The sequence below is a fragment of the Camelina sativa genome, chromosome 8 (genome assembly GCF_030686135.1).
Source record: "Camelina sativa cultivar CO46 ecotype springtype chromosome 8, ASM3068613v1".
Lineage (NCBI taxonomy): Eukaryota > Viridiplantae > Streptophyta > Magnoliopsida > Brassicales > Brassicaceae > Camelina > Camelina sativa.
The window spans coordinates 20845896-20916922 of record NC_141887.1 but is presented as its reverse complement, the minus strand read 5'-3'; the positions used below and the strand labels follow the sequence as shown (position 1 = coordinate 20916922).

At 34.5% G+C, this 71027-nt stretch overlaps 5 protein-coding genes, 3 long non-coding RNA genes, 2 other non-coding genes and 2 pseudogenes across 14 annotated transcripts; 8 read left to right on the top strand and 4 right to left on the bottom strand.

Annotated features, from left to right (window-relative positions):
* Window positions 1-2994: 2994 nt before the first annotated feature.
* Window positions 2995-7515, bottom strand: LOC104707426 (uncharacterized; annotated as a pseudogene). Its single transcript, XR_015564452.1, has 6 exons — window positions 7282-7515; window positions 4524-7097; window positions 4334-4437; window positions 4179-4236; window positions 3248-4051; window positions 2995-3131 (listed from the first exon to the last, which is right to left on the bottom strand). The product of XR_015564452.1 is annotated as an uncharacterized LOC104707426 (transcript).
* Window positions 7516-14036: 6521 nt separating this feature from the next.
* On the top strand, window positions 14037-16581 carry LOC104707424 (protein SGT1 homolog B). Its single transcript, XM_010423771.3, has 10 exons — window positions 14037-14400; window positions 14679-14748; window positions 14855-14979; window positions 15073-15199; window positions 15280-15376; window positions 15494-15559; window positions 15638-15776; window positions 15900-15979; window positions 16054-16158; window positions 16266-16581. The coding sequence occupies exons 1-10, from the start codon at window positions 14241-14243 to the stop codon at window positions 16371-16373; spliced, it is 1077 nt and encodes a 358-aa protein (XP_010422073.1). The 5' UTR covers window positions 14037-14240; the 3' UTR covers window positions 16374-16581.
* A 108-nt stretch (window positions 16582-16689) lies between these two features.
* Window positions 16690-18997, bottom strand: LOC104719075 (serine/threonine-protein phosphatase PP1 isozyme 6). Its single transcript, XM_010423770.2, has 4 exons — window positions 18580-18997; window positions 17581-18140; window positions 17042-17254; window positions 16690-16898 (listed from the first exon to the last, which is right to left on the bottom strand). The coding sequence occupies exons 1-4, from the start codon at window positions 18755-18757 to the stop codon at window positions 16881-16883; spliced, it is 969 nt and encodes a 322-aa protein (XP_010422072.1). The 5' UTR covers window positions 18758-18997; the 3' UTR covers window positions 16690-16880.
* A 5729-nt stretch (window positions 18998-24726) lies between these two features.
* LOC104707422 (putative respiratory burst oxidase homolog protein I) lies at window positions 24727-29899 on the top strand. Its single transcript, XM_010423767.2, has 13 exons — window positions 24727-25645; window positions 25733-25904; window positions 25996-26041; window positions 26474-26593; window positions 27067-27474; window positions 27564-27950; window positions 28041-28136; window positions 28224-28339; window positions 28443-28610; window positions 28700-29072; window positions 29163-29291; window positions 29375-29453; window positions 29541-29899. Exons 1-13 carry the CDS (start codon window positions 25015-25017, stop codon window positions 29648-29650), a joined length of 2835 nt encoding a protein of 944 aa, XP_010422069.1. The 5' UTR covers window positions 24727-25014; the 3' UTR covers window positions 29651-29899.
* A 1078-nt stretch (window positions 29900-30977) lies between these two features.
* LOC104707420 (uncharacterized) lies at window positions 30978-33142 on the top strand. Of its 2 annotated transcripts, XR_754647.3 has the most exons (3): window positions 30978-31467; window positions 31872-31998; window positions 32787-33142. It is a non-coding gene; the product is annotated as an uncharacterized LOC104707420 (long non-coding RNA). The 2 variants fall into 2 exon arrangements; XR_754648.3 differs by lacking the exon at window positions 31872-31998 and having other exon boundaries at window positions 31061-31467.
* An 8774-nt stretch (window positions 33143-41916) lies between these two features.
* LOC104707419 (reticulon-like protein B2) lies at window positions 41917-43646 on the top strand. The gene is made up of 5 exons (XM_010423765.2): window positions 41917-42379; window positions 42581-42761; window positions 42854-42995; window positions 43087-43156; window positions 43248-43646. Exons 1-5 carry the CDS (start codon window positions 42145-42147, stop codon window positions 43415-43417), a joined length of 798 nt encoding a protein of 265 aa, XP_010422067.1. The 5' UTR covers window positions 41917-42144; the 3' UTR covers window positions 43418-43646.
* Window positions 43647-43794: 148 nt separating this feature from the next.
* TRNAL-CAA (transfer RNA leucine (anticodon CAA)) lies at window positions 43795-43878 on the top strand. Its single transcript has one exon. It is a non-coding gene; the product is annotated as a tRNA-Leu (tRNA).
* Window positions 43879-45870: 1992 nt separating this feature from the next.
* TRNAL-UAA (transfer RNA leucine (anticodon UAA)) lies at window positions 45871-45954 on the top strand. Its single transcript has one exon. It is a non-coding gene; the product is annotated as a tRNA-Leu (tRNA).
* Window positions 45955-46473: 519 nt separating this feature from the next.
* Window positions 46474-49212, top strand: LOC104707418 (uncharacterized). 2 transcript variants are annotated; one of them, XR_754646.3, is made up of 5 exons: window positions 46474-47229; window positions 48349-48401; window positions 48674-48745; window positions 48858-48889; window positions 48976-49212. It is a non-coding gene; the product is annotated as an uncharacterized LOC104707418 (long non-coding RNA). The 2 variants fall into 2 exon arrangements; XR_015564451.1 differs by lacking the exon at window positions 48349-48401 and having other exon boundaries at window positions 46475-47229.
* Window positions 49213-51117: 1905 nt separating this feature from the next.
* On the bottom strand, window positions 51118-52383 carry LOC104707416 (uncharacterized). Of its 2 annotated transcripts, XR_015564592.1 has the most exons (4): window positions 52206-52383; window positions 52048-52124; window positions 51831-51951; window positions 51118-51429 (listed from the first exon to the last, which is right to left on the bottom strand). It is a non-coding gene; the product is annotated as an uncharacterized LOC104707416 (long non-coding RNA). The 2 variants fall into 2 exon arrangements; XR_754645.2 differs by lacking the exon at window positions 51118-51429 and having other exon boundaries at window positions 51442-51951; window positions 52206-52343.
* A 4750-nt stretch (window positions 52384-57133) lies between these two features.
* LOC104709652 (uncharacterized) lies at window positions 57134-58051 on the top strand. Its single transcript, XM_010426226.1, has 2 exons — window positions 57134-57856; window positions 57956-58051. Exons 1-2 carry the CDS (start codon window positions 57134-57136, stop codon window positions 58049-58051), a joined length of 819 nt encoding a protein of 272 aa, XP_010424528.1.
* An 8074-nt stretch (window positions 58052-66125) lies between these two features.
* Window positions 66126-66686, bottom strand: LOC104707415 (dirigent protein 13 pseudogene; annotated as a pseudogene).
* Between the last annotated feature and the right edge of the window lie 4341 nt (window positions 66687-71027).

The following is a 71027-nucleotide window of genomic DNA, read 5'->3' as shown; positions in this document are numbered from 1 at the left end:
ATAAGTAGTGCGTATATTATATGGCTCAAATCGTTATTAGTATTGCATAAAAGCTAGAATCAGTGATTATAATGATAGTGGCAGACATTGGACCACAAATTGTCGTGAACGAAATAAATGGCAGCCTTAAAGACCAGTAACATTCCACAAAGATTTTTCCAGTCAAAATCGAAAAAATAGTAATGGATTGATTTTTTGAAGCCTTCACTTTGACCACCAAAATCATCAACGACTTTTTTTTCTTTTTTTTTTTTTTTTGTTTCATATCTTTATTCAGGTATTTATTTAAATTTTAAAGACTTTCTGTTTCTTCATTTTTCAGATAAATTGAATTCAAGGAAATGTTTGACAAAAAAAAAAAAGAAAAAAAAAGGAAATGTTTCTCTAATCAGACCGATTTTTTAAAATTTTTAATTTTACTTTAATCAGACCAATTTTTTTGGTCAATATAGTAATCATAAATGAAAATAATTAAGACTAGTTTCCACTTTTTTGCTTAATTTGACAGCAAAGTTAACCATACTTTTTTGATAATGTCAACTGTCAACGGTTTTAGTTGACGACATAGTAACGAATCAACTTTTTTTTTTTAGTTAACATGTGTGGGTCAACGACCTTTGTATCTAGTTTTACTTTTATTGATAAACTCTCATCTCATTTGTTGTTTTTTCTTTCATTTGACCTTAGATTCTTTAATGTATTGGTTTGCACTGTCATAACATCGTGGTTTCTAGTCTACAAGTCAAACAATAATATCAGTATTGTCTTTTCCGTATTGAAAACTAGAATTTGGCTTCTGTCAAGGCGTTGCATTTTTTTCTGAAGACTTGGTGTGTTTAATCCCTAAACATATATGGTTAGTCTATTTTTCCGATAAATCGAAATTTGTAATTGAATTGTTCGAACTTAAAAGTAAAATCAATGCGTTTTAGCAATGGCCTAACAAAAAATAATTTGTCATGTGCCAATGACCGAATTCAAAAGCCAACAATCCAACTATTATCTTTGAAAACCTCTACTATTAAATTCATTTGTCTAAGTTGGTGGAACATGTTGTATTGGCGAAAGAATAACGTATTCAAAGATCAATTTTTTTCTGTGTCTCCACGTGAATAAGAAGCTCATGTTAAGGACCCGGAATTTTGAAAAATTATATGTTTTAAGCACATCATAATATACGGGACCTTAGGTCCCGGACCTATAATATACTATCAGTATTGAGTTATTAAAATAGCTTGAGGTCAATATCTTGTGCAACTACTACGTACAGATCTTATCAAAAATTTAAAATTGGTTGCAGACCAGACCGTAAGGAATATATATAGAAAAGCCGATCTTAGAAATTCTTTTGTTTCCTATATATAGAAAAGTTGGAAATAAACAACGATGAAATATCATCAACATTAATTTGCAACAATGTTTTTTTCATTATAATCTGTCTAAAGCTACAAAACATTTGATAGATTATGTAGAGAGACTGAAATTTTTTTTAGAGGAAAATTTAAAACTTCTTTCAAAAGGAGAACATGCAGAAAAATTGCCTGATTCGTCCTGACGACCAAACACGCCATATTTGACATAAATTTTTATCACATTTATCATATGTTTTGATGATAAATTAAAATCATAAAACTTAAGTAAACACACATATTTAAATGCCGTCTAATTGGGAAACTTCAAGTGTTTTCAAGCGTTTATAGATCTTCAAAGTCGTTCATATATAATTCACATCACTCAACTTATTTTCTTATAACAATCTGAAAATGCCACGTTGATACTCATGCAAATATTGATGGATAAGAGCAATTATTAATATACAAACTAACTAAAAGCTTCAAACACTTGAAGATGTTTGAATATAATTTTTTTTTGCAAAGTCAAATTTATTTTTTTAAAAACCATTTTATAACACAATTGATTTTTTTTTTTTTGTCAACACTTTTGTAAAAAGAAATATGCATATCTGATTCAATAATGATCTCGTGTATATTCAAGTATATATTTTTTTCATATACAAATAGGAAAATGTCATTCTTGTTCTCAGACACACAGAGGAACGTTCTCGTTCTTACTTCTTAGGATAGCCTCCTGAGAACATAGATATGGACTCAACATGAGTCCTCTAAAACAAAAACCCGAGCAAAATGAGGAACACGGATTAAGACTGTCCTGACATTGGCTGTTACAATAAGCAAGTGCCCAACTCAACACCGTGTCTTGTTAGAACTACTTTGCGTTCACTGGCCCATTCTAGGCGATAAGAGAGGTCAAGATGGTGAACAAGCTTCTTTAGCCGCTCTGCGTGGCTTATGTTCTTTGAGTTTTCCTGTTTGGGGTCACACCGAGAATATTAAGTATTGGCTTAACGCCACATATAAATGGCCTTTGTTGAGTTTTAAAAATGAGACAATGATAAACAGTATAAGTACCTGAAGAGCAAGTTCTTGTTCGTCGCTTGTGATACTTGAGATCACACTTGTCCGAGAAGAGTTCGATGAAAATCCCTCCCATGGATGGATAAATATTAGTTTTGTGCATTGAACCGGTGTAAGGCTTCGGCTTAGTTTTTCCCACCAAACTGATCCTAGTGACCACCATCTGATCATCAAACCATTTTCTGAGAACGCAACCAATCCCTACAATTCAAAGAGATTTTATTTTTCAGGAACTTGTTGACTTTGAAAGGTAAGTGCAGAAGCTACAATTTCTATATATAAATTTTACCTCTCCATCTCGTGAAAAGCTGAGAGCTGATATAGCTGTTGTTACAGCAGATTCTGAAGCTCCTCTCAGAAAATTTGGAAGACCCGGAGGTCCACTTGCATCCAAAACCCTTATTTTTGCCATACTGCAATGCAAATTACAGAAACCACTAAGAAACTGAGATAAACGTGGGACGAAAATACAAAGCATGTAAGGTTTTTGTACCTTTGCATGTCATATATGCGGATACAGGTATTGTTGATCTCTGTGATAGCATCGCCAATTGCTAACCTTGTTGATCAATCGTTTAAGATAACCATTGGAAATACAAGTACAATTTCTCTCAGCGTAGCCATTGAGGTTTGCAAGCAAGTTTTACGCATGACAGTGTTGCTTGGATCCATTGTTTGAAGAACAAAATTAACTACCTGCAAGATTTTCCAAACTGTGTTACAAATCTCATTACGAACATATATCAGACAAAATGTCTTGTTTATTAAATCCCAACTCTCCTCACTGAAATGTAAAAATAGATGAGACAAACCTTCTCAAGATGAAGCACCAGATTTCTCGGAGCAGCACGGACTACTCTGATGAGTGTCCTGAGAGATACTACATGAACAGGGGAATCAGAAGCGGTAGACCATATTTGGCTCTCTATTATGCTAAGAAAGCCAAGAACATCTGCCATGGCTAAACTTGGAAGAAGAACTTCGACCAGAGTCTCCTTTATAGACGATGGTACGGCTTGATGTGCTCCGGCTGAGGAACTGACACACTCTATCTGGAAAAATATGTCTGAAACTATCCGAGGAATGTCAGGTCCGATCCATGTTTTCCATGTAGTCTCCATTCCTTCTGAGAGAAGCTCTGCAGCAGTCGAACTGTATATCTCACTCATGGCCATAACCAGGTTCAACAATTTGTGGACGACTAGCATGGCTAGACCAGGTTTTACTAGGCTTGGGTACCAGATTGATAAGGCAGCGGCAACAATGATGTGAGCTGCCATTGCGTCCTGACTTGTTCCCCCAACGCAAGAAATCCAGTCTTGCATTTCAAAAGATTCAAGCCAGGAGAGTAGTTCGGCCTCCTCAGCCTGAGAAAGTCGTTGAGCTTGATTGATATGCTCAGAGCCTAGACTGTTTGCGGGGTGTTCTTCCCCTGTGCTAAGCATTTTAGGTTCGTTCAGACTTATTCCAGACAGGGATCTCACCAACTCGGCGTGTTCAGATGCGTGATCACTGCATAATGGAAGAGGTATTGCTAAAGAAGCCGTGTGGTGGAATAAAGACCGAGCAGCCATACGGACTTGTTCGCTGTTATCTTGCCAGAAAGTTACTAAAAGCTACAATAAACAAAACAAAAAAAAAATATATATTGAGGACAACTTTAGCTGTTTTGCAACTATTTAGATATTATACAATATCATCTCAAGCCACATAATATCTGGTGCAGATAGCCAAAGAACTCACCTGGAGTAACGGTGGATATTTCTCTGCCAGATTTCGTGTGTAGAATGCTACTAAGTTACTGTAAGAAAAAAAAACGAAAATAGTTTTCACATGAGGGAATAAAACATGAAGATACCTTTGCAAGAAAGAGATGCTTAAAGGATCACACGATATACCTGCTATATGTGGCAGTGGAATGTGACAGACTTATCATGCACTGAGCAAGCGACACCATCATCACTGACCTCAACGCAGAAAACTCCGAAGATGATTTCCAGAGCTGGAATGTTTTACGAAACCTCAGTGAAAGAACGATATTGTTGAAATATGTGCAGTTGTGACATCAATAGAGGTCATCAAGAATACCTCAAGTGTTGCATTCAAACCCGGGAATGCTAATGTCAATGACCCTTTGTCCCCCTGCAAACCGGAGGTTACAGTAAAACTCTCTGGCCTTTTTAGCTTTAGATGTGCTACTAGCATTTGATCAAGTTCAGAATCTATACCCCACAAATGCAGAAAGGATAAACTAAATCGAATTAGATATTCCCCAATTGTCTTGTCCATGTGAACAACTTCTGCAGGGTTATCTAGAGTCTTCTGGACAGGAGACTTTTCATTTGAAGTCATCTGCTGGGTAGTTGGCTTATCATTCTTCTCTTCTAGCATCTTATGCATATCAGAGTTTTCATGTGTTTGACAAGAAACTGCTAAAGACGAAAGATCGAAAGTCAGAGTAGATATTCCAGGGAATGGGCAAGTGCATTTGATGGGAGGGTATCTAATGCTTTGGAGAAGAGACGAAGCACCAGAACTCTCTTCTCTAGTATTTTCCTGGGAAGCACTTGGTTTAGATGTTGATAACGAGGCTGCTCGCTCGTAGTTCTTCAAATAAAACGGTTTCCTCTCTTCGTCTACTGGAAAAAGCAAAGAGGAAACTGATGTATTTCCATTTAGCACAGCGCCAGAATGAGATTTCTCACTGATGCCTGCACAGAAATGATCAAACATGGAATGTGAAGCTGCCCCATGGAGGACACGTTCTCTAGCACCTGTCTTCACATCCCAAATGTACAAGACATCAACTGGGTCTGATTTTCTCAAAAGGGAGCGGAAAAGACATGCAATGTAGCCTCTTGTACCATCCCAAACGACTTTTGTAGGATAGTTTGGGTGCCCAGGAAACATCCTTTCAACCCGCAAAGTCTCAAGAGAAGAAAGAGCAACACATGAATCATCCCCAACAGATAGAAAGCAATTGCTCCACGGTCGTTCTGTTCGAGCTGGTGCTAAAATGATCTGGCGCACCGGAGCAACATGATGGTGCATGATCATGACTACATTTCCGCTTTCGAGATCCCAAATGCGGATGGTACAGTCCATACTTCCAGAGATCAAAACATGAGAAGAATTACATCCATTTGTATCCCTAAACATTCGATGCGCTGCTAAGCATAGAACAGATCCTGTATGCCCCAATAGACGCTGTCTATAGACGAAAGGATCAGTGTCTGATCTCGGGCTTGAAGCAGGTGAATCAAGTCCATGAAGAAAATCAAACTTTGCAATTTCTATCTCACCACTAAAAAAACCATAGACAACAGCATATGGAACATACATGTTCTCAGAAATAACCATGGAAGATGACACGCACTGTCCATTGTCACTAACAGAGGTTTGTATATCACTTTCAGTACTGCATTGACTTCCTGAATGAGAAACACCATTTTCTGCACTAACCGAGCCTTCAGGATCTAAACAAGAGCTTGAAATCCAATCAGTAAAGTAGGAACCTTCTCCAAGCAATTTACGCTGAAATTCACTTTCACTACCATTTCCTAGGCATAGTGACCAGACGGTTATATGGGGCCTCCACTGAGAAGGTTGTTCAATATCACAACAGGTAGACTCAACGCGAAGAAGACACTGCCTCAACTGTACAAAACAAAATGTTGATTTCACTGAATGCTTATCAGGGGCAGTAACAATCTCACCGAGGTTTTTATATGTAAAAGCTCCATCTATATATGACATAACAAACAGCACAGCAGAACCACTTTCATCCCACAGCACAAAAGTTTCAGAAATTCTATCATCTCCATCACCTTCGATAGTTGACGTACTAGAGTAAAGTATCATTGCTTCTTTGAAACGAAAATTTGAAGAACAGGTTTCAGAACACAGAGAATTGTCAACGAATGATATCTCTCCTATTGCCTCCTCGCGGTTCAACAACCAAAAGACACCCCTATTCTTTGAGAAAAAACCAACAAGATTCCCTCGGGTTATTACTGATATAGCTATCTCCCCTTCATTCAACCAGTTTCTAGACAGGGTTGAGCCTTTGCTCGGTTCAGATACATCTTCATCCTTCTCAGAGTTCTCTGACACTGGAACCAACTGCAGCCTACCAGATGAATCTGCCATAAGCAATAATTCCTGCTCCTCCAACTGAACCACACCCATGAAATTCAAATAACCAATAGATAAATTTCCATGGAAAACTGTATGAATGATCGTAAGAGTATAAGTATCAACCACCACCACAGTGCATCTCGACGGTTTTCTATTCTGAAAATCACTATCTGCTAAAGTCTCGCCCCCATCAACAGTATCAAGTGAATGAATATCGATATAAGAACATCCAACACACACGTATCTAGGCTCTGATGGCAAAGTGCACAAAATCGATGGACTTCCCACCCAAGGAGGTAACTTTCTCCGCCTCTTACAGTGCCCGCTACTTCTACTCCATACACACAGCACACCATCAGTACAAGCACTAATCAATGCAGAACAGTTAACAAAGGGATCCACATTACTACTATCTGAACAATCTGATGTAACTCCATTTCCTGAAACTGTAGTAGTAGGATCACAAACAGCAAGATCCACTATTGGTGCAGTGTGGCCACACAACATAGCAATCGCCTTAACCTCCTGATCGATAAAATTTAAAATTCGATGAGCTAAGAGATCTGTATCAGAGAGACTTAAACGAAGAGGCTATATATATCTTTCATTGTAAATCAAATTTTAACTAAAACCATAGATATTACGACGAAGAAGAGAATCAGTTGGAGGAAATTATAGGATTGAGCAACGGATGAGAGCGACGAGTTACCGAATTAGACTCGGAGGAAGATGAGATGCTCCACCAGATGATTGACCCATCGGATCCACCGGTATAGAGAGTCGGTGAATTGGTCAGAGCGGCTGTGGCGGTGACTCGATGAGATGGAGGTGCTCGAGACCATAGACAAGCCACGGATCGGCACTTCATCGCCTCCAATCAAGCCGTACAAAGCTTCAACCAGTATGAACGAGTAAGGTCTGAAAAAAAAAAAAAATTTGCCCCTTTTCAAAATTATAATATAATTTTTTAGTATTTATTTCTGGTCCCCATCAATATAAAATATGATCGTGATTATTGTGAAATAAATAAAGCAAGAAACACATTATAAATACGTGGGCATTCGGTTCATTCGGTTTTGATTTTTCGGTTTTCTAAAAATTCTTTCGAATTGAACCGAATTTTTATTCGGTTCGGGTTATTCGGTAATCGGTTTTTTCGGTTTGGTTATAGGGTTAAAAATAAATTCCAAAATAAACCGAACTATTTTCTAATTCGGTTAATTTCAACCGAATTAAACCAAAATCTAAAATATTAGACTAATAAAAACAACAAACCAAAAAAATCAAAAGACCCGTCAACAGATTTTCAATCCCAGTTTAACAAATTTAAAAGTCCAGTTAATCTATTCGCCAACCATTGATAGTTAGGGTTTGAGGCCGCCATGGCCGTCGCCGTTCGATCTGCCCGTCCGGAGTGAATGGAGTGATGTCTCCAGCAGAACAGAAGGAGATTCTAATAAAGTTCCAAAGTATATAGATATAAAACCGATTAGGGCTGCTCCGACTATAAATAAAAGAAATGAATCAGAAGAGAATCGGCTATTAACGAGTGTACAAATCAAACTATTCAAGGGATTAAAAGTAACCCAGTTACCCAAGTATCAAAACCCTTTCACAGATTAAAGAGAAAGTTTCACAGATTAAAGAGAAACAAGAAGATCTTACCAAAAGAAAAGAAAATATCTTACCGAATAACTGATTGTCAAAAAAAAAAAAAAAACCGAATAACCGATCAATTTTAGCCTGTCGAACCGAACCGAACCCGAAACTGAATATCTAGAATAATTTTGCCGATCGGTTCAAGCCTCCTTTCATCTTCGGTGCCGATAACCGAAAAATTCGGTTTATTCGGTTCGGGTTTTTCGGTTATCACCGAACATCCAGGACTAAAATACACATTCCTAATCAGAATTCAGATTTGCTCTCATTTGCTCTTCCGAAAAATGTCTACCACCATAATTTTTGCTCTCTGTTTTCTCATCATCGTATCTCTGATCACCTATGAACTCTATCGACACGTGAACGTCTTCACTGTCTTCGCCGACGTATCAAGTTCCTTAAACGGCGGCGTATCGAGGCTTCTTGATCGAATTGTTGAAATTAAACGGTATCTTCTTCCTCGGCGCTCTTCACCGTTCTTTAGATTCGGTATCAAAGATACCTTATCCAAGAATCAATATGCTCTGGTCAAAACGATAACCTCTCTGGCCTTCTTCAACTTCTTCAAAGTCTTGAGCGAGTTCCTGAAACTGCAAGAGGATTGGTTTATTTGGCTCGTGGTTGTCACAGTCTACGTCTTCTCGCTAATTGCCATTGACGTTTTGTTGATAGAAGAGGATCTTGGATTCAGCGATGGGATACTCAAATGCCTCTACGGTGTGTTATTTTCGGCGATGATTCTGTTAAAGAATCTAAAACCGGCGCCTATGGAGCTTATCACAACTGTTCCGGGCAACCCAGCCCCCGCCACCTCCGAATATGCGACCGGTCGATCCACCAGCTGGCTCCAACGCACCTTTCTCACACCGCGAACTCACTTCCAAAAAACAAATTTTTTTGTATTTTTCCTTCTTTTTTGACAGTTTTTTTTAATTCAGTGAACATTAATCAAAACGGATTTACATAATACACTACTAATCTCACCCATACTTATCTCAAAACACCATAACTGACTCAGTGCATTGTAACAAAACTATACACGTTCACAAAACTTAAAATTCAATCATCAATTTTAACATCTAGCTAGAACCGGCCGGAACAAACAACTATATAAGTTTCAAACTTTAAAAAACTTTTATATATCTTTTTTTTTTTAAAAAGCTTGTGTTGTTTCTATATATCTCGCTTATTTTCTCTTCGTATCTAGGATTTAATATTTCCCCAAATCGGTTTCGGGTAAGGAAGGAGAAGAGAACTAGGGTACATTACTTGTCTCGGGATAGGGTTAATTTTATGGGTTTTTTTCCTTGGTATATAAGTTAGTATACCGGTCTATTATATGGTTTCCGGTTTAATTCATATAGTTCATTGGTCTTAGATGCCTCGTCAGCTTCGTTAACGGGATTCCATTGTGGAACCAAAATTTTGTTTTCGAAGTCCAATGGAAGAAAGTGTCTCCCACATAAATTTTAAAATCATGGACAAAAAGCTCTTCAAAGATGATTGTGTTTTTTTCTTTTGGCTGAAACCATGTGTGTGTGTGTTTGCTATAAAAACTGAATTTGCGTGGTTTAGCATTAAGCAATATTTTACATAGAAATAATAAATAGCATCCACATGTCATATGTGAATAACTCTTGGTATATATAACTCATCTTGGAGGGAAATGTATATAATAAGGGTGGCCGTGAATATACATAGAATTTAAACTAGCTTAGCTATCCCCATAAAATATCGTCCTTGGCGAAGATACTTTTAAAGATACTTTTAACGGTGAACCAAAAACTCGCAATGGTAAAATAACTCAGTTACTATCCTCTTAGGACGTGCGAACATCATGAGATTCGTTAGTGTCTTAAGTTTTAATCAAAAAAAATATCCAGTTTTTATTAGTCATTTTATATCAAGAAAACAGGTAACACCGAGACGACCAAAACAAGTGTTTGACGATAGCTAAATTTCCCAAGAATTTGATTTATTTATGTGTATATATAGGGTAAAATAAACATGTAATATGTAATCGACAAAACTAACCAGCGCGTAATCCGGGATAATAAATTTGATCCTTACGAAAACACAAAAGAAAAACACTAATTAGATATAGAAATAGAAGCCATTAACCCTAGCTAGAGCCCTGCCGTGTAAATAAATCCACGTAAAAGAAGGCATCAATGGACAAGAGTGTGTGCTACAAAATTCACCTAACTTGAATCCGGAGAAACCGAGACACAGACTGAAGATCAAGGTCCAGCGTGCATGTTCAAATTGCATAGGAGAGTTAAATGTTGAAACTGGCGTATCCAAACGCAAACATGGAGCAGACGTAGACCAAGACATCCACAGTTGGGTAATTGTAGGAGAAAAAATAAACGGCCGTCATAAGAATGAGGGAATATATGATACGTGCGTAAGGTAAAGGAAGCTCATCTTCATTGTAGATACTAATAGTTGTGGGGAGCTGTAACGCAAGTAACATCGACGTGTACAAGATTGTGAAACCGACGATGGTTGTGTAATGCAACCAACACATTGAAGAACACACGCTATGGAGTGATATCGGGATGGCGAATATCGTCACTGCTGCTATTAACTTCCAGCAAAGCCCTCTCATGTCTATGTATTAATTTGTAATGTTTTCTCTTTTCTGTGAAGAACGAACGATCGAGGGGGCATATACGTTTTATATATGGCTTGCACTAGTTACGGTTTTACAGATTTTTTTACCTTTTCTTTTTTAATTAGTATTTGAAGATTTAGTGTTATCAAATATCTTTTGTATTCATCCGGTTGGCAAATCGTTTTGTTTTTATCTATTATTTTCTTTAATTTGACATTATATTTAGTGTTAAATTATTTATTATTATTATAAACATATATATATATATATATATATCATACGAAGAAAAAAGATAAAATAATAACAGATGCATTAAATAAGATTACTTTTTTTTTTTGTGCAAAGTAAATAAGATTACAAGAATACATCTTTGTATGAGTAAAAACAACTGCCTTGAATGGTTACAAGTTTTTTTAGTAGATTTTGGTTTTAGTTTTTATAAACCTCTAATTTATTTCCATTCAAGATTTTGTAAAATTAGTTTCTTAAAAAATAAGAAATTTAGTTTTTGGGAGATTTTGCCCATTTACAAAGAAAAACCAAAAACTATCTTATATTGGTTTTTTAATCATGAGTGTAATTCTTTCACTTTTCAAAATTTTTTATTATTTTCTTTTAATTGTCTAGAATTTTTAGCAAAAACCAAAGACCAAATATTGAAAAAATCAAAAACTAAAATCAAAAAAACAAAAGAAAAAAAACCAATTTAAAAAAAGGCATGGCCAACATAAACTCAAGAAAAGGCATGTCCATTTTTCTTCTGGGGTGAGGGCCGTAGTAAAGTTTTTTTTTTCTTTTTTTTTTTCTTGAACAAGTGAAGAGCTTTTGTATATATATATAAGTCAACATCGAATATTGTATTGCTATTACTCGATTATGCATTGTTTGTGAGAGTTCAGTGGCGCGTCATCTGAGAGAGAGAGAGTTATGACTTGGAGATGTTGTAGAAGATTTTTTGTATAAAATACTAGTAGAAGGGAGTTACAAAATTAGGCGATGATGACAACATCGGGAGAAAGACACGCGCTCCTCTTTCCTCTCTAATCGAAGGAGTGGCAGGAAGCGCAAACACTTTTGTTATTTCTGGCAAGATTATAAGAATCTGAAAGCGAACAAGTGTTCTAAAGTTTATTTTTGCAAGATTATAGGAATTTAGTTACTAGTTAATTTCGTTTCTTTTAATTATTTGTATCTCCTTTTTTGTGTAGTATTTTTAATTATTTAATTACTGTAGTTCCTAGGTAAGCTTCATTACTCATTACGTCTTTTCTTTCCAAACTAAAATATTCAAACAAGAAAAAAAAAATATTCAAACAACAACAAAACCTTTAATTTTAAGATACACATTATTATAAATTTAAAAAAAAACTTTGAATTTCAATTTTGATTAGGAAGGTTAACATCATCTTTAGTCATTATTATTAGTAGTAAAATACTATTTCTATTTTATAATGAGACGAATAAAATTGAAAACTTGAGCAAATACTTTCCAATATATATATATATATATATATATATATATATATATATATATATATATATATATAAACTATTATGCATAGTAATAGCTTTTCTATAACTCTGAATTTTGTATGTATAGTATATATCCATATTTGCAAATTTATTAATCAATTGTACGTCTTGTAAATACACCTGCCTCAAACCATTATATCATCGATCACCGATCATTCACCGATTAACATTGACCTGTCTTTCCAAATTTCTATTTGATATACTTATTATATAACACATTAGTTAAAATAAAATATGTAATTTCGAGACAAAATCGTTTTTTTTTACATCAATTTTTTTTTTTTATATAAATCAGAATGCACAAGATTAACAATGCGAATAATACAACCAATAGTTAAACGACAAAGAAAAAACTTATTCGTCTTCATCATTTCCATCAATCTAGTGTAATTTTCTTGCTTAAGAATCATCTTTTTTTTGCTGATGAAATACCGATAACGCATTTAAAAATCATAGGGAGCGATTCATCTGTTACATCGCAACACCTTGAGATTGATCGAAACTCTTATATAGACAGAGATGTCATTGGTATTGGTTGTGCTTAAACTCCATTGTTGTTGATATGAAATAAACCATCTTCTGATTCTCCTCCATAGGTAATTGTCACCATATTTTCATCTCCTAATTGCCACTTTCTCCATGGTGGTTTCCATGGATGTTGTCTCCAAAGCAAACCTGCTTGTCCCCAGTATCTGAGTATCGCCGCAATAACAAGTCTTGAATTCTCCGGTTTTTCCACAATGATGAAACGATTGGTCTCAGCGGCTTGATTGACCACCGTGAAATGCGAGAACGGTTGTGAAAACACCAAATCCCAACATCTCCAATTGTAATTGTAGATCTGCGAGAACAAGACTGCATCATATCGAATCATGGGCTTCGGTGTGGAGATAACTGCCGAAGAGTAGGAGAGATGTCCCAAGAAAACCACATCACCGGCAAAGAGAATAACAATCCTCACCATAAAGGTGAAGAGAAATAGATTTGATAACTATCATCAAAAGGAAAGGAAGATCACAACACCACTTGTCCACGACATTAGATCCGAGTAGATCCGAATTATCCAAAACACACGATTTCAATGTAACCAAACATTTATCAGACTCACCATGACCCAACCCGAATTCAACATGACTCGGTCCAGACTCATGATGACCCATCCAAAACTCATCGTGTGGAATTGCCGGTTTAACTCGTCTTCCTGAAATTGCTTTGTGGAGTGTCGCCACAGTCTCCGTAAAAACTAGTTAAGTAACTAATAGAAATTGGGGAAATACTAACGAAAAGAAAACAGAGAAGAGTACAAAAAGCTTAGTTTTTCTAGAGAGTCGCCTTCTTCGTCGTAGGGAGAGAAACGGTTTTTTTTTGGAGACAAAATTGTATATAAACACATACATAATATAAATTATTAATATATATCTTACTCTTTTTTGATATATTATTAAAATATACATAGTATATATTATAAATATATATTTTTGACACAGATAGACTGCGTTTTGATGTTATAAAAAAAATATTACCTTTTAGATTATGGTATCCTTTATACTTAAATTTACTATTTCTTCTTTTAATCTGTATTATTACCTTTTGTCTTTGGTTTAAAATTTTTTTTTCTGAATTTATCAAGATTCAATTTTAATGTAAATAATAATAATAAAAAAAAAGTCTAATTTCCTAATTTTTTTTTCTTTTCTATATGACCTAATTGTGGTATATAATAAAACGTTCTAACTCAAAGAGAAAACAAAAAAGATCAAACACAAAACCAAAAGGTCTACGAATCTCTTCTTCTATAATCTCTCTCTCTCTCTCTTTAGTCTTGTGCGTATCTCTCTCAAATCCTCTGATCAGATTCAATGGCGAAGGAATTGGCTGATAAAGCTACAGAAGCTTTTCTAGATGATGACTTCGATGTTGCTGTTGACTTATACTCCAAAGCCATTGACTTGGATCCCAATTGCGCCGCCTTCTTCGCCGATCGTGCTCAGGCCTACATCAAACTCGATAGCTTCACTGGTAATAATATTACCACTCTCTCTTCCTTCTCATCGTAAAAAAGGATGAACCTTTATTGGAGGATTCGTCTTCCTCTTGCCTCGTTGACGCTTTTTGGGGTGTTTAGTTATGTTTTAGGGTTTTGTTTGTGAGATGTGTTGTTACCTTGATTCGGATAAGGATTTCTACTCAATTGATTGATTTGAGTAATTTGTACTGTTTTGGTTATTGCTGCTTCTTGCTTGAGTGATCTGATTATAATTTTTTTTTTAATCTTTTGTGAATTGTATAATGAGCAGAAGCTGTTGGAGATGCGAACAAAGCCATTGCGTTGGAACCTACGTTGGCAAAAGCCTACCTCAGGAAGGGGTATGATATTATTGTCATGAGCTCTCTGTATTTAAGTTTAATGATGATTTGATGTTTGTATTTTAAGTTTAATTGGAATCATGCTCTTATCTTCTGATTGTTGCAGAACTGCTTGTATGAAGCTTGAGGAGTACAGTACTGCTAAAGCAGCCCTGGAAAAGGGTGCTTCTGTTGCACCTAATGACTCAAAGTTTAAGAAGATGATTGATGAATGCGATCTTCGCATTGCAGGTATGTTCCACAGCTTAAGAATTAAAGTACTAAACGATTTTTGTGTGTGTCTGAGTTTAGGTTTATAATAATAGTCTTTCTATCCATGTTCAGAAGAAGAGAAAGAATTGGTTCAACCAGTGCCACCGAGTTTGGCTTCAAGCTCGTCAACACCACTAGCAACAGAAGCTGATGCTCCTCCTGTTCCAACTCCTGCAGCACCTGCCAAACCCATGTTCAGGTAGTCTAGTTATTGAACACGTAAATTCTTATTTTAATTTTTGAGAATCACTGTGTACTCATAACTTTATGTCTCTACAGACATGAGTTTTACCAGAAGCCAGAGGAAGCGGTTGTGACAATTTTTGCTAAAGGAATACCAAAGGAGAAAGTAACTGTCGAGTTTGGTGAGCAGATTGTGAGTATCCTGCAATTAGATGAATTCATTACTTTTAAAGTTTTAACTGAACCTATCTCTTGTAATCTCACTCTCTGTATTGACTTGAGATATTTATCTGGACTTTTTTTTGTGCAGCTGAGTGTTGTAATTGATGTTGCTGGAGAGGAAGCTTATCATCTTCAGCCGAGATTGTTCGGGAAGGTATATTAATTTGACAAATGAATTTTTGTGGTGTTTACATATGCTCTTTACTAAATCTTTCTTCATTTAATTATTCAGATCATACCAGAGAAGTGCAGATACGAAGTGTTGTCAACCAAAGTTGAGATCCGTCTTGCAAAAGCAGAGATAATCACGTGGGCTTCCCTTGAATATGGCAAAGGGCAAGGTGTTCTGCCCAAACCCAATGTCTCATCAGGTTCATCTCAGAAGATACCATTCCTATCGTTTACTTTTATTTATTCTGAACCACAATTGTAAAACCTTGAACAAAACTGAAAACAGTCTCTCATCTCGTTTAATTTTATGTGTAAATATGCAGCAGTGGCGCAGAGACCAGTGTACCCATCTTCTAAGCCAGCAAAAGACTGGGACAAGCTGGAAGCTGAAGTGAAGAAACAGGTCCGTCTCTTATTAACTCTAGAGGCTTTGCTTTACTTTATTCTTTCTGCTTACCACTCTTTTGAATTTTGCAGGAGAAGGATGAGAAGCTTGATGGAGATGCAGCTATGAACAAATTTTTCAGCGACATATACTCAAGTGCGGATGAGGACATGAGGCGAGCCATGAACAAATCATTTGTGAGCAAATCTAATCTTTGGTCCTTACTTTTTTGGTTTAATAACTTTCTCCTTTGCTTTTGACTGATGATATGCCTGCCTGCCCGGGTGGTTTTCGTGTTTGACAGGCTGAGTCGAACGGGACCGTACTGTCGACAAACTGGAAAGAAGTTGGGACTAAGAAAGTGGAAAGCACTCCACCAGATGGCATGGAGCTCAAGAAGTGGGAGTATTGATCTTTTTATAATCTTCTTTTCTGGTTTTTGTCAAAAAAAAATATGACAAATCTTTCGAACTTTTAAGATTTCTTTCGTCTTTTCCTTGAATTTGTCTCTCCATTCTTGCCTGTGGTCTCAACGAACGTTCCGATACTTTGAAATTGTATTAGAAAACTAATCTCGCAAGTTTGTTTTATCGATAGACTTATTTAAACGTTTCTCGACATTCTTGCATTGTGTGTTTTATCGATAGACTTATTTAAACGTTTCTCGACATTCTTGCATTGTGTGTTTTATCGATAGACTTATTTAAACGTTTGTCGACATTCTTGCATTGTGGTCTAAAAGGTTAGATGTATAAACCCAACTTTCTTCAGTTGAAAAATGCTGTGTACATTTTCCACAATATTACAAAACAAACTGTTGCCTCAACCAAACAAAAAACAATCTAACAAAACAAACTGTTGCAATCTTCGAACCCATTGGCTTCACTCTTTAATTGATTCCCACATTGGTATAAAGGACTTAACCACCTTTTCCACCCTGAATAAAAAGTTCACATATCAACCTGATATCCAAAGATCTAACTACATTGACAAAATCGATGGAGAGGTAACAAACATTGTGGTCAAAATCGATCAACCAAAGTGGATCTATATATACGAGGGAGATAGTATATAGATTACCTTATGAGGTGGGGTTCCTGGTCTAGGAACATTGTTGTTGAATCCAAATCTTCCTTTCTTCTCAGATGCCTTAAGGATTTGGAATGAACATGTTAAGCTATCATCAACACTCATCATTGCGCCAGCATTGTCAAACTCGCCACAGTAATTGGGTGCAGAGAATACTGTCACCAGTTGTCTCTTTGCAAAGAACTCATATCCATCTTCTACAACCTGCACAATCCGCATGTGAAAAATATGATTTGCTGAACAAACTACAGACCGTTGCGCTAACGAGACTGTCCATGAATCTAAAGGTCTCCTAATATCAGCAGTTATATCATATATTTGATTTGGTTAGACAACTGATTTATGTTTTCTTAACTCTCTGAAATCAGAGAATGGTTACAGATAAGAACAAACCAATACAGAGAATCAAAGAGAGAACCCTAGGAATGAATTCCAGAACACCCCCTAAAATACTCAATATCACCTAAATACCACGAGCATTTATTCTATTCAAACCTAATGACTAACTTGTTAGTGTGGATTAGCTTTACCTGATGAGCTCGGCATACAAGATCAAGGTCATGAGTTTGAAGGAACTCAGCAACTTTGTCAGCCCCAAAAGTATATGAGACACCTCTGTCATTCTCCCCCCAGCCTTGAATCTCTCTGTCAGGATCAGCCCATAACAAGTCACAAAGAATTCCCTGATCAGGAACATCAATAGGACGAGGAATTCTCTTGATGTCATCTAAGCTCTTAATATCAGGCGATAGTCCACCATGCATGCAAAGGATCTTATCATCAATGAGAGCAGAAACAGGAAGACAGTTGAAGCACTCAGTGAAAGTTTTCCAAAGGCGGACATTGTATCTTCTTTTGCATTCATCGTAGAATCCGTACACACGGTTGATTGAAGCACATTCGTGATTGCCTCTGAGAAGAAAGAAGTTGAACTTGTATTTGACCTTATAGGCAAGAAGAAGGCATATCGTCTCTATGCTCTGCTTACCACGATCAACATAATCCCCGAGGAACAAGTAATTTGCAGCTGGCGGATAGCCACCATACTCAAACAACCGCAAAAGGTCTGGAAACTGCCCATGAACATCCCCTGCTCATCAACATATAAACTTAAAACCTTCAAACAATTATAAACCATAAAGTTCATAGCAGCAGAGAGTGTTGTTTAAATTTTCATGTAAGCACAGTGGAAGATAATTATCATACACCAAATTCAGACACTAGTAAACAAAACTATTGGCTATCAAATGAAAAGTTCTGCTCTTTCTTATAGTCACATGTCAGGAGAGATTCTAATTTCAGGTTATGCATCATAGCTAACAGGTCCTTTCTCCACAGCAAGACCAATGAACTAACTTACAACATACACATATTCAAATCATTTCAAAGTAAGCCTAAAGCTCACAAAGCTAAGCTTCCCCAACAACAATACTTACTTACACATTCCAAAAAAAAAATCACATTTTTTTCAAAAACCCACAACGCAAAAACGAATTCATGATAAATGTAAACAGAGAAAAAACATATACCGCAAATCTTGATAGGAGCCTCAAGCTCAAGGAGATTAGGCTGGCTGAGAAAAACCTCTTTGGAAGCCAAACATAGCTGCCGTATCTCCGCCTCAGTAATCTGTGCTTGCTTCACCGTTCTTCCACTATTCGTCGCTAAAAGCCGCCGTATTATATCGTCAAGTAATGTCTTGTCCATCGAAGCAAACAACCCCAAAATTAGATACCGAAAACTTGTCGGCTGATGAATCCACAGAGATCCGACGATTTATATAACCGCCGGCGTCTCTGGGTATTGTATCGTTGACGGAGAAGAAGAAACAGAGAGATTTAAGTAGCGAGAGAGAGAGAGCCAATTTTGTAAACCCTAGAAATTTTTTAATAAAGGCGGTAATTTTCATTTTTAATCATCCACAAAACTCAAAAGCCAAAGGAGCGTGAGGGGTGAGGACGCGACCTACTTAGTTCCCGCACATGACAAGTTCTCTCATCTGCACGTGTGCTCTAGGAATTAGGACTCGCATTCAGGTATCAATCAGGTTAAATCTAAACCGCAATCAGGTTCGGTTCGGTTCGGTTCACATATTTCCCCATATTTCGAGTTTTGGAACTTTGGGTATTAAAAAGGTTTAGGAACAATTTGGTTATGATAGAAATTCGGTTTAGATTTAGTTAGGGTCGGTTTGATGATCGATCAGAGAATTGGTTAAGAACTAAGTTATCTATCGAGTATGGTTCGGATTGGTAACTTTTACGGTTTTACCCAAAGCTCTTTGAATTGACCGGTAATTTCTGACCTGTCCAAAAAAACTAAGGGATGATGTATTTGAATTTAATATTTTAAATGATTTATTTAAAATTTAAAATTATATGTGATTCAATTATAGATTTTACAAAGTTTAATAAAATTCAGTGTTGTTAAATCTAATTTAAATTCTACGATCATTGAAAACAGTTATGAGGATTTGTTTTTAATGATTTTACAAGGATTTGAGAGGATTTACGCTTTCTTTTTGTTCAAGTAAGAAATTTTTTAGTTAAAATTATAGAAATTTAAATCTCATTGTTTTAGGTGAGATTTGAAAATTTTACTAAATCATATCAACTTCTCTAAAATCAAAATCATATAAAGACTTTATAAAACTCAAATCATTGAAAATACTAAATTCAATACACCCCCTATAGCATTGCTTACTTTTTACCGGAATGTATCCAATAATAATATCCAGAAAAAAACTATAAAACAATTTTTACTTTTTTTTTTCTTTTTGGCAACCACACATTAAATTAGAAAATAATTCCTAGATTGGTTGCCCAAACCAGAGGAAAAGAGTTTACAAAAGATACTTCTGAAACTAGAATACGCGAAGAACGGGCAAGATAGTCTGCCCTCACAATTTTTACTTTTTATTACAAATTCATCCGAAATACCTTTAAAGAATAAAACATTGGTTATTTTTAATATACATATACTCAAATGAGAAAGAAAAAAAAAATCGTATATAGAATAGCTCGCCCTAGCAATATTCTCTCTGGCACGACCACCGAAGAAGCTCCCCCCGGCGGCGCCGAGACCGATCGGTGTTGCTGGGATCTGGTTCAGTAAGCTCAGCCTCCTCCTCTGCTCTCTAAGCTTTGTTACGGTTCTTGTTCTCTTCACCGGAGTCCCCTTGAGATTTCAGATCTCAATTCTGACGATGCGTAAGCTTCAATTCCTTCTCCGCCTTCCTCCACCTCCGGCTACTTCCCTCGGTTACTCTGTTTCCCTGACCCTTCAACCGCCCCCACAAACCCTTGACCGCTCCGGTAATTTTGAGGTCGATTACTCGATTTGGCTCGTCCCGCATCCACCTGCAACAACTCTCCGCTCCTCGGATCTTTATCCACTCTCCAAGTATTTTACTTGGATGCAGATGGACAGGAGCTCTGTTTGGATACCGAAGCCATGGAAGATCTTGACATCGAATTTAAAGCTCCGACGCTCTCTGTTTCCCGTTTGTTACCTCTTGTTCCCATGTTTGCTATTCATTCATATCTCGTTATCCTCGTAGATAGTTTACTTAGGTTAAACTATGGCACATCCCTGAACTGGTACCTAACCCGACCCCATTTCGATATCGTTGTATCACAATCAGACCTGTTAGTATCGATGTTTTCTGCTTGGTCAAGATGAGGTAACCTCGATAGCAGAATACTTGATCTCTCTAGTATGATTGAGAACCCTTTGTGTCGAGACCAGTGTGTATCCGGGTTCGATCTGAATTCTACTCTTCCCCAGCCTTTGCAATACTTGTTTAGTTTACTAGTTTCCTTAGTACGAAGACTACTCTTGAACCTTAAACCACCTGTGTTGCTAGAATGGCATAGGAGTCTTTTGAAAACCAGTTTAATTGGTTACCTTATGGATGATCCTGCTTATGGAGTTTGCTTGGTGAAGCTTGGCATTATGATCCCACCTCTTTGGAGTGGGGGTTACCGATGTTTCACCAACTCCCTACCTACACTTTACCAAATTTCAATGATCCTCAAAACGCAAATCAAATACTTCTTGAAGTCCCTGCACCTAAGCTTGAAGACTAGTGGCATTATGACCCTCTCTACAAAGAGGAAAGGTTACCACAACCTCTACAAGCCCTGTTTTATCAACCTTGGACCAACTACTACCGCTGTAGTTGCTGGTTATCAGAGCCTCAGCTCCCCTACTCGAAACTTTGGCATCACAGCTATGCCATTCTCACCAACGCCAAGTCTTCGAAGATTCAAGACAATGGCTCTATACTCCTTTGACTTGGTCATAGAGTCTGCATCGGTTTGCCTTGACCTCACAGGTTCCATGCTGCTTCTTAGCATGTGGTTCACAGCTCTCAAGCTCTTCACATCGATTGCTCCTATCTATCCTTGCACTTTTATTGATCTATGCTTTGGTTTTTATTATTCTTTGATGTACCTTAAACAATCCTTGCCTTGTATGTTACTTTCTATTTAATGGAATGGTAACACCTCTTTGATCAAAAAAAAAAAATACTCAAATTTACCCAAAAATACCTCATATATTCAGGTTTATAATTATAATTTTGGGTTATTAGAAATATAAATATAACTAATATTTTTAGGTATATACTTTTATATCTAATACTTTCGAGTACCTATTGAATATGAGATTCGGTTCGGTTATGGTTTCGGTTCTTCGAGTATAGAGGTTTAAGATCCATCAAATTATTTAAGTTGGTTTTGGTTCCAGATTTTTTCCCATGCCTAGTTTAAGTTAATGAGGACCATATGTTGGTGCCATTCAGTTTTGATTCAGTTTTAGAAAACAAAATTTTTGGTAAAAGTAAATATAAAACTAAATTTAATTAATATTTGACTTCTTAATATATTAATTTCTTTTTTGTATTAATTACCTTTTGTCACTTTTGTTGAATGGTTGGGTTCAATAATTAAAAGTTGTTTAAATTCATTAAAAGTGATGTGTTATTGAATTTATGATTTTAGAAATTCATTCAAAATCATGAGTTATTGGATTAAAAAATAAAAAATACTTGAACTAACTTTCAAATTATATATAAGTTATTGATTGATTGACTATAAACGTTTTTGTTCATTTGAAACAATTTTTAAGGACTTTCAAGATAGTAAATGGTAAGGTGATCGATCTTCTCTCCAGAAAATACTTCTGAAATCTTTCTTAAACTCTCTAAAAAAAAAACTCTGCAATCATTATAATCATCATAATTCTACATTAATCACAATCCCCCTTAGTGTCATTCAATTAGAATTTCAAATACTTCATTACAACTTAGTGTTATTTAAACTCAATAGCTTTTAAAATCTTTAATGTATATCAAGCCGATGTAAAGAAATATCTTGATATTTCATGAGTAAATTATTACATTTAAATCTAAAGTATATTGCAGAGATTTTGTAATTCAGACAATGAATTCTTAATAATAAGATAAAATTCAGATCTTAAAGATTTTATAACTTAGAAAATTAACTTCAACGGTTTAACCCCATGATTGAAATGTATCAGTATCACATAGATGAGAAAATATTGACTCTGTCTTAGCTCACTGTATCCAACTATACTTTAATTATTCTTTAAATATCAATAAATTATATCATATCCAATATTCAAGTCTTTAGAAATATAAAAAACCCATAAAAGTAAAAATGGAAAACAACAGTGAATGAGTACAAAGCTTCAACCTAGTCAGTGAACGCGTTAGGGAACAAAGAAGAGGAGAAAGAAGAGACGGACGACGTATTAGTGATCTAGATGAAAACATATTTTTTTGGACAAAAATATAAAGGCAAGATGTAAATTAATTTAATACTTTTTAAGTGATTATTGTTGAAATATAAAAGCCAAGAAACAGAGGAAAAGACCAGTATAAATACATTTGCATTCTACAAATCAGAGTCAGAGTTCAGTTTTTACAATTTGTTTTCTCATCTTTTTCTTCCGAAATGTCAACGATAATTTTTGCTCTCTTCCTCTTGATGATCGTCTATCTTCTCACGATCACCTTTGGACTCCCTTACTATCGACACCAGACAGTATAAATACATTTACATTCTATATATTAATAGAAAAATATTTTTTGAAAAAAGTTTATGTGTTGTGGCTAGAGAGTTCGACACATTATTTCTTAATTTGTCCTTAGTTTTTAATAATATTTACATTTATATACCATTGTATTTTCCAAAAAGTAAATAACAACTAAAATTAATTTTTTTTATTACATTTCTAATTTAAATTTATCCCTTAACTATATTTTTATACAAAAAAAATAAAATGAATTTTAAGAACTCTTGGACAATTTTTTTGTGAAAATGTATGTATAGCCAAAAAATAAGTTCATATGGTGTGATAATATAAAACTGATATTATAATAATTCATACGGTTAAATCTTTACTATTATACAAAAAAATTATAAATTCAAATAAAATTAAAAAATAAATACTACACAAACAAATTATTGAATAATTATTTTACTCTGCACATGGTGCTGGTTGTTATCTAGTAATTTTAAATTTGAATAAAACTCCTACACATTAAACACACATACTAGGCATGATGAGATGATTTTTTCTATAGTTCAAATTCGTTTTAAAAACCTTAACTACAATATAAAACCAGTAAGTATTATATATGAATTATTTTTACAAAAATATCTTTAATATTTAAAAATAGATTATTATGAAATTCAAATTTTCAATATATAGATAGAGATACAGTGATTTTTTCGTAACAAACAGACATTATAGATCGTTTATTACTTTTTAACGTTTGTTTTGTTCCTCTTCTAGCCTAAAAATATTCCTTTAGAGAGAGAATATGAGTTTTTGTATTTAATTTTGCATATGTTCAATAGGTAAAAAAATCTATGTATATATACTTATGCTTGTTGTGCTTAGTTTCAAAGTTGATGAGTATTTTTTTGGGGTGCCCAAATAGAATCAAAAAGTTTAGATCTGTATATATGTAGTATTTAGATTTTACATAAGTTTTAACGAATCTTAAAGTTATTTTACACGAAATAAGAATAATAAATGATACTAACCATTCTTGGTCTGATTAAGTTCTTTTTTCTTATACATTTTTTTGGTATGTGATTATTTGCAAATTGTATGTTAGATTATTCACTTTGTATTAAAAGTTTAATTAAAAACTAATTTTAATTTTAACTAATAAGAAAATGAAATATTTATACGCTTCTTAAATAAAAAATAACCAATAAAAAATGTTTCATATAACCAAAACTTATCATGTAAAAAACTTATTAATAGTAGAAAAAATCTTTGAATTGTTATATTTATCGACTATTCTTATATATTGATTATGTTATAATTTGTTAACAATTGTATCCATGCATGCGTTAGTACTTTTATACTGTAAAGAAATAATTATATACACTTGTATTAGTGTATATACATGTATGTGCTGGTATATTTAGTATGGAAAAAATATATAAAAGATGTTGAAATCTAGAAAGATAATTTTTTTTTATAAAAAAGATCCCAGTTTTAAAATATTTTTTTAGTTCATGGTTCAACTCTGCTTTGGTTAAGCCCAATTAGGTAGACAATTTTATATACAAAAAAAAATTGTATATTTACTCACTCATCCCTCCTTTGAGGTCTCTTCTTCCCCACCAAATTCAGAAAGAAAGAAAAAAAAAAAAAATAGAAAGGCACTAAATCATTTATGTTAATTAATCTCTGAATGAAATATAAAAATAAGTTTGTTTTATATTTTTTGTCTACACTAAAACATGCAAGTGTATATATATATATTTAACAACACAAATAAAATAAAATTAAAGTAATATATTTAGAAACTAAACTTGTGTTTTTTTTTTAATATTTCGTTTCATGGTTCAACTCTGCTTTGGTAATTCAAAAACTCTATTTATTCGCTCCTCTCTCTCTCTCCCTCAACAAATTCGAAAATGTCAATGTCATTCTCCGGCGGGACTCACGACGACGATCGTTGGGGATCCAATATAGCTTCCACCGGAGAATTCACACAAAGCTCTCAATCATTACCTGCACCACACTCACCCTTCTCCTCCTCCTCCTCCTCCGGTGAAGAGCTCGTTGAAGTAACAATCGAATTCCCAAGCGGCGTCTTACTAAACATCGACTCCGTTACAACCACCGATCAAGAAATAATCACCTCTTGCTCTGCTTCTAACTCAGGATCAATGTCTCGTAGCTTAGGGTGGAGCGCGTCGTCAAGTCATCAGAACTCAGAGCTTCACACGGTTGAAAGAGCCAAAAAGTTTTCGAGAGATCTTAAACAGAAGCTTCAAAGGATCTCATTAGGCTATTCGTCTCGGTCTGCACCTGAGCCGGTGGTTCCTAATGTAGTCCACGTTACAGATCATGCTCTTCTATGCCGAACCTTAACACAACGATTCACCAATCCGATTGGATCGTGTACGCAGAGAGCGATTCATGGTTTGAAATTCATAAGCAGTAAAGATAACGGAATCGCTGATTGGAGACAAGTTCAAAACAATTTCGTCAATCTTTCCAAAGATGGTCATATTAGCCGAAGTGATTTCGCTATTTGCATAGGTTTGAAAATGCGTCTCTAATAACTCTTATAATCAAATCATATGCATTATATTGTGACACATTTTGACGACTATTTTGCTGTTAAAGGGATGGAGAATGAGAATGAGGATTCGAAAGAGTTTGCGGAAGAGTTGTTCGATGCGTTGTGTAGGAGAAGAAGATTAATGGTTGACAAGATCAATCTTCAAGAACTATATGAGTTTTGGTATCAGATTACAGACGATAGCTTCGATTCTCGCCTACAAATCTTCTTTAACATGTATATCTTGATTACTTACTTATTCAACATGAGTTTAAGGTTTTTGATTTTTTTTTTTTTTTTTGGTATGACATTTGTATTATACGTGCAGGGTGAAAAATGGAGATGGTAGAATCACAGAGAAAGAAGTAAAAGAGGTGATGACTTATGTTTCCATCCATCTTCCTAGTTTTAGTATTCTCTAATCAGCATTGAATCGTTGACTACGTAATAATGAATCTTACATGAGTCCCATTATCTTATGTTTTTTCATATTGTATTATCCCTCTTGCTGATATATATTTTTTTGGTTGGTCTTGATATAATTTAGTTCTTATGTCTCCTTTCTAAACCAATGCAAGAATAGAAAACTTTGAGTTGCTATTTGTTTTCTGCATAAAATCTTGATTGACCTTGTAGCAGCCATTTTCTTAATTTAAAGAAGTAGTGTTTCTAAGTTGTAACTACCAATCAAAGATATGATATTTCTATATAACCACTAAGTTTATACGTTGAATCTTTCTAAGTAGAAGCTTTTTTAATTATGGCATTAACTAATTTTATTGCGTATGATTTTGACAAACGTACAGATAATTATACTAAGTGCATCAGCAAATAATCTATCAAGGTTGAGACAACGAGCAGAAGAGTATGCAGCATTGATCATGGAAGAACTGGCTCCTGATGGGCTCGACTCTCAGTACATAGAGGTGGTTCCATCACTTTTTATTTGTCATCTTGTGAAAGCTCATAACACAAAAACACATGCTTAAATACTAAATTGATATAGTATGCAGATCAGTCCCTTTCAAATTTTCTATGAGGGAGAGTAGAAAGGTTCTTTGTTAAGTTTGACCTTAGTTATTGATGACGACGTTGAAGGCTTGAAGCTCTCTCCTACCTATAAAGTTCCATGATAGGGACATTTGACTTAGTCAAGAACCAATGATATTAAAGCTTGATTTTGTATAGAACGACTTTAATAGAATATAACCTTGACGAAGCAAACAAGTAGAGGTCCACACATAAACCTTAACCTAGAGTAATAGTAACATATATTTTTCTGAGAGACATACACAAGATGGGTAGTAGAACACTATTTGGACACTTGAGTATCAGACAGAGGAACTCTGTTCTAATTTTCTAATGTGATGTATTATGTTATGGATTTGAAACGATGCAGTTAAAGGACCTAGAGATGCTACTACTAGAGAAAGACATATCTCATAGTTACAGCCAACCGTACAGCCAAACAAGCCGAGCCTTAAGTCAAAATCTAAAAGATACAAGATGGGGAATAATCAGGAGCTTGCTTTACTCTTTGCAAGACAATTGGAAGAGGATTTGGGTTTTGACATTGTGGTTAGTGATCATGGCCTGGTTGTTTATGTGGAAATGTGTTCAGTACAAAAACAAAGACGCATTCCATGTAATGGGTTACTGCCTTGTTGTGGCAAAAGGTGCAGCTGAGACTTTGAAGTTCAACATGGCTCTTATCCTTTTGCCTGTCTGTAGAAACACTATCACTTATCTTAGATCCACTGGTTTGTCCTACGCAGTGCCGTTCGATGACAGTATCAACTTCCACAAGGTTAATTTAAAAAACCATTTTTGTCTTGCCCTTTCATATGAGAGAGACTATACATGCTTCAGCTGAATCCTACTTTTTCGTTTTGCAAGACGATCTCTCTAGCAATCATTGTTGCAATGGTTATACATTCATCAAGCCACCTTGCCTGTGATTTCCCGAGGATACTAACATCTACAGAAGCTGATTACAAAAGATACTTGGTTCATTACTTTGGTGTGATCAGACCAACGTACTTTGACTTGGTGAACACTCCAGTGGGAATCACTGGGTTTATAATGGTTGCTTTTATGGTAATCGCATTCACATTAGCCAGCCGAAGATGCAGACGAAACCTTACTAAGTTGCCGAAACCATTTGATAAACTAACCGGTTATAATGCCTTCTGGTATTCACATCACTTACTTCTAATGGTTTATGTTCTTTTAGTCATCCACGGTGTTTCTTTATATCTCGAGCATAAATGGTACCGCAAAACGGTAAATTCCATATAACACTTTTACCAATTTACTTTTTTTTCGTTCTCAAATAAACAGTGATAATAATAACAGATACTACCTCCTCTGTAGATATGGATGTATCTTTCTGTGCCAGTTTTACTCTATGCTGGTGAAAGGATACTTAGATTCTTTCGTTCGAGGCTTTACACAGTTGAAATCTGCAAGGTATGTCTTGCATATTAGATAGAGTCATATAGAAATTTAAAAAGGATGTTGGAAACTGACATGCTAATTAATTATCTTTGGCATCAGGTTGTAATTTATCCCGGAAACGTTATTGTGTTACGCATGTCTAAGCCTACGTCATTTGATTACAAGAGTGGACAATATATATATGTTCAGTGCCCTGCAGTATCAAAATTTGAGTGGTAAGCCCAAACACAACCTAACAGCTTTTCATACAATCTAAGATATGTAAACACTATGTTATTTTAACAACACAAAGACTAAACTCAAAGCTTCCATCTACAGGCATCCGTTTTCCATTACTTCATCCCCTGGAGATGACTATCTCAGCATCCACATTCGTCAGCTCGGTGATTGGACAGAAGGGATTAAGAAGGCATTCTCAGTGGTATGTCAAGCTCCTGAACCTGGAAAAAGCGGACTTCTCAGAGCAGACGGACCAAACCATATAAGGTACATTTATAATGTCTTTGAATTTTTTTTCATATATAATTACATTTTTCAAAATGTGAAATTTTGATTATTCTCTCTTGAAATTTTAGTTTGCCAGAGCTGTTGATAGATGGACCTTATGGTGCTCCAGCGCAAGACCATTGGAAGTATGATGTGGTATTACTCGTTGGCCTTGGAATCGGCGCAACACCTTTCATTAGCATTTTGAGAGATCTACTCAACAACATTATTAAGCAAAATGAACAAGATGTGATCAGTATGTCAGGTAGTCGTAGTAACAGCAACATCTCGTCGGATCACAGTTCTAGTTGCTTAAACTCGGAAGCTCGGTTTAGAAGTCCACAAAATCAAACGAGGACATTGATGACCAAGAACGCTTACTTTTACTGGGTAACACGAGAACAAGGTTCGTTCGATTGGTTTAAAGAAATCATGAACGAAGTTGCTGATTTGGATATAAAGGTAACATACACCTTTCCATGTTAGAAATTATGTTAGATACATTTTTCAAGTTAATTACTAACATATTTGTCCTTGTAAACAAATAAAAAGGGTGTTATTGAGATGCACAACTACTTGACTAGTGTGTACGAAGAAGGAGATACTCGATCAACTCTTCTCACCATGATCCAAACGCTAAACCATGCTAAAAATGGCGTAGACATATTTTCTGGAACCAAGGCAATTAATAATTTAGCTTTAACGATTACATTTATCATTTACAACAACACTCGATTTTTTTCTGATCTTTTGATTTTTTTTAGGTACGGACGCATTTTGGGAGGCCGAAATGGAAGAAGGTTTTATCAAAGATTAGCACCAAACATAGGAACGCAAGAATAGGTAATACAAAATAATCATTTGAAACCTTGTCCGTTTTTTGCCTTTTGTCTTAAGGAGTTTAATTTGAAAAAGATAAAAAAAATATAGGAGTGTTCTATTGTGGAGTACCGAGCTTGGGGAAGGAACTTGCAACACTCTGCCATGAATTTAACCAGACGGGTTGCTCCAGGTTCGAGTTCCACAAAGAACAGTTCTAAAGGAAAAAAAGAATATATAGTCCCTCACGTTTATTGTTTTTGGATGAAATCGAATCAAGGAATATATGTAAATTGTTCATGCAATGTTCTTTTCTCATATCCTTGTTGTTTTTTTTTTCTTTTCCTTTGGTGTATGTATCACACATTTTAACCATTTCATCTTAGAGTAGGATTGTCAAAAATGTTAAAAAATCACAGTTAAAGCTTGTGATAAAAAAAGACAAATAGAAAAAGAAAAAGTTCGCACAAGTTGCAGATGATTTAATCAGATTATTTATTTGTTGTTGTTGTCTTTTTTTTTGCTGATCCTATTTACTTAATTATGAATTAGTTTGGTTCATCTTTTTGTATTGTGAAAAAAAAAAGTTACAATGAGTAAAAATGAAAAGAAGAAGAAGATTTTTAGTGAAAGGCCGTAATCCGTTTCAACTCTGCTGCAGAGGTAACTTCTCTGAACCACCTGAGCTGTTCCTGTTATAAGCTCTATTAGTATTCAAGACATTCTGGTGACTTTTATGAGAAGTAATTAAGCAGTGTTTTGACTTTTGATCACTCACTTGAAGCCAATGAACTCGTATAGATCTGTGCTTGAAATAGGCTTCCTCAATCTCTCTCCCAAGCGAGTCTAGTTCCTTTATTTTGCTTGATGGATTTTGCACTTTTGATCATACTATTAGCCTCACATATCACATTTTCTTTGTTAAAAATTCCAGTAAACAGAGTTAGTTGATCTATATATTAAAGGCATGCAATGCAATGCATAATAGGATATGAAATAACATGTATTGTTTTACAAGTTCCACTTATAAAAAAATCATAGCTTTTTTATTTACACTCAAATTTTTTGTGACTAACATTGATGATGATGCTGAGGCTGACACGTAAACTTTAGGGACAATCGGTATAAAGGAAAGACAGAGAAGTATATGCAAGAAACATCTCTAATGTATATCTCTATTTTTTTCTCTAAAAAATAGAGTAACTCTAAAATAGAGTATGAGTTAGTGTAAAAAAATAGAGGTGAAAATAGAGATTTGAGTAGGGTTAGAGCATCTCTAATAGTCCTCTATTTTTTCCTCTATAATAGAGATCCTCTATAATAGGGGTGAGTTTTACTCCAACCCACCTCTATTCTCACATCTAAAATAGAGATTCCTATTTTTTTTCTATTTATAGAGGAAATCTATTTTTTCCTACAAAGTGTTCCTCTATAAATAGAAAAAAAAATAACAATCTCTATTTTAAAGGTGAGAATAGAGATGGATTGGAGTAAAACTCACTCATGTTATAGAGATCTCTATTATAGAGAAAAAATATAGAGAAAACTATGGGAGATGGTTTTAGAGCATTTTATACCGGTGGGATGTCTTTTATTTTTCTAATAAAATAACAAAAAGAAAATAAAATTTTAATCCTAATTTTTCGGAGATCTGTGTCTCTGCCCCGATTATTTTAGATCCTCAGAGACACCTGTCACTAATTTATTGGTTCCGTTTTGTTTTTGTTTTTTTCTTTCCCTTCTCCTCATTGGCTCATCTCTCTCTCTCTCTCGACATATAAACAAGTATCACACTCTGCTTCGTGAATTGATAAATCAATTCCTAGATTTCCTATAATCAAAATCGACGAGAACAATCCGATCGACATTCTTCTTCGTCTCTCGTTTCTTCTTCTTTTGTCTTGGATTAAACAGTCGAGGAAACAGACTTTGTGGTTCCTCTTCTTCTTCGTCTCTCTCTTTTGGCTTCCTTTCAGTTTTGGATCTGTCTCTCCTTCGTCCTCATGGTGGTGCTCCTGCTTCCTCTTTTCTCTTCAAGGTACCCTAGTTTCTGGCCGCCAAGCTCCTTTCTCTATTATTTGGATCTAGTTCTTCTTGTTCCTCGGATTTAGAATTGATATGGTTTTGTTGATCTCTAGTGTCTTAAGATGATTATGGAGTTGCATTAGAACAGTAAATAATCATTGCTAATCTGAACATGGATTTAGATTAGATTCTGATGAAACCTAAAAAGAATTGTTCTTTGCATATCTTCTGGTGGTTAATTTGTTCATTAGTGAGAAGAATTTATATGGCCTGTTTTGAGTTTGGTATATGATTGAATGATTTCCCTTTTGTTTGCAAGTTATAGTGGACATTTGATAGGGCTAATAACAACGATGATTCATATAAATGACATTGTCTTTGGTAGTTTTAATAGTTTGGTATCCTTGTCTTTGGTAGTTTAAGTAGTCTGGTGATGTGAGTCAAAGCCATTCCCTTTTAACCTGTTTGAAGTTTGCACAAATCCCTATTTCCTCCTAAAGCTACTGAGAGAGATGTTTATGAGTTCTTCTCCTAAGCGGGCAAGGTTAGTGACTTTGTTCCTTTCTAGTTTGTTAAATTTTGCTTTTTGGTTGTAGTTGTCTTTGCTTTTTTTTTTATTTTGTTTTATCTTCACAAATTCATTGGGTTCTAATGTTTGCTTGGATAGAAACGCTTAATGGTTTATCGGTTTTGTTTTTACATTGTATAAAGCTTAGTTAAAACAGTCTTGATTTGCCTCTTGTTTTGGTTACGTTGTAAGTCTTGTTTCTCTCTTCTTATAAACCAATCTCTCGTCTCAGGTATTCTTCTTTGCATATTTCATTTCACATGCTCCTTTTTGATTATCTATATCCATGTTGCTTCCGAAATTGTTTCCTTTGGATCCATTCGTGTTTTGCGAGCCTGTTTTATCTTATGAAATCTGAGGAATGAGCTGAACTTTAATAGATTATATAGCTCATTTTACTTCATACTATCACCTCTTTGGCTCCTTACGATCCATATCCTGAAATTTCCTTCATGATTTTGTATGTGTTTAGGAAAGTTTCATTTTCTTGGTATGTAATACAAACATTTTCGAATTTAGATGCTACTGTGACTTTGATAGTGATATTTGTGTAAATGTCTTCTTACTTTATGAGGTCCTTTTGTTTACTCTTTAGCTCTTCTTTTCTGTGGGACTTATTGTTTTATCCTAAGATACACCGACAGTTATGATGTAGTATTATACTGATCAAGACACTGCTCTACCCCCATTTTTTCCGTAGCTGCTTATATTTCAGCTTATGCAATTGAGCTTCTGTACTTACTCTTGTTATTTTGTATGAACAGCGACTACTTTGACAAGTTGGCATCTTTTGGTCACATTTTGTTCCCTTCATGTGGCATTATGGATGAAGATGTTCGAGCACAAGCCTTTTGATCCACGAGCTGTGATGGGGTTTGGCATATTGAATGGGATATCCATAGGACTATTGAGCCTGGGCTTTATTTATATCGTTGATGTGGAGGAACTATGGTCAATGTCTGAAATTATACAATGGTTTGAATTGTTGAAACTGGTTTTGGTTTGTGATTGTTGTGCAATGAGAGGATGTTTGAGAGTTAGATGGAAAATGGTTTTATTTTGTTTGATTGTTGCTTGTAAAACAAGTTCTCTGATTTTTTTAAACCATTTGACACCCAAAGATGACTAATGGGAGGACAAAAAATAAAAACAAGGATGTGAAGTTCTAAGCTTAGATTTATATTATTTTTAATATTATTAAAAGTTAGAGACATTCATTTGAGGATGTGGAATGGCCATGCTCTTAGAGATGCCCTAGTACTTCATTAGTTGTATCAGTCTTCTTCTAACTACACCGTCTCTTTTTCTTTCTCTTTCTCATGTGTGATTTATTATATTGTAATGCAAAAACGATACTTGCTGTAATGTATTTAACTTAACATGTTCTAGTGGTGCCATAGGCCGTATGATTGATATAGTAGATTGATCGGAACATGTGTACATTAACAAAATTTTATGTAAAACGATGATAATTATTTTTATCAATCCCCTACTCTTAACTTTACTATTTCTGATTAGTAAGTACCAGATAAGTATAATTTTATAAAGATACCAAATAGAGAGGTTAGTATGTAGTATCGATATCCTAAGTTCATAACTTTACCCCTCTTTATATTTCTTGTGTGTGGAGATTTATATTGCAATGCAAAAGAGATAAAGCTTAATAATCAAATTATTATAGTCTTTAGACATATATATATCTGAGAGAACGTGTGAAGCTATTGCTTTTTTTTTTCCACGATAAGAACTTTATTTCCTTTTAAGAAGAGTCAATACAGATGGAATGGCTTAGCCAATCGGGTACAGCACCAGAATCAGAATAGAAAACATTGTTCAAACAACCAAATTTTGCTAAGTTATGAGCTGCCCTATTACATTCTCTCTTTGCAAATTGAAAAGAAATTGAATCTAACTTTGATATCCAATACTGTCTATCATGAATGAAGTTTGCTAGAGACCTATTCCTTTGAACACCATTTAGAGTGTTTATTAAATTTACGCAGTCTCCTTCAAAGATGAAGTTGACATAACCACTGATCCATGATTGTTAAAGTCCAACAAGCAAGGCTTTTGTGAAGATATTGCTTTTTTTTTTTTTTTTTTTTTTTTTTTTTTTGTCAACAAACACTCCATTAAATTTAGGTACAAGGTTTTTGATACTCCCTTCTAGCGAGAGCATGATGCAACCAACTAACTTACATAGGAAAGAAAGAAAACCACGGTAAGTTACAAGGTTTGTGAAGCTATTGCTTATATCTGCTTTTATGTATTCAAAGTAGAATGTTCTAGAGCCTGATTGTTATAGCAAAATTGGATCATCTGCGAGTTAACAATGTTAATCAACTTACTCAAAACATTGATTAGTCTTAAACAATAAGTCTGATGCATGTAAACATATTTTCATGCCCTATATCAAGTAAGAAATTTTAAAAAGTACTTTAACAAAATGCATTGCTGACTAGAGGTTAAGCTCTATATCAACCAAACATATTCTAGAAATGGACTAGAGGTTAAAGAGCTTAACAAAATGCATTGCTGAATGCTGACTAGAAATGGACTAGAATGCTGACTAAGGCTGCTAATAAAGAGCTTAACCTTTAAAAAGTACTTTAACCTCATTTCTTTTCAAAATCACAACTTTTTTTTTAATTCTTTGTTTTACTTTTTAATGTTGTTGGTTGATTTAGCCCTATATAAAACACATTTAAGAAGGTAGTAGCATTCATTCATTCATTCATCTCCTAATTCTCTCTGTTCTGTTTTTATCTTCATCTCCCATCTCGCTTTCTTTCCTTTTCCTTTGAAGTTCCTTGCACCTTAATCATGAAGACTATATTTCTTTGGTACTACCCGTATCTACCTACTGGGCTATGGAGTTCCTAGCTATACTGACTATAGTCGTTTCTGCTGTATCAGCCTCTATGATTACATATCTCTACCTCCATGAGCAGTTCCATTCTAAAGTACTGCTAGTCATTTTTGTTATCTTCGTCCTGGATATTGTACTTATGTTTGTACTCCCTCCTTTTGTCAATGGCAAAGCAAACTGGGGTGGGAAGTTTATTTGCGTTGCTTGATTGCTTCAGTCCTTTGTAGAAACTATCATCCTGTGGTCTATTACTCTATTGAAAGATAAGATTCCCAACAAGAAAGAATCTGATCTCTTCTTGTTTTGGATGTTGGTGACATGTGTCATTTTAGCGTATTTCCATCTTGTTGCTTTTCTAAACCTTGTCTACATAAAAAAATGACTTTGGTCTGGTGAATGGTGAATGGTGAATGGTGAATGGGATTGCTTCTGTGGCCATGATGGTATTAGTATCTTCGAAGGTACCTATATGGGCTATTGCAATTCAATCCTTGGCAGTTACATTGAAGAAGCTTTTATGTGAAGGTTTTGATGCTAACAGCAAGAAGGCTGCTGTTAGAGAAAAGAAGGCCGCAAAATAGTAAAAAATTGTAAGACCATATATCTTTTTAGTTAGGTTATGTATTTAGTTTGAAATTGTGTTTACGCTTTTTATCTAAAATGTCCCATGATATTTTGTTTGTTTTTTGTGGAAATTTTTTTTGTTTTGTTATTAATCTTCTTATTTCATATTTTTATTTGTATTAATAGAGTATTATATAATCTCTTAGATGTTTGAAAGTAAAATGAAAACACATTTAAATTTGAGAACTTGTATTAAAATTTTATATGAAAAGATTATTTTAATGAACTAACAAAATGCTAGTATGACTATAAAAATAGATGGTATGATATCTGAGAGTCTAATTTATGTGTTATAAAAACACATACATACAAATATTTTACTTATGTTTTGTTCAGATTTTACATATGTTTTTGCTTATTTTTTTGTTAATATCTATTCAACATTTCAAAGAACCAAAAATGACTAATTTGCTGCTATATATAAACAGCCACACCTATAATTTATATTTATATAGAATTTAATGTAAACTATACTCAATGTATCAAACAATCAGATAATTTGTATATATAGATCATTTTATCATAGTTATAAAATAATATAAATATATAAACAATTAAAAAATACATATCATCTACGTATTGCATGAGTAACCATATATATATATATATCATTTTTAACCTTTTTAATAATCATCTTTTTAATAATAAAAACTAAATTTTTTTTATTCGTCCTAAGCCTATATGAACCTAAACACGGTACTGGATAGCCCTTGATATACAATTTCGAACTCCCACAATATGAGTGTATTTCCATCACTAAACCATCAGACTCAAAGACTTAAGAACACGAAGCTCTTTATTAGCAGCCTTAGTCCATTTCTCAGATGTCATGACTTGATGAACTGTGTTTGGTTATGTTTCCACACTATAGAACAAATCTAGGATTGGAAATATGAGTAAATATATCGTAAGAGATAGAATAAGAAATATGATATGGTAAAGAGTTGGTATTATGTATAGTATGTTTATAAGACATGGTTTTTAAATATTATTTAGTTTTTATAGTTTAGAATTGTTGTCACCCATAAAATTATTTACTAGATCCGCCACTGGTAGTAGGAATAGGTGATGAAGACTTAGATTTTCGAGGTGGTATAAAGATTTAGAATTATATTTGTAGGTCATGAAGATTTAGAATTTGGAGGTGGTAAAGACTTAGAATTTGTAGGTTGTAAAGAAGAAGTAAAATGTATATGAGAACAATGACACTCGGATAGGTATAGCTAGGAAGCATTAGTATCTAATAAATTCATATATGAAAAAAGAATATGTTTGTCAAATTAGTTGATAACTTGAGAATCAAGTACTACTCAATTTACATATAATAGAATCCATGGTAAGTTCTATTAAAATCCATATAACTAAGATATTATTGTTCTTAATAACAACCAAATAAATACAATACTTAGGAAAATTAGAATAGAGCAACAAAGTCTTCTTGCGGCTTGGCCTAACCTATTAAATTCCATACTAAGTAACCTATATAAAATATTATTCTCATTTTCTTTTTTTCATATAGCTTAAAAATCGATTTCCAAATTCCTCGCATGATCTTTCTTCCATAGTTGATATTTTGCCGTTACAAATACTTACAGAACACACTACAAATAAATGAAGGATGATCACAAGAGCACTTGCTCCAACCTATATGTTTAAACCGGATATTCCTGAAAGAACTCCAAGCGCGGCTAAGACTAGATTAAAAAAAATGCCAAAACCTTCCGCGGCGGCAATCAAGATGAAAGCGAAGATGACAGATAATGTAAAAACACAAACATCCAATCTATTTGACAAGAAGCCAACGAGAAACATGGTGAGGCTAACAGTTATCAAGACAATAATGGGGATGATTTTGTGAACATTGAATGTCGAATTTGGTGAGTTTGGAGAAACAAAGCAATCAAACAACTTACAAACGTAACTATATATGCCAAATACCCCCAAATATTTAAATAGAGAAAGGACAAAGTTTGTGTCTTTTTTTGTATGCGATCATGCTGCCCCATACTACTGCGAAGCCACATAGGGAAATCATCGCTATATGAAGAAATCTTATTCGGGATAATTTATCGTTTACTGCTATAACTTCAAGTTTTTCAGAGGGAATTCCCAAGGCGTTCAACGATTGCTGTCATACACATTTTATTTTCTTGTTTTATTGGGAAAAAAAATCTTGAAAGATGAAGGAAAAAGATAGTTGGGTAGATGTTCTTGTTTTAAATGAACATTTGCATATAAATACACAAAGAATAATAAATTAATAAAAATCATCTTTTATATTTTGTAACACAAATCACTTATGATTAAAAGCATTAATTCAAGATTCCTGAAAGAGTGAGAGTTTTCTTTTGGCTGGTTGTGCATAAGGTTATCATGACTAATTCGTAAAGACAACAAATGGATTTGTGTGATTCGGGGGTCTGTCAGGTATGTAAAAGGGGGGGGGGGGGGCACTACAAGAAAACACGCGTTTTGCGAAGACAAGTTGCAACGGAATATAGCTCTCGCAAATTTGCATTGGATTTGCGAGGACATTACGAGAAAAAAAAAATCTCTAGCAAATTCCTCGCAAAATTGCGAGGAAGCCAGTCGTCGCAAACCCGCTGCTCATTTGCGAGGCATTTACGACAAATTGGCAGGGAAAGTCAACTTCCTCGCAAATTAATCGCAATATTGCGACGCAATTGCGAAAACAAAATCCATAGCAAAATTGCTATGGAGCTGCGAGTGAATTGTGATAGCCATAACAAATCCATTGCAAAATTAGGAAATTATTTTTTATAAATATTATAAAACTTAATATAATTATTCTGAAATATATTTTAATGTGTTCATAAGGTAAATTATTATGAAATACATTACTAATACATTACTATTAATGATAGAAAAGAGTATGATGAGACAATGGATCTTATAATATACTTGAAAATTAATTTTACTTGAAAGTTAATTTTACTAACTTTTAAAATTATTTTGATGGTTTTTATAAATTAAATATACAGAGTTTGCGACATATTTGCGACTGATTTGCTAGATATATAGCAAATTAGTCGCAAATCTATCGCAAATTAACATAATCATAGCAATTCCCTCGCAAATGACAACTTCAAACCCTAAACCCTTAATCCTAAACCCTTAACCCTAAACTCTAAAGACTAATTACATTATTATTAATGATAAAAAGATGAATCCAAGACTTATAATCAAAGATAAGGCAGTGCAACACAAATTGTTGGAGAATTGGACACTTTGTGTATATTTGTCAAATATTTGTCCCAATATAATGAACATATATATGATATAGTGTAGAAAATAGTTAATGATTAGAGGAAGATGCTAAATTGGACAATTTTGGAAAGTTTGATGATAGAAAAGAGTATGATGAGCCTATAGGACCTTATAATATACTTGAAAGTTTATTTGACTAACTTTTTAAAATTATTTTGATGGTTTCTATAAATTAGATATTCAAGGTTTGCGACAAATTTGCGATGGATTTGTTAGTGGCATAGCAAATTAGTCGCAATACCATCACAAATATCTAATATCATAGCAATTCTCTCGCAAATGACAACTTTAAACCCTTGAACCTAAACCCTAAAGACTAATTACATTACTATTAATGATTAAAAAGAGGAATCCAAAATTTATAATCAAAGTTAGGGCACTAATGACAATTTCAAAACCTAAACCCTAAATTTGTCGCAAATCCATTGCAAATATCCCAAATCATAGCAATTCCCTCACAAATGACAACTTTAAACCCTTGAACTTTAACCCTAATGACATTATATGTTTGCAATTCTCAATATTCTTATATAATTCTTATATAAATTACATATTTTTTATATGTATGGAAATTCTGGAAATATTTTTATAGATTGTCCACATCCTTAGAGATTGTCCGGCGATGTCAGGGTTATGGAGTCGTATTGTTTGTCCGGATAGAAGAGGTCAGTTTTTTTACCAGGTTTTGCTGGAATAGGTGTCGGGGAACCTTAACTCTCTGCCAAGGGAGCCGTACAATGTCCTATGTTCAGCGTAAAACCCTGAATCCACATCCTATACCATCCCGAATAACACCCTAGCCGTAGCACAACCAGGATTTCCATGAGAGGTACCATCAATATTAAGCTTGAACCAGCTCTCCATAGGTGGGGCCCATGCAATCTGCCTCTCCACTCGAACCGTTGCATTTGACGCTCCACGGCAATCCAAGTTTGCATGATGCACTTCCTTGGCCATATCCTTAACAAACTTAACTCTTTCCCTGCATTTGTCAATTTCGCCAAAACTTTTTCACATCTCCATTTCCACCCCCACCATACAGTCATATCAAACAGAATAGCGAAGGAACATCTTACTTTACTGACGTCTCACCTTGTCTCCCTGTTTTTCCACAAAAAAAAGCATTAATTCATTGTACTATTAGAAGAAAATCATGTGTCGTAAATCTTCCCATAAATAAAATAAATAGATAGATAATCAAGAAATATAAAAGAGGAAAGTCTTTAGTTTGTCACCGCTCTCACACTTTAGTTTATCTATGTTTTTAGTAATAATTTCAATATAACCAAGTTTGGTATTTTAAAATATATTATGTACTTAATATCTTAAAAATATAAATATACTTTTAAATATAAAGTTACTACACGTGATACGAATCTTGGTTGTTAGAGTTTTTTTGTTTTGTTTAAGTCGCAGAATCAAAACGATGTCGTTTTTTTATAAATGATGACACCGCACTCTCTCACATGTGTCATCTGAGTCAGCACGATGATGCCACTTCACTCTCACATGTGTCATGTGAGTCAGCATCCATCTTGAAATAGGCACCATTTATATTAATTAACTAGATTTTAATCCGCGGTACACCGCGTGCATATAATTTTTATTATTATTTATATTTTATATTGTATTTGTTTGTTAAATATTGGATGTTTTGCAAACAGAAGAATAACTAAATTTCACGGTCGTTTGTGCGGTTAAATATTTATATTAATTTTTTAATCACGATATACTTCATGACCATTTGTTTGTTATATTTAGTTTGTTTTGTTTAGTATTTGAGATTCTATTTTGATTTTTAATTATTATAACAAAAAAATACGGGATCTAAAATACATAATAAGTCATTTATACGCTATGATTAAGTTAACATTTTTCTTAATGATTTAATTATTTTACACAATCTTAGTTAATTCGACTTAATTTTATATGTCAGATATTCTAATATTAATAGTGTTAATAAATAGTAAAATGAAGATTTAACCCGTGTTAGCACAAATTTAATAATATTTTATTAATTCCAACATGTCCTCTTTATAACCCATCTAATATATAACCATATTATATATTATTTAAAACTTTTTTTAATTTTACATATTCGTAAGATTTTTTAAAATTTTATTAAGTTTATATATATTAATTATAATATTTAAATAAATGTAAATCGAAGTTTTTCTTACGTTAACAATCAAACTTCACAGATTTTGGAAAACAAAATAGGAATCAAATTGTTGTTTTCTTTGTTTGCAAAAGATTTAGAGATAGAGTATCTTCAAAACACAGTAGAAGATGTAATTAAATATATTATAGTTTCTGTTTTCATAATGATTTTGCTGTAATTTTTTTTTAGTTTGAATAGAATGTAAAATTTGTAGTAAACAAAATCTGAAGTAATATTATTCTTGGAAAAAATTTAGGGATTAACTTTGTAAATAATAAATAAGTACAAATAAAAGGGTAGAACACAAAATGTACTTCAAAAATGTATATATAGATTGGATATAAAATTTAAATTTTAATTGAAGTAGAAAATTAACACTAAATATTTATAAAGGTAAAAATTGACACTTTTAAAACAATACAGATACGAAATAACCCTTTTCCCGTGCAAATTGTCACCATTCACCTATTTGCAAATAAACCTTCTTATTATATACAAAGCCGGTCTTCAAATCGAAAATTCTTTACAGGGGTTTGAATTGCTTTCTTGAATAAGAAAATTACAACTGGGCTTCATAATTATCTTCAGCTCATTTTGGGCCCATAATACAACTCGACCTAACGCTGTCAAAATAAATTAATTAAATGCTTCTTCACTTTCTAGAACATTCTTTTTCTTAAACACGTCTTTTTAACTTTGTTAATCAAAAAATTTAAGACGGTTCCAATTTCCTTAATTATAATATTTTTTTTCCAATTTATCGTCATCAAGATATAATAACTTTTAATTATCATTGTCTTTTTTATACAATACCGAAAGTGCACCTCATGTCACAACCCCACTGGTTCGACCTTCTCATAGTCCAGCCGCGTGACACCTCGACACCACATTAATGACGGCGCCGTTAAACAGACGTGGCTATAGATCAACGGCGTTAAAATCTCCGTCCTTTGAGAAAGACACGGTTTATTATTATATTTATATACGTCTCCCCCATGTCTTTAACATCGATTCCCCCAAGCGTCGCTGAGATTTGAAATCAACGGTTCAGATCAAAACAATCTATTCAACGGTTCAGATCGATTCTAAATCTTCTCCTTCTATTTTTTAAGGCTTCCTTCGAGATCCTTCTTCTCCAGAAAGCCCTAGAAGAAGAAACGGAAAGCTGCGATCGGAATCAATGGCGGATGAACATAAGCATGCAGAATCTTCACCAGCGGTGGAGGTTGTAGAGAGAGAATCGTTGATGGAGAAGTTATCGGAGAAGATCCATCACAAAGGTGATTCGTCTTCATCAGATGACGAGAACGAGAAGAAACCATCGTCTTCTTCGTCTCCGAGGTCTTTGAAATCGAAGGTTTATCGTTTGTTTGGTAGGGAGAGACCTGTTCATAAGGTTCTCGGCGGTGGAAAACGTACGTTTTTTTTTTCCTTACTCCGATCTCAATTTTGTTTGATACGAATTTGAAATTGATCTTGTTGATTTTATCGTTTTAGGGGTTTGGTTAATTTAATGATGTTTTATAGTTTGAATCTGTGTATTAGATGTGTTTGCTTTTTAATTAATGATACTTCTGAGATTCTCTGATTTATAGAAGAACCCTAATTTTGCGCAGCGGCGGATATATTTATGTGGAAGAACAAGAAGATGTCAGGTGGTGTAATTGGTGGTGCTACAGTAGCTTGGGTGCTCTTTGAATTGATGGAGTATCATCTTCTTACTCTATTGTGTCATGTTATGATCGTTGCTCTTGCTGTGTTGTTTCTATGGTCTAATGCCACCATGTTTATTCATAAGTAAGTTTCTTTGTGATCTTTTAAATCTTATGGAAATGCCATCATAGATTAAAGCTTAGTTGAGTTTGACCCTTATTTGGTACCAATTTCAGGTCACCACCAAAGATTCCTGAAGTTCATATCCCTGAAGAACCTCTTCTTCAGCTTGCTTCGGGTCTCAGAATCGAAATCAACCGTGGTTTCTCTTCTCTTCATGAGATTGCATCTGGAAGGGATATCAAGAAGTTCCTCTCTGTAAGTTTAGACTCTCCAGGACTTAATCCGTTCTTAGTAATGTCTCAACTTTTAAGCTTTTGACAATAACTGTACTGTTTGATCGAATCAGGCAATTTTTGGATTGTGGGTTCTATCCATCTTGGGCGGCTGCTGTAGTTTCTTGACATTGGCGTACATAGGTAACACTTACGACTTCTGAAAGTATTGCTTTTTCCTTAAAAATCTTAATAACAAAACAAGTTCTGATGTATGGTTCTTGATCTGATTCAGCTTTGGTTCTGCTCTTCACTGTTCCTCTTATCTACGACAAGTATGAAGACAAAATAGACCCATACGGTGAGAAAGCGATGGCTGAATTGAAGAAGCAATACGCTGTGTTTGACGCAAAGGTTTTGAGCAAAATCCCAAGGGGACCTTTGAAGAACAAGAAGAAAGATTAGTTTTTTTTTTTGGGTTTTGAGTGTAATGCTCACAATACTCTGGTTTTTTTAAATGTGGGTTTGTGTTGTGAATTGGTAAATCTAAATAGTTTATGTGTTAGCTCTCATTCCGCATTTTACTTTAAGATCTTTGCTTCTTTATTTTGATTTTGTGGTTATTTTGGTGTTGTGGGAAGGAGGACAAAATTTGCAGTTGTTCTCTTGGTCTATATATATTTATCTTGGTCGACTTTAGTGTATCAATATGTATGTCTTGTTATCTTAATATCTTGTATGCTTCGATTACTCGAGAGGCCAAAAGAGAGTACACGTCTTAGCTATGTTAATTAGATATATTGATTGGGTAGATATATGCAGTACGCAATTGAGTCATAGATGTCAGGATGGCCGAGTGGTCTAAGGCGCCAGACTCAAGTTCTGGTCCTCGTAAGAGGGCGTGGGTTCAAACCCCACTTCTGACAATAATTTTTTTTTTTTTTTTTTTTTTTGCTCAACATCAACTTTCCAATAACCAAATGATACAACCAAATCAAAGGCACATTACATTCGTCTCAATAGAATTGGACCACAAAACAAATGCAATGGTTGATCAAGTACAACCCTGAACACTAGGCGGATCCAACGCTACCTAATCGAGAACCATTGCATTTTTTAACCACATCGAGATAGATAACACACCACGACTCAGAGTGAAATCATTTCTTAAACCACCTAAGTTGACCCAATGACACGAAAACAAATACTAACACATAGAAGGCCTAAACCAATACTGAAAGCAGATCAAATCCCAGCTATGAGAATCTCGTGATCAACGTGAAGAGCTTGTCTCAATAACTTCAAACCCCACTTCTGACAATAATTTTTTTTTTTTTTTTTTTTTTTGCTCAACATCAACTTTCCAATAACCAAATGATACAACCAAATCAAAGGCACATTACATTCGTCTCAATAGAATTGGACCACAAAACAAATGCAATGCTTGATCAAGTACAACCCTGAACACTAGGCGGATCCAACGCTACCTAATCGAGAACCATTGCATTTTTTAACCACATCGAGATAGATAACACACCACGACTCAGAGTGAAATCATTTCTTAAACCACCTAAGTTGACCCAATGACACGAAAACAAATACTAACACATAGAAGGCCTAAACCAATACTGAAAGCAGATCAAATCCCAGCTATGAGAATCTCGTGATCAACGTGAAGAGCTTGTCTCAATAACTTCAACACCTAGAAGGCGCATTATCAGAAAAGTTTGGTTTCTCCAGCTTTCACTGTTCCGGTCCTAAACCTATAACGGAAAATACATCCGACTGACCCGACTAAGAGTCATGAAGCTTTGATAACCGGCGAAATAGATGGTTCTCCGAACTAACTATACAAACCAGAATGCTAATCATCTAAAGATTAGAAATTGGAGCACAATTTAGCATTACCATCACCTCACAGTGCAAGTTCAAAGAGGCATCATCACTCCCGTCAAGTTACGAGACATACATCACCTTGGTTGGACTGAAAAAACAAAAACAACACCACTCCTTGTTGCCGGACACTGTCGTGGCTGGAATGGAGCACATACTAACCCAGACCCGACCACTGAAGCTCGTCGAAGAAGAGCTTCAGCCCTCACTGCTTTCTGATGCCCACAAACCGCCGGTGACAAAACGGCAAACGAAGTCACCAGCCCAAAACCACCAGATCTGGCCCAGAATCGACGCCATCCTCCAACATCTGCACCAGGGCCTTCACCAGCAACCTCCACCCGACGGATCTTCGCTTCACGCGCCGAGGAATCACTGGAACCACCCAAACGACGGCGAGAATATAACAAGGAGCGGGAAAACGGAAATAGAACTACAAAGAGGAAGAAGAAAAACTAAGAAGGGCGAATCCATCTCCAGCGCCGAAAGGGCAACCGGAGAGGCAGATCGAAGCAGATCGAACTGGCGGCGGCTTTCTCTCTCGCGGCAACTCTCTCTCGCTCTTAGCGTATTCTTAAGTTGTTATTTCTGACAATAAATTAGTTTTCTTCTGAAGCAAATGTATTTTTCTTTTTTTTTTTTTTTTTTGCCGTGTTGTGTGTGGCATGAGAATTTGAGGACCAAATTTGTAGTCGTGATCTTGCTATGTGCATATTAATTTATTTATGGATTTTAATCTCCTGTATCCTTTGACCAAAAATACATTTCTCAAATACATTTGTTATAAAACTGACTATTTTTTTCCTTTTCTTTAAATTAAATATTTAGTGAAAGACCTCTTAACTCTTTATAATTTCTTTTATTTATCGATTTTTTATTACAACTAATAACTGTGTCTTACGAATTTTAGTTTTGATATAATATTTATATTCCGACATAATGAAGGAAGAATAAGTTTTCTCAATTGTCTTTGGGTGGTGCTTGTGCTTGCTTTTATTACATATTTATCAGTAGTACTCAGCAAAGTCAGGATGGCCGAGTGGTCTAAGGCGCCAGACTTAAGTTCTGGTCCTCTTACGAGGGCGTGGTTTCAAACCCCACTTCTGACAGTTATTTTTTTTGCCTAATTTTGTATTTTATAACTATGCTAAATGATTTGAAGACGTAATTAACCTTTTTTTTCCTTCTTAATTTCTTAATTTCACGATTTGTATATGTTTGTCAATTAACATCAGTTCAATATAAAAGAACTGATAAATATGGACCAGAATGGTGAATAAGTAACAATACAGTTGGGTTCCACTTCACTTCTTGTTTTCCAAAATAAATCATCGTAACAAAAAGCACCATCTCATCACAACCTTGTCATAACATTTAACGTTTCAGCACAACATGGTCTCTATGTTTTCTCTTAAGCAAAAATATGGCAAATCGTCTTATCATGTCAAACATCCAATTCCAAACGTGTTCAATTCTTCGGGTAACTATATTAATTTTGCGTGAATGAGAACCATGTATGAATTCTATAATCCATGGTTTGCAACAATCAAAATCATTTGTAAACACAAAAAAATTATGATTTGTAATAAAAAAAAAGTTTATATAGTGAAAACATATGATAAGTTATAGAAAAATGTAGCATCTACACTACTAATTGGAAAGCACACTTAGACATATAAAAAAAAAAAAAAAAAAAAAACATAACATATATCCTTTTTTTTTTGTCAAACAAGTTTCATTAAAACTTAGGTCCTCAAAGAGGATAGTTCATACAAGGAGAGAACTCTCTGGCACAACCCCCGAGAACTCTTCTCCCGGCGGTGTCGAATTAGATCGGCGCCGCTGGGCCACTGATTTGCCATCGTCGTTCTCTTCTCTGCTCCCAAACCCTGCTCTGGTCTGCTCTCGAATCCACCAGAGGTTCATCGGTCTGTCAAGCTACTCCGGCCATGCGTCAGCTTCAATCCCTCTTCTCCTCCTCAGCTCATCCGGTGGTTCGTCTTGAAGAGGTGATTCTCTCGAGACCCCAACTGTCCAATAACAAATCTGAGATCTTTGGGCACCATGTGTGTCCTGCTTTCCGCCTATCTTACCGGCTCTCTTTGAAGTCATCCGTATCACCTCCGCTCTCCTTGGGTTCATACCCCATCACCAAGTGGCTTACATGGTTGATGTTGGAATGGAGCTCTGTTTTGACGCCAGAACTGAGTGAGATTTTGACGGACAAAGCTTTAACTCTGGCATCCCCTTCCCCTCCCTCTGCATCCCTGGTCGTCTTAGATTGTTGTTCAGCTCTTAACCTCCCTGATCTGCCGCTTCACCCGAGGAAATCTATTTTCCACAAACCAGACCAGACCAAATCCCTCTCTGTCTTCTCGATTCAGGTTTGAACCCAATTCCCATCATAGAACCCTGGTAGATAGAGATTCTCGGCTTGATTTCGATACATATCTGTGCTGGAAGTCTTTTAGAACCCCTATTAGTGGATTGAGTACAACCCTACAAGTTTCCCCTGCCTCTAGTTTGATTGGCTGTAGAAACTGATATATTCCAATAATTGAGGTTTGCGTATAGGGATAATATAAAACTGAATACATAATTTTATGAAAACAGAATTAATTCTACAAAACACAAAAATAGGAACTAATCTCCACCAACAATTATAATGTTATGAATCTTTAAATTCAAAAACAAAAATAATGAATTACACATTCCGCATAATTAGTACTTACCATAACAATAACAACAATAATGATATGTAATTCCCTAAATCTTTTATATGGCGATTTTAAAAATCTAATCATATATAAATTCGTTTAGATACTAATCATAAACTCAAAATTCCAAATTAAAAAGAATATTACCTAATATGCAAATCAAGATTGTATATTTATCTATATATACTTCGATTAACTTTACGATATTTCTATTTTTACTAAATCTATTAATTCCTAACACATTAAAATCTAAAATTTGAAATTTAAAGTTTAGAAACTCTTCAAAGTAGTTATTCACATAATATTCAAATCATCGTAAATTTAGGAACTTACAAAAATTTGTTGTTACGAATTTTATTCAGAAAATATAGGGTTTCATTTGAATATATAAAAAAATTAGGATAATAAATTCTAAAGAAAATTCTGAAACCGACGAACCTATCCTATAAATAATGGTCATCGTGTGAATTAGTGATCTATATAATGTATCACTATCAATTCACCAAAAACTATCAGATCACTTCTCAAGAACCAAAAAATACTCTCAATAGAGATTTAATATAAAATATGAAGCACCAGCAACTAGCAGTAAAATCGTCAAACATTTCAATACATCTTCACGTGTTAGCGTGAAGATACTCCATATGCAGAAACAATACACTACACACTTAGGAGAACCCTTTCTAAATTGTTCTTATGATGAAGTTGTAAGTTTCTATATTAGATAGATTTTATAATCAATTGTATCTTACTAACGTTATATAATTTTATGTTGTTTGTTTACAGAGAATAAAAATGAATCTTGAAGTGAATAAGACAATTGATTACAGCTTCTGAAGGTTAATTACACTTATGCAATATCTTACGAACCAACAACATAATTAGTTTTTAATTATTTTTCTTCATTACTACTGTGGTTTTAATAATTAGCTTTTGTTCTTTGTGTTAGTTTATAACTCATCCATCATTATCATTTGCGATTAGAACTGATTGCTAAATTATTTGGTAAAACACTCCTTATTATAACATAATCATGTCATATGATATGTATTTAGATCTGTTTCTCTTTTTTTTTACGTGTAATATGTATGATCTACCTTTCTGTATTTAGCAATCACAACTATGGTAACAATCTTTTGAGATCTTTAAGAAGAATGGAGTGATGGACTCGCAACAGAGAAGAGTAAGTTAATTACTCAATTCTTTCTTTTTACCATGCATCAATTTTTATGTAAACCATTATCTTTCTTTTTTAATTCAAGAATTTGTGTCTTATTTGGTGTTGAACAACAAAGGTGTTAACATCAACATAAGGATGGTTCATAAGGTAAACGTGAGTTTTGTTATTTTAATATGAGGTTTCATAAACTGCATACTTTTAGTGACATTCTTTTGGGTTTGAAATTGTTGCAGATTAAGATAATGGTTGGAAACCATACAAGTGACACCAAAGACCAACGACGAGACCGCTTCGGAAGCACACAAATTTACTGCCACCGAGGTCTAAGATGCAGCTGGTTCCTAGAGGCTGATGCCAATCAAAAAGAAAGAACGATTTCTCCTTTACTATCTTTGTTTGTTTTTTTTTCGTTTGTGACATATCAAACATAATACTATAAAAATATGAAAGTAAATGTTTGTTTAGCCAAACTTAGAATTCTTCACTTCTACTCCAATTAGTACGCGTGGGTTTGAATCGCTTACATATTTCCTTCTTCTTATTTTTTTTGGAAGAAACATATTTCCTTATCTATGGGAATAAAATATATAAACCATTTTGTCTCAAAATAGACATATATCCCATTTTGGTTACTATTTTTTTAAAAATGTTCTTATTTATAACAAAAACAAATCCAACTATTCTTTTTGTCTAACACGAACTAAAAACAAATAGAAAACTAAACTATTATAAGTTTGAATTATAAAAGTTAATGATATTATAGGCAATTCTCATAAGTTCAAATCACAATATCTCTCTTACTAGGCCTGAGTATGTGAATAATCTGTTCGGGCTGGGATATTAACCGTTCGTATTTGGATAAACCGGTTTAGGAAAATAGAATCCGTTGGGTAATTTTAGAGTTTCGGTTTGAGTTTAGTTTGGATACTCTCGGGTTTGTGTTGGTTTGGATTACAAATTTTAGAACCCGATTACTACTCGAACTACCGGGTACCAAAAAAATTCTTAAAATTAGTTAAATTTAAATAATTTTAACTAAATTTTGACGTATGTAACAAATATTTTGTGGATATTTTAATTATTTTAGGTATTTAGGTATTAAAATAATTGATATATTCAAAATTATAATTACAATTTTGGATAATTGAATTATACCAGTGCTAAATATTATTAATATTGTAGATAATTCTATATTTTTGGGTTTTATGGATACCTGTTTGGATAGCGGATATTACCCAAACCCGAATCCAAACCCATGGGTTTAGCAATATAGAACCCAATAGAATTATTTAGGTATACCCGAACCCAACCCTGAACCAGTCATTTGGGATCGGGTTTCGAATTAGGTATTCGAGTAAGATTTTTTTTCTCAGCCGTTTCTTTTAAATATTTCTTTATATGTTGGACTAAAATATATAATCTCAAATGGGTATTAAAACCACAATTATGAGATGTAAAAAAATTTCGTATATGGGACTAAATGAGTTTTTGTCCCGAAATAGTAATAGCACCTTTTTGTTACTATATTTGTTTTTTTTTCATGTAGTGTTCTTTACTTAACTGGTACGAATTCTGAATATGAATTTAACTAGATATTCACCGCGGTACATCGCATGACTAAATTTGTTTTAAAAAATGCAAAATGTATTTTGGTTAGTACATTACCTATATATGTAACTTATTTTTGTATTTTCTAAATGTATGGTATTTTGCATCTATATATTATGTAGTATCCAATTCTATGTTTTAGGTGTATATCGTGGATTTTTTATAAGATAGGAGAGATATCACACAGTTCATTAAATATTTAAATCGTCGAGAAATGTTTTTTTTTTCCATTGTAGAGATAGTAGTATTTTAATTATATTGTAGTTTTTCAATAATATCAGTACAATATAATTTGGCTTTCTATTTTTGTTAGTTTCATATATAAATAATCTAACACTTTAGCATATATAGTTTATGTGTGCAATGAAAATAAAAGTAAGTTGTTTTTTTTTATATGAGTTATACTAATTGTTTACTTTTATAAACTTTTAATTAATGGATTAAAAGTATGTGTATATAATATGTTATCTAGAGCATCTCTCACTTTTGGTTAGTATAAAACTTATTCATGATTTTGTAAAAAGTGTTAATGTATAGAGTTCATTTATGGAGTTATTAATTTATCGATTCTTAAGCATAACCATTAAAAAAATTTGGGACCAAGAAAATATATTGATTTATGGAGTTTTAATTTTTATTAATTTATTACTATTTTTAAGTTTAAGCTATATACTTAGTTTAAAATGTGGAGTAAATTCATAAATAAAGCATAAAATATTCATCCTTCATAAAATTGCTGGGAAAATTTGTTAATTGTTATGACACAATTTATTATAAATTTCCAAATTATATATTACCAAATGAAGATTATAATGGAGAAACCAAAGTGGTGGTTACTTAAAAAAGGAAAAATGACAATGCTTAGACTCACCAAAAAAAAGTACGTAAGATAAAAGTATATTTACCCAAAAAAAAACTAAAACCACACATTATCTCTTCCTTCCTTCTTCTCTATTTCTTCTTAATCTCATCCATTCGACATGTCTCTTACTGATTCTTCTATACCTTCGTCTTCTTCTTATCCTTATCCGCCTGTGACCCGCGAAGAAACCGGGATTCACGCCCATGAGACCAGATAACTAAACCAAAAGTTATTGCCATTCTAAAAACTCTTGCTGTGATATTGGTTTAAAAATATTGAGGTACATGTAAGTAACAACGAAAAGGAATAAGGTGACAATATTTTAGTCACTAAGGCAAGCAGTCTCATACGATTGAAATGGCTAGACTCTAATGAAATATAGATAAACAATTCCCGTAGTGTTTCTTTATGCCTAATCAATATCAGAGCTGGTGAAGCAGAGGATTTAGACGAATACACACTTGAGGTATGTTTGATACCTCTCTGACTTGTTAAGGTATGTCAAGTAACATAACATCATCTCCTTCAAGGGTTCCTCAGCATAAAGAAAAATCATGACTAAAAAATAATATCACTTTTATCTGTTGGTCCCAAAAGTGAGAAGAAAGATAAACTTACATCGCAAGCAGCTTCACGTCAGCTGAGACATTAAAGGTTAATATAGATTTGTTTTTTATAGGCTTTGACTCTTTTTGTTTCCATGATTTTGTATCACATGTTATGATACTTCCATCACGTTCTACAAAAAGAAAAAAAAAATCCTCGGTTGTTAGTCGTGGCAGTGAAAAAAAATAAAAGAATTTAAAACTTGCAGTGCCAGAAGATATAATTTTACCAGTGTTTGCAGCAATGCAAAGAGCTTCATTGCCTACATTGTCTTCTAGAAAATCTACAGGAGGCAAACATCTGGTCCTGCATTTCAGATTTCAAACTCATCGGATCCAATACAACAATGTTGGAAGTTTGTATATAAACTAAGAAAACCCAACTGACCTTCTCTTTAGATAGATTGGCAGCAGTGGTAGAAGCATTCAGCCCCGTAGCTGATAAAGTGTACAATCACTGTTTTGAAGAAGATCCCTCTATCATCATGTTTAATGAGTAGTGGAAATGTCACTGATGGGGTTAAGCTAACTGCTTGTTCTATGAGTGATGCTTCTAATTTGTTTTTGATATCAAAAGAAAATAAATTTTGACGTATTTAACAAATATTTTGTGGATATTTTAATTATTTTAGGTATTTAGAGTATTAAAATAATTGATATATTCAAAATTATAATTACAATTTTGGATAATTAAATTATACCAGTGCTAAATATTATTAATATTGTAGATAATTCTATATTTTTGGGTTTTATGGATACCTGTTTGGATAGCGGATATTACCCAAACCCGAATCCAAACCCATGGGTTTAGCAATATAGAACCCAATAGAATTATTTAGGTATACCCGAACCCAACCATGAACCAGTTATTTGGGATCGGGTTTCGAATTAGGTATTCGAGTAAGATTTTTTTTCCCAGCCGTATCTTTTACATATTTCTTTATATGTTGGACTAATATATATAATCTCAAAAGGGTATTAAAACCACAATTATGAGATGTAAAAACATTTCATATATGGGACGAAATGAGTTTTTGTCCCGAAATAGTAAAACTTGGATCTATCTCGAATTAATTAGAAACCAAAACATATTACTATTGATGAATTTGAAACTCTGTGTGTGGTGTAGCTTGCTTGTACGCTACACTAGCTAAACCACCTCTATCACATAATATTAATCTTTCTGATCTCAAATTAAGTTTTGAATTAAGAAAAACAAAAATCAAAACAGATTAGTAGTAGTTCTTGTTGTCACCATAATTTATTTAAGATTCTTTAAGGACGTGTAACATTTTGTTTTAAGTGGGAGACAATAGTACTCCTGAGTAGATTGCCACCAATTATGCTCCACGCATTCTCTTTTAATCGACTGCTCCGGTTACAATTATTGGAGGGTAATAATGTTAAAACACTTTTTTATTTATTAAATAACTATTTACAATTACAATTATTAATCTAGATTGCAAAACCAATCAAAGGTCCTAGAGTGCGTGCAAGGGACCCCGAGTCCACGACCAATCTCTTTATTTTTGCTGTCTGTTTGTCTATTTTCTATTGGCCATTTCTCTTTTTAATCATTTTTTTTCAAAAGAACTTCATACAAAAAATGAATATTTCCATGAAATCCTTACTCCTATGTGCACTACTACTAAGTTACTTGGCTTTTAGAGAGAACATGTAAAACGCATAAAGTGATTTTACTATTAGTTCTGCTGCAAATAATAAGAAATCCTTTTACCAAATAATAAGAAATGAGTCATTTCACTTGTTCTATTGTCAAGAAATAATAATATAGTACTGTATAATAAGAAAAATAAATATTTAAGAAACAAAAAAGTGGGACACGTCAATAAACCAATCAATGAATATTATGCACCTGTCCGCTTTAACTTTTAAGATAGTCTTTTAGGACATTATAATGAACATTTTGGGTGTTTTTAGAGTAAAAATATTATGAAAATAATGTAAAATCATTACTTTAGATCTTTTGTTAAGAAGTTTGTTATTGGGAAAACATGTTTAAGATCATAAGATTTAATAATATAATAATTTTAAACATATTACATTTATAAAAAATTTATAAATAATATTTAAATTGCAAACTTATAAAACTTTTACTAAAATTCAAAATACAATACCAAATTTTTATGAAACAAAAAAAAGATAAAAAAAAACAAACAAACATATTACTTAATTAAAGCACACAAACATTTTATTTAATGAATACATAGTTTAATGTCCAAATTTATTCCATATATTCTCAATCAAATCTTTTTTTAATTTGTGAAAAATTATTTGCAAAAAATTGTATCCATTCACAGCTTGCCACATCAGCTTAGAACTAAGCCAATATCAGTTCTACATCAAGAACTAAAAAAGTGTTCTAAACCCACTATTCATTATTTTTCTAATTTTTTTGGGCTTAGAACACCCTTGATGTTCTCCCTATAATGATGGCCTTAGAAAGCTTATACGAAATGGAACCCTACTACTGGTTGCAGCCTGGTTTGAATCTTTACAATGAGTAGGGATGTTATACCGTGTGATTATTTTGTCTAATCCGATCCCGAAATCATGCAATCGTGGACATCATTCCAAAGTTAGATCTCTTTTTTCTAATAGAATTTACTTATAATCAGGTGGAAATGAACTTTCAAAAATGTAGAAGAACGACAGATTTGATCTAGTCAAGTTTTTTGACCAAAATTTGTATTACCTTTTAAAAAGGGATTTTTGCCATTTATGCCATATTTTTGGTAATTGTTTTTCAATGTGCCATATTGTCGAAACATTTTCTAATCTGCCATATTCAGTAAACATGGCAGTATAAGTTTTACTAGATTACCTTCCTGATTACTTTAGTTCGACGGCGGCACGAAGAGAGGGGACGGGCGCGTGTTGAGAAGCTGAGCGAGTTGAAAAGGGCGCGTGGTGAGAAGCTGAGCGAGTTTACGCGGCACTCGAGACATTGTTAAGAATACGTGGACAATTTCCCGAGAATCAATGTCTAGCTAATGTGGACAAATTTAATTATAGATGAAGTGTAAATTTGGTGGACTTTAAGTAATCTTATTTGAATTTGTCAACCAAACATAAGTTCGTGGACAAGATACAATGTGGACAAAAGTAAGCGAATGGTATGAATTACTAATAGACCCTCCAAATTGGCGGGATGAAATGTGGGTGTTGAGCGGCCTCATTAGCGATTGACAAGACGTGTAGTTAATGCCAATGGGTTGGATAATAGGGTGTTTGTTGAATAATTTGCAGAGGATCCAGTTCTCTAAAGAGTTGGAGGTGATTTTTTAGGAGACGACCGTCCTGAGTATTTGTATGGTTGTGGTGGACAAAAATTCGACGGAAAGCTTTACGTGTTGTCCTCCGAGGCAGGCATATAAGGTATAGTCGTCCGCCATAAATGATGGTGGTTGGGGAGATGTATAACTTTCTCTCAATTAATATCGTGGGACTTATATAAAAGTGTATTTTTTGAAAAAATTTTCCTGGTTTTTGGTAGTGCTTAGGGTTTAAGACATGGAAGAAACCGTCTGTGCCCTTCGTGGCGAATGGTAATGTTGTGAAACTGGAGAATGGAAAATTTTCCCTGCCCATGGGGAAATGGGAAGATGTGTGTCATATGGAATTGCCACATCTTTTCGGGAGTTTGAAACATGCATAAAAACCGTTTTTCGTTTAAAGAAGGAGTGTAGCGTTGTTTTGACTTGTTGTGATTCTTCAGGTGAAACGGGGCCATTAAGTAATGGGAAAATGCCCTTGTTTTAGTAAGCAACGATGTGGAGTTGGCGCTATTGAAAAGGAGAAATAGTCAATTTGTTGGGATGAGGTTGTACGTTACAGTTAAGGAAGTTGGGGAGGCTGATGTGTGCGGGGTGGAAGAAGAAGGTCTTCCGGATGATGTCCTGATAACGTATGTGGAGGGATTAGAAGCACAGGAAAAAGGTGAAAGAGTTGACGGTGTAGCTATTGGACAAGAATGGCTAAAGTCGCACGATAAAGAACAAGAAAGACCGTCAACTATGATGGACGACTATATGTCTACAAGGTTGTCGTCCACCGCGACAATATTGGAGAATGATGGTGGACAATGCGAAGGTCGTCCAAACAGGCCGATGAGTAATATGATGGTATGTTCTTTAAGGTCCAACATGAGTAACGCTGTGATAGATTTATGCGTTGAGAGGACAGGTGAAATTCATGCGTCACAGACCGACTTGTCGACGGAAGACAGCATGGTAGAAGTGGAAGTTAGGTCATCGAATACATTTACTAATGATGAAGATTTGAGGGATGCAGAAGGTTCTGTTTGCATTTCTGATGATGAGCCAGATTACAATTTCGACGAGTGGAGTGAGAGAATTAACAATGATTATCCACTTAACTGGGATCCTTACTTAAGAACGGGTACAATGGAGGGTGTTGTGCCTGTTGAAGGAGAGACGACTATAGGAAACAGTGGTTTGAGGATGGGTGATGAATTAGATGTGTTTAGGCAGGGTTTAGGCAATGATCCTCTTTTGGAAGAACACCCAAGAACAGGTAGCCAGGTCAGCATTGGGGATGAGGAGTTTGAGAGAGCTAGATCTTCAATACTTGACGTTCATGACCCCTTGCTGTTGGCAGATTCTCCACCATTTCATGATAATGTCAAAGGTGTTCCACGCCAGGAGAGAAACATGGACCTTAAAAGAGCAGAAGATTCAATTTATATAGGTCAAATTTTTGAAAGCAAGGGAGCCCTTCGAGAAGCACTATGTGTATATGCCATGAAAAGGCTATTAAATTTAGAATTTGGAAGTCCGACAAAGGCCGGGTCATTGCAACATGCGTGGACAAGAACTGTGGTTGGCGAGTATTTGCAACCAACCACCCAAATTCACTCAATGTGGAAATCAAGACTGTATGCTTGAAACATAGATGTGATGGTTCGTCGAGGTCTAAGTATAGGGATAAAGCGACAATAAGGATTTTGTCCAAATTAAATATTTATTTTTTGCGTTAGGTGCGTCCATCAGCGGGTTTAAGTATGTGAGAAAAGTTATTGTCATTGACGGCACAACTATGAAAGGTAAATACAAAGGATGTTTGGTTGCTGTAAGTGGCCAAGATGGGAATATGCAGATCTTCCCCCCTCGCTTTTGGAGTAGTCGAAGTGGAGAATGATAGTGGTTGGGTATGGTTTTTTAAACATTTACAACAGTTTGTTCCTGACGAAGAAGATTTGGTATTTGTATCAGACAGACATGCATCCATTTTACTCTGCACTCGGCAAGGTTTATCCACTCTGCACTTGCTAGCATGGTTTCAAAAGCTGCAAGGGCATACACAATAGGTGATTTTGAGTACTGGTGGAAAGAAATTGAGAATCGGAAGCCAGCTTGTGCGGTCTATCTTAGAGAAATTGGTTTGTCTCATTGGACTCTTTTTCACTTCTCTAGAAATCGGTACAATGTAATGAGTAGCAACATCTTTGAGTCCCTGAACGAAGCAATGGTTACGGCGGTGGATTACCCTACTGTTTCGATGGTAGAATTCATTAGGGCTATGTTGATGAGGTGGTTTTGGTGTAGGAGGACAAAAGCACGTAAAACGAAGACAAGATGTACACCAGAAATAGAGGACATGTTGATAGACCATTTAGAAGAGTCGGTGGATTGTGCTGTATCATCCGCCAGTGATTGGATATATCAAGATAACGACGGAATCGGTTGTGTGTTTACAGTGGATTTGGAGAATAAAACATGTACCTGCAGGATGTTTGACGTGCTCAAGATTCCTTGTTGTCACGCTTTGGAAGCCTCACAAGTTCGGGGAGTTGATAAGTACACGTTCGTTGATGAAAGCTATTTTGTAGGTCCGTGGACCAACAAGTACAAGGGTATAATTATGCCAGTCCCTAATGAGAAAGACACGGATGTCACAGAAACATGTACGGAGGTGGATGTGAATCCACCAAACACAAAAAGAGGTGGTGGAAGACCATGTAAAAAAAAGATACCATCTCAGGGGGAAGGGCATCACGTAAGTAGTGTAAATTCTCTCTATACTTCAGACGCTTATTGTATACTAAACGCTTATTGTATACTAAAAATCTAACATGTTATAATCAGTGTTTAACAGGGCAAGCAAAAAAGAGGAAAGCAGAAGAAAATCCGCAAATGTGGTAGATGTTTCAAAGTTGGCCACAACAGGAAGACATGCTCCACTCTTATATGAAAGGGTAGGTAGGGGTGGCTGCCATTTTAAAGAACAATATGTATTTCGGGGGTTTTTAAATTTTATATGGACCACCTTAACAGTAGTAGCATGTTTGGCTTGCGTAGAAGCAAAAAAAACTAAGTCTTTATGTTCACGGTTTTGTTGTGATGGTTGTAATTGTGGGACGTTTACACGATTGTAATAGTTTTGGTCGATGGACTTCGTCATGATGTTTATAATATTATTGGTCGATGGACAACGTCATGATGTTTATAATAGTATTGTCTTGGTGGACAACGTCATGATGTTTATAATATTATTGATCGATGAACAACATATGTTAGAACCATTAATTTTATTTAATGTCCACATAAAATAGTCTTGGTCGTTGGACAACGTACTTGCATGATGTTTATAATAGTCTTGGTTGATGGACAACATATGTTAGACATTAATTTTGTCTAATGTCCACATAAAAAACATTCTGGAGGACAATATTTATTGGGCGAAGAACAATCATGAAGGACAACATTGGGAGGTCATTTATTGGCCGAAGAACAAACTACCATACCATGGTGGACAAGTTAAAATCCTATCATACATGGAAAATATTCTAGATAGACAAAATATCCTTTTAACAAGGACAACATTCTACGTAGACGTTAACACACGTAGGTAGACAAAACATGTTTAAATAAGTGGGCAAGAAGACTACACTTGTCCAAAACTTACAGTGGACTACTTTGAGACATAATACACGAACGCCACAAGAAGAAAGAGAAGAAACACAATGGGAACGGCGACTAGAAGAGATTTGGGACCCAAGGCTAACCCAGAATAGTTCAAGCGCCGGGTTTCATTATACCCCTTCACCTCATCTAGGAGTTTCGTGTAGCCGTCAATGGTTGGGCGGAGAAGGTGTTTCAATTCCCTAATTTCTTCTCCCATGAATTTAACTTGGGCCCACATCATGGAAGGTTCGATGGTGTCGCCATCAGGCCCTAAAGTGAGGTACGCAATGCGGTCTTCTTGCTCGAGGATCTTCATATGGAGGTCGTGAATTTCATCTACCACAGCATTTTCCCAGGACTTGACGAGATGAAAATCACCGTCCTTTTGCGTCACCAGAAAAAAAAATTATCCCAGAAGATATTAATGTTAGATCTATGATTACACACTATGACAATCAGCCGGAGGAATATTTTTATGTAATGATAGAGAGGCTTAAAAAATAATTTTCACACTTGTAGAACAAGCGGCCGCCGCCGTGGTTCGTGTCTGGTTCCAGCATGATAGCACCCCCACATGTACATTTTTAGGGATCCCAAACTTTCCGTTTCGACGGTCGCGGGATTTGATTGAGGAGGCGGAGGAGGCAGATGAGGACGAGGGTTGGCTGTAGCTATACTGCCCCATCTCTTTATTTTTCTCTGTAATTTCCTTTGGTATTTGTGGTTTCGGGCACCACTGTGTGATTAGGTTTAAAAGAGACTTAATGGCGAGTTATCTCATTATTAAAAAAAATAAAAATCCAAAACTGTGCCGTCTGACAACACGCTAAGGGATATTTGACTTTTGATGTAAGTAAACAGTGGTAACAAGTGGGTTTGAGGAGCCCACTGCTTGTGATAGATAATATCGAAATTAGGTAGACAAGTTATTAAAACAGAAAACACATAAAACGAAGGACAATATTAAGCAACTTATAGAACTGATGGGTAAATCGAAATTAGGTAGACTAGTTATTAAAACGGACAACACATAAAAGAAGGACAACATTAATGTAGACAATATCGAAATTAGGTAGAAAAGTTATTAAAACGGAAAACACATAAAACGAAGGACAACATTAAGCAACTTATAGAACTGATGGGTAAATCGAAATTAGGTAGACAAGTTATTAAAACAGACAACACATAAAAAAAGGACAACATTAAGGAACTTTTACAACTGATGGACAACAACCATTGTTTAAGGTATTAGGAACAATTGTTTAAACCTTTGGCATCGCCACCAAGTGTAGCATGTCGGGCACCTGTTGCATGGACAACACTTCGCGCAAACGTCAGGGTTGGTAGGAATTCTCCTTTGTAACTTTAACAATCCTTTAACTCGCCCATGTGCGGATTGTCCACCAACTGTAATCATATCATAGAAAACCATTTGTGCGACGACATCTATTGCGTCCTCATCAAGGAACGAACTCCTGAACTTTGTCATTAGGGCAACTCCCTCTAGTGTTTCCCCAACACATAACATCAAAAGGGTTACAGTGAAAGTCATGGATGAGGATGGATGCTTATTACTGAAGAGCAAGCTCCACTTGTATGAAAGAAAGGGTATGGCTTCACGGTAGTCGCCATATCTGACAATGAATCTTATAGCCACTAAATACATTGTCGTAGGGTTTTTAGCCATAATGGTACGTTCGAAGAAAGGACGAAACAGAGATCCATTATTGACAACAATTGGATTGTCGTCAATAAGGAGTATTGAGGCTTCTCTCAAAACGCCCTCATCAAACGCAAGTCGCATACCATCCGGACCAGAAGCAATAAGAGGACCTAGGTGCTGGAATCCTACCTTTGCGAGGAGGCTAACAATGTATATAGCTAGATGGTGTGGGATGGTAAGGAGGTTCGTCATGGTTGAAGTGTAAGCTCTGAATAATAGTGTAAATACTAAATATAAGAAGAGACATTAGTAGGTATAAAAGCACCCTTATAAATGACAAGTTGGTTGGGAGGTAGTGTGATATTACGTGTGGTTTTAAGTTTCAATAAATTTCTAACCTAACACAGTACTACGTTAATTAACACAGGTCGTTATCCATAGTACTAGGTACAGAAACACATTTTGTATGAGTAGCAAAGCATTATAGTAACCAAAAGACAACAAAATCTAAAAAATAAACTTAGATGAATAAGAATAGCTATAAGTTTTACAAAACCATAGAAGTAGTTACTTAGGTTAATAAGAGAAATAGGTTGCATAGAAATGTGTACGCGATCAGCCACGTAGGCTGAGTACAAATTCGTCGTAAACATCAACAGCAAATCACATCCGCATCTCGTCCACAATCTCAACTGTCAATCCATCCAACCCCAATCCTTGCGCGTGTAACTCTATAAACTTCACGGTCAGAGGGCCACATTCTCTGGTCCGATCATTTTGGTAAACATCAATGACCCTCTCATACGCAAAGACATTAGGTACGTGACAGGTAATACTTTCCTTCTTCACAAAATCCCTGATTGCGATAGGAAGCATTTCAACGATCGGTTTCATGTGTCGCGGAAGCTTTCTCGAATCATTCTTTATGATAAGGGGATCAAGGATGAATACATGTCCCAACCTCAGATCTATAGCCGCTGCAACCCACTGACCCTTTCCCCAATTCAAAGGTACGTAGACAGTGTCGACGTCAATAAACCAAGCCATCCTCGCTGACCGACTCGGGACTACACCTCTAATATAGTTCTTAATGACACTGTTCCAAACAAAAGTCGACTTCTTTTTTGTCTTCTGGTATGACTGTAATCAAGAGCCAGTGTTTGTTAAAACCAGGTATCCAGCACCGCAACCCTTGACTGAAGAAATGAGTCACCCAATCTTCTCCACAAAATGGTCAACATGGCTTCAACATGCTGAAAATATTGGTATTAGATATGAAGTCTGATGGCAATAGCGAGTAAGAAATACAGAGCATGTCAGGCAATTACTTACTGAACTATCAACCCAGTTTTGCGGTTTGTATATGCATTCAAAAAAGTTGCTTTTCACCCTATGACCACCAACGATGTACTCCCTGAAATCCACAAAATATTGAGATCAGACGAATCCATCTGACCAGATAGTTGATCTATTGTAACTTACTTCTTCCGATAAGATGCTAGCTTTGCTAAAAATTTCATCTTAATATGTGCTTCCACGGGCCGGAAGGTAATGTACGCATGTGCTTCAGATTCGTGCACATGTGCCTTTTCTTTCGAGCATCCTGATGAGAAACCAAACCTTCTAGTCTTCGTCCTAGCTCTTTTGGCGGGAAGAGGGGTAAGGTCGTCTAACTCATTACATGGCTTCCTTTTCTTTCGCTGCAATAAAAATTTCCAACCATCAGGACTTCAGCAAACGATCAATATAAATTATGTTTAGAACTTCCATGTAGCTAAATACCTCGCCAGCATGTACTGTCGATAACTGTTCGTCCTCGGCGTGCTTGTGAGGATCAACTTCTCCATCATCCTCTTCTCCATCATCATCTTCTCCATCTTCTTCTTCTCCATCATCCTCTTCTCCATCTTCCCCTCCTACATCATCACCTTCTCCATCATCCTCTTCTCCATCATCATCTTCCACATGATCCCCCGCTACATCATCCTCTTCTCCCTGATCACTATCTCCACCATCCTTTTCTCCCACATCAGTATCTCCACCAATACTTTCTCCCTCATCACTATCTCCACCAACTCCTTGTCCCTCATCACTATCTCCGCCAACATCTTCTCTGCCAAAATCTTCCAATACTCTAACTCCGTCAGTTTGTCGCTTACCTTCGGCATCACCCTCTCCATCTTGTTCATGTTTGTCATCTTGGTAAGCTATTCCACGTGGGTCACCTCCGCCAGCTTTGCCACCTTCGTCACCTTTGCCACCTTTACCACCTTCGTCACCTTTGTCGCATCCATTATAACCGTGGTCTAGTGCCAAATCGACATCCCCCTGATTTAACTCATCCTCTACACCTTCACGCCCAAAACCGGCACCTTTTTCAGTAGCAGAGTTTCCTGAGCACTCCCCAATGGTTTGCAGGATTACCTTTGAACCACCAAAAACAAAAAAAAAAGTTAATGTTATTCTAGGCGGGTTTCCATAACACAGCATTACACCCGCTAATCCACCCGCCTCATACATAACATACCTCATCTGCTCGTGGGATTTTCACTGATCCGTCTCCTCGTATTGACCATGAGGACTTGTTAATATGACTTCTCAGCTCCGACTGGGTAATAGGACCACAATAATCAAATACACCTTTCTCCCTTAGGGTTTTCAGAACATCATCAACTATTTCGTCTCTCAGTGCACCCCTCTCCAACTCAAGCTTTAACTCTATCTTCGCAATAGCTGCATCATTTCTACGGTCGACCTCCTCCAAAAGTTCTTCAGCAGTTAACCCATCTAGAAGCATATTACCTAAATCACCATCCAGAATTTGTGGGTTTGCAACCTTGATATTTGCCTTTTTGGTTTTGCCTCTTCCTTTGGGGGTGCTAATTCTACCTAGTGCAACTTTTTTGGGTTTCTCAACGAAAGTGGTACTTAGCATAGGCAACTGTGCAAACCCACCATGCCAGTCCTCTTTCCGAAAACTATGTCCATCTTCAAGTTTACCCAAAATGTAATCCACTCTAACATCATCAACCTCATCACTCCAAGAGTAATCATGAATGTCAAAGTTCCGGTCTGTAGAGGGTAATATGCTTTGAACTTGAAGCTGCGTTTGGAAAAATTATCACCAACTTATATACCAAACAAATTAAATATTTAATTTAAATGGTGGAATATATTATAAAACTTACAGTAGGATCAATCTCGGTTTGAGAAATTGTGGAATTGTGGAAGGTCTTAAGCATGGTGAGTTGGAGGACTGAACGATCCGTAAACCTCAACTCATCCGTTGCTTCTGGAAGGTACTTTTCCAGGAGGGGAATAACATGAAAAATCAATAGTTGGAAGGAAAGTGTAAGCCCGTGAGTTGCTGTATGTGACTGGTTAAATTTGTCAACTAGTTTGTCAACACAGTCGACTTTTTCACAATTTCTATTGTCTTGCCAAATGACAGACGCCCCCACGGATATTTGGCAAATGCTTCTACATCTTTCACCATCTCCACAATTATTTTCGAAGCTCTAACAGTAGATGAGTCGCAAAGCAATATACCCTCAACAATTACAATTAGCGCCAATTGCAACCTCCTTGCGCCATCCATTTTCTTTGACTTTGGCATCCTCTTGTCTAGTTTCAACATATTAACAATCTCTTGTATAGTATATGAGTTGTTAGGTCCTAAAAGAGACTTACAATAAGGTTCATCACCTTCCCCCAGATTCTGCAATTTGGCAATTTCATTTTGACTTGGCAATTGGTCGCAGTTCAGACCAGTGACAAAAGCAAACTCTTTCAGGGAAAAGCGTATGGGATGACCGCCAAAAATGAACCAGAGCTCATGTCTCTTCTTAGTAAGAATCGATCGACAAAGTATTTGATGGAACAGTTTCCCTGACATCGAACTCTTCCTTACTGGTAGGGGGAACAAACAACCAAAGGAAGACGACTTAAGCCAATCAAACTCTTTCGTCCCATCCAAGACTTCAACAATGTCAAGGAGATACTCTGGTTTCGAGTAAGAGTTAATACGTCCTTTCTGAGGATAGCGATCAGTTGCGAATAGCCGAGGAGGCAACGTTTCGTCATTACTCTGTAAGACTATCGGTGTGGGGTTCAGGTTACTTTAAACAACGTATACTCGGGAGGACAACTTTTATGAAGGACAATAATGTTGGTGAAAAAGAGGACAACAATTGACTGGTAGACATCAGTAAAATAAGACTATGTGATAGACATAATGTAAAACACGGTAGACAACTACAATCAAATAATAGACAATATGTAAAAGAAGGTAGACAACTACAATCTAGTCAAAAGGAAACGGTGGACCACAAAGAAAATAAAACTTACGGTAGACATGTTATGGTGGACAACTTAAAAAGACAGAAGTGTCGTCCACATTCGTAATATAAGGAAACAGTGGACAACATAATCGATATTTATAGATCTGTTCCACAATATCAGGAAAACCTAGTCCGATGTGGTCCACTAGGTAAAAGACGGTAGACAACTACAATCTAGTCAAAAGGAAAACGGTGGACCACAAAGAAAATAAAACTTACGGTAGACATGTTATGGTGGACAACTTAAAAAGACATAAGTGTCGTCCACATTCGTAATATAAGGAAACAGTGGACAACATAATCGATATTTACAGATCTGGTCCACAATATCAGGAAAACCTAGTCCGATGTGGTCCACTAGATTTCAAAATAAAATTTTGAATACGCTTACCCTACGGTGGGGACAAGCTGATAATCGGCTTCGGTTGTGTCGTTGACGGAATCAGAGGCATCTGTTGGACCGCCTCAAGGAGGACTGTGAAATAATTGAAAGAGATTATAAGTCAATCAATTTTTACAAGTAAGTATCTATATATATATATATATATGACGGCAGTAAAATCGGAAAATTACCCTCCAACGACGGCCAAGAAAGTAGAGAAACTCATAGCCGAGAAGGCGAAGTGATTTCCGCCGGAAATAACTCACAAAGGAGATTTTGTCTTACTTACGACTGGCGGTATCCGCAGAAAAATTGACTTAGTAGAGTAACAGCAAACGGTGGCAACGTCGGAAACGGAGAGACACGTGAGGAATAGCGATTACCGGAGAAGAAGAAGAGGACGGTGATTGAGTTTTACATATGAGTTAGTTTACATAAGAGTTACTTTAAATTATTTACTACAGTTAACTCCCAAAGTCAATTGGGTAATTAAACTCACACCCAATGCCATCGACATGGCAGATTTCGAAAGGCTTTAGCGTATATGACAGATTTCATAAGTTTTTTCACTGTACATGGCACATTTGTTAGATTTCTTTAAAAAGCATAATACTCTTGTGGGCCTAATCTCGCCTTCAATATTTAGTTCCCAAAATCATATCACAACATGCTCTTTGGATGGAGTAGTATGTTACGGCCCATCAAATATCATATTTTTGGAAACATGTTTCCAATTTCCCAAAGTTTCAAACACAACATAAGAACATATTTCCCTTGACACCTTACATGTTTAAAACTTGGTAAAACAAGAGACTGTTTTATTAAGAGGCCCCGTTGCAAACAGATTTGAATACAGCATTTGTTGGAACTTGGAACAACATAAACACAGAAAAGCAATAAAATGCCAACAAACACACATCGGAACAAGATTATCAACTCAGAAACATCAAGCACAAGAAATGTATTACTAGTAACTCTAATAGTAACATTCATCATAGAGTTTAATATCCATTTTGATACGGAAATCCCACGAGTGAGATCGGTCGTGAACGTAGCAATCCCACGAGTCATGATGAAGTCACCAGTCCCACCAACGATCGGTAAGTCTCTGGTCGGCTCCATAAACGGATTTTCACCCATTATGTTCAATGTCCCTTTGTGTTTTGTTGAATTGAATACTACTGACCAAGAAAGCCGGACGTCCAAGAAAGCCAAGTGTCAAATTTCGACTTACCGTGGTAGAAGAAGAAGCCTTGAACACGAGCCACTGGTTTCGAGAGATAGTGCAATAGGGTTGTCCATGATTATAAAATTCCCGAAACTAAAGTCTCCTAGCTAGTCCAATAGGGTTCACGATTGTTGCTGACGTGGCATTAGCCGTGTTATTACCATCGTAAGCAACGTTATGGAGGTGGAAGACGAAACGCTTGCTTGGTTTTGCTGGGTGTCGGAAAGATGAGACGGTATTGGATTGGTTAAATAAGACAGACAAGAAGATGAAGGATGTGAATACTTGTTTGTAGATTTGTTTTGCCATAGTTAGAGTGTTAGGTAGAAATATGAGCAAGTGTTATCGATTTTGTGAGTATGAAAGAGGGCTTTGGGGACCTTCATTTATAGTCATAATATAGTTCACGTGCTATCATTTTTTGGGCATAAAAAAAAAAAAAAAAAAAGAGAATGACACCTATGAGTGGAGATTTCAAAATGACGTGAATGATCCCTATATAATAAAACGGAAATACACAATTTTTTTCTGTAGACTATATAATTTTTATAAGTTGGTTACAAAATATGTTATAGATTAAATATAAGTTGATTACAAAAAAAAATTATAGATCAATTGGTCAATCTATAGGCTATGTGAATACACTTAAGGAATATCCCAAAAAATCCTCTTAAAGAGAATATTTCAATGATTTATATAATTTCCAAAATAAAATATTTAGTATTCCATGTATTGTTACAAAATATATACTGTTAGACATAAAAATATACTTTTAGGCGTAAAAAGGAATAAAATCTTGGCAATCTATCACACTTAATCGTGATTTCCAAAATATTATTGTGCAGTTGAAAATAAAATCTTATCTAAGCACGGGTCATATCAAAAAACTTTCACCAAACATGTTCAAAAATTAAAATAAAAACAAACAACAAACATAACCATTTCTCATACATGAAATTACAAAATTAACAATATAAAACTTACAAAATAGATGTTCTTTTCAAGCCATCATATTTAGCATATGATTTTATTGCATAATGTTTTATCCAAAAAAACTTTTAAAAACAATCATATAAATTATATTTTATTCTAAAATTATAATATAAATAAAGAGAATTTCAACCCGTGTTGTAGCACGGGTCTTAATCTAGTTGAATAATTATTACTCCATCGTTTCATCGGTAGTTATGGTTTTTTAGAAGTTAATGTTTTTGTCAAATTAGTTGATGTTTTACGGTTTTAAATTTTGTTTCAAAATCATGTGGATCATTCAATAACACCACATTATTATTATTGTTATTATTATTATTATTATTATTATTATTATTATTATTATTATTATTATTATTATTATTATTATTATTATTATTATTATTATTATTATTATTATTATTATTATTATTATTATTATTATTATTATTATTATTACTAGGACTCATACCCTCCGCGATGTCGCGGGGGAAGTATTTTAGAAAAAAAACAATTTAAATTTAAAATTTAAAAATATACATTATGAAATTATTTCAATGTAATAGAATAGTTTGAATACATAAACTGTTACTAAAAACACAATCATCAAAATGAAAACTTATAACAAAAAATATTATGTAGAATAAACGCAACTTTGCAAAACATATTGTTTAAAGTATTATAAATATAAGATATTTTTATGAAGAATTATGGTAAAGAGAGCTATAACTAAAAAAAATCATTATGACGAAGTGATCCTTACTGAGAATATTGAACTAATGGTTATAATGAGTAATGTAATTTTCTATTAAATAACTATAATTAAAAATATATTTAATAATGAGTGAAACAGTATTAATGGAAAATTAAAATTAAAATACACAACTATTAAGAACAAAACAAAATGAACTTTAAATATTAAAATAGTTTTTAACGAAAAGTGATGATAAATAGATACAACTGTAAATTCTATATTTAGTTTTATTAAATTTCTATATTACTATATTCATTTCTAAAATTTTAGTTAGATTATAGAATAACATTGAATATTAGATATTATTATTCAAATTATTTAGATTTAACATAACATAAAAAATTTGTTTCAACAACAATGATTTGTTAGTTATTGATGTAGAGTTCAAAAGAAACAACTCTACAGTGAACAAATACAACTGTTTGAGTTTTTTAAAAAGAACAAATAAAACCAATTTTTTTACAAAAAAGTACTACGAAAAGTCTCAACTGTTGTTTTTATTTATTCAGATTGTTATTATTATTTTTAAATATTAAAATATATTTTTAACGGAAAGTTAAGATAAATAGACACAACTGTAAATTCAATAATATGTTGTATAAAATTTCTCTATTGCTATAATCATTTCTAATATTTTAGTTAGATTATAGAATATATTCAATTATCTAGACTCAACATAACATGGAAAATTTGTTTCAACGAACTTTTTAGTTAGTGATGAAGAGACAAATATAAAGAGAGTTCAAAAAGCATGACTATTTAAATAGACACATATATTAAAATGAAAAGTTGTGATGAAAAAAATATAAATAAAATATAGTGAAAAGACACAACTCTACAATGAACAGATACAACCGTTTGAATTTTTAAAAAAAATGAATAAAAATATTTTTTTTACGAAAAGGTACTACGAAAAATTGCAACTGTTGTGTGTGCACTTGATTATACCTACAAACTCTTTATTACCATATTCAAAAGTCAAATCCAAAAGCTTATTATATAATCCATTTAACTCTTCAAAAAAGACTCTAGGTATAAAATTAACTAAAAGTTGTAAATTAGATTCATCATTCCAAAAATATTTTGTTAAATCAAGAATTGGAGGAATCTCTTTACTTTTAAAAGAATGAATGCTAGAGAATAATTTAGAGAGCTGTAAAAACGGTTGAGATTGAAATTTTATATTATTTGGTGTCATGACAAAAAAAATGAAAAACAGTTCAAACAGACAAATATATATATTTCAAAAGATACGAATATTCGAATAGACACAACTCTACAATAAACAGTTGCAACTTTACAAAAAAACCGTTACAATGAACAATCGCAACTTTGTGTAAAACACACAATTTCAATTTTGTACAGATTTTTTTGGAAAATTATCCAAAAAGTACGATTGAAAAAACACATCTTTGGTGGCATTTATTCGGATTGCTATTATATATAGGTATTTTCATTAATTTTTTAATATAAAATTAACTAAAAGTTGTAAATTAGATTCATCATTCCAAAATTTTTTTGTTAAAATGAAGAATTGGAGGAATTTCTTACTTTTAAAAGAATGAATGCTAGAGAATAATCTAGAGATCTGTAAAAAACGTTGAGATTGAAATTTTATATTATTTTGTGTCATGGCAAAAAAATAAAAACAGTTCAAACAGACAAATATATAGATTTCAAAAGATATGAATATTCGAATAGACACAGCTCTACAATGAGCAGTTGCAACTTTACAAAAAATCGTTACAATGAATAATCGCAATTTTTTGTTAAACACATAATTTAAATTTTCTACAGATTTTTTGGAAGATTATCCAAAAGGTACGATTGAAAAACACAACCTTTGGTGGCATTTATTCGGATTGTTACCATATTGAAAAGTCAAATCTAAAAACTCACTATGTAATCTATCTAACTCTTGGAAAAACACTCTAGGTATTTTTATTAAACTTTTATATTTAAAATTAACTAAAAGATGTAAATTAGATTCATTATTCCAAAAATCTTTTGTTAAATCAAGAATTAGAGGAGTTTCTTGACTTTTAAAAGAATAAATGTTAGAAAATAATTTAGAAAAATGAATAAATCGTTGAGATTGAAATTTTAGTTGATTTTGTGTCATGGCAAAAAAAAATGAAAACAGTTTAAACAGACAAATATATATAGATTTCAAAAGATACGAATATTCCAATCAACACAACTTTACAGTGAACAGTTGTAGCTTTTCATAAATAACGTTCAATGATCTATCACGACTTTTCAGAAAATATCCAAAAGGTACGATTGAAAAAACACAACTGTTGGTCGCATTTATTGAGATTGTTATTATTATATAGATTATTATTGTTGAACTATTAGTGTATATTGCAGATAGGCTTTGAAATGTATGTGTATTTTTTGATAATATGTGAATTTCCATTAATGAAAATAGATTGTATTGACTACAATGCCTTTGATAGTCCTTGCTCAAAAAAATAAAAGCAAGAAGGTATCTGAGAATCAAATGATTAGGTATAAGGAACCTAAACAAATCTAAGCCACTCTTGCATTAGCCTTTTTTTTTTTTTTCGTGCATTAGCCTTTTGAAATGCTTGAAGTGACTTTTTTAAAAAATGGCATCTCTAACCTGTCTGTCCAGAAAAGAACATGAGATGTTGCGATGTTGTTGTGAAACCGAGTATTCCTTTCAATCCATATGGTGTATATACCTGTGCCCATATGTGAATTACAAAAGGACGATATCCCAATCTCCTAGTTGCCTGGATCCATAGCTCTTCACTAACTTCGCAATGAAGAAACAAATGCTCTCAGGTTACAGGCTGATTTCCGCAAATACAACAGCTAGTCTCGATTTGCATTCCCCAATTTGCTAGCCTTGTTCTTGTGGGAAGCCTATTGAGATGCGTGATCCACAACATGAACGCATG

What these genes read in the sequence shown, in the direction of transcription:
- LOC104707424 (XM_010423771.3), top strand. Translation starts at nt 14,241, where the DNA reads ATGGCGAAGGAATTGGCTGATAAAGCTACAGAAGCTTTTCTAGATGAT. An exon ending in AAGCTGAAGTGAAGAAACAG is followed by an intron (nt 15,980 to 16,053) that starts GTCCGTCTCTTA and finishes TGAATTTTGCAG; the next exon opens with GAGAAGGATGAGAAGCTTGA. An exon ending in GAGCCATGAACAAATCATTT is followed by an intron (nt 16,159 to 16,265) that starts GTGAGCAAATCT and finishes CGTGTTTGACAG; the next exon opens with GCTGAGTCGAACGGGACCGT.
- LOC104719075 (XM_010423770.2), bottom strand. Translation starts at nt 18,757, where the DNA reads ATGGACAAGACATTACTTGACGATATAATACGGCGGCTTTTAGCGACG. An exon ending in GGCTCCTATCAAGATTTGCG is followed by an intron (nt 18,141 to 18,579) that starts GTATATGTTTTT and finishes GTTGATGAGCAG; the next exon opens with GGGATGTTCATGGGCAGTTT. An exon ending in TTGTATGCCGAGCTCATCAG is followed by an intron (nt 17,255 to 17,580) that starts GTAAAGCTAATC and finishes CGGATTGTGCAG; the next exon opens with GTTGTAGAAGATGGATATGA.
- LOC104707422 (XM_010423767.2), top strand. Translation starts at nt 25,015, where the DNA reads ATGTCAATGTCATTCTCCGGCGGGACTCACGACGACGATCGTTGGGGA. An exon ending in GACGGACCAAACCATATAAG is followed by an intron (nt 28,611 to 28,699) that starts GTACATTTATAA and finishes TTGAAATTTTAG; the next exon opens with TTTGCCAGAGCTGTTGATAG. An exon ending in ACATATTTTCTGGAACCAAG is followed by an intron (nt 29,292 to 29,374) that starts GCAATTAATAAT and finishes GATTTTTTTTAG; the next exon opens with GTACGGACGCATTTTGGGAG.
- LOC104707419 (XM_010423765.2), top strand. Translation starts at nt 42,145, where the DNA reads ATGGCGGATGAACATAAGCATGCAGAATCTTCACCAGCGGTGGAGGTT. An exon ending in GCCACCATGTTTATTCATAA is followed by an intron (nt 42,762 to 42,853) that starts GTAAGTTTCTTT and finishes TACCAATTTCAG; the next exon opens with GTCACCACCAAAGATTCCTG. An exon ending in ATATCAAGAAGTTCCTCTCT is followed by an intron (nt 42,996 to 43,086) that starts GTAAGTTTAGAC and finishes TGATCGAATCAG; the next exon opens with GCAATTTTTGGATTGTGGGT.
- LOC104709652 (XM_010426226.1), top strand. Translation starts at nt 57,134, where the DNA reads ATGGTTTCAAAAGCTGCAAGGGCATACACAATAGGTGATTTTGAGTAC. An exon ending in CTCAGGGGGAAGGGCATCAC is followed by an intron (nt 57,857 to 57,955) that starts GTAAGTAGTGTA and finishes AGTGTTTAACAG; the next exon opens with GGCAAGCAAAAAAGAGGAAA.